The following is a 72,089-nucleotide window of genomic DNA, read 5'->3' on the forward strand; positions in this document are numbered from 1 at the left end:
GGCCTAATCTAAATGACCTAAGAACACTGTTAACAACAACAACAACAAAACAAATATGGCCCACACCATCGATCTTCGTTTGCATTCATTACACAGGACAGGTATACAGAGGCACCTCTTTTAAAGTGTATCTGCATATGAGAACTGCAGGCAGTTAAAGACCATTGCATGAAGATCAACAGAATGTGAAAAAACACTGGCAATTCCATTCCTTCTCAAACTCCAGCGGAAAAGATCATGCAAGACCATGAGTAGGTAAGGACGCATGACAGGTGTAACGTTATCCAGCGAAGGAACGGGGGACATTCGAAGATCCATACCTAAGTTACTACAACAAGGATGCAAATGATAAACGATGACGCCAACGTCCATATCATGACGTCATTACTGTCCTTTCTTGCATTCCATTGTAATAGGTGTACGGAGAAAGTTGCGATGGAGAATCAAACGTCCTCCTATCAGTTTCCACATTGAGGCACTAACACACCACACATCCTCCTTTTCAAATCCAATCTAACTGAGGTGCCTCCAGACAGATAAAGACATTTGACTATTTAATTTGAGTAGCAATGACATTCACTTTGATAGAGAGGGGGGAGAAAGTACAGACACACAAAAAAAAACATACATTGCAAGTTTTGTATGATTGTAGAGTTTGTTCTTCCCTTCATTTTGATTTTTTTTCTGCACTCAAGTTTCTGGACCAGAGATGGACGACAAACAAATATGTTTTTTTGAATACCAGTAAGGTACAAAAACAAAGAAAAAAAATAAAAGTTGCCATAAGAAGTTTTTTTTTTTCTTTTTTTTTACTATACGCTCCGTTATCTGATTTATTGGCTTCACAGAAGGAGCATAACTCTTGTAATAAGTGCTATGATAATACCCCTTTAAGAAGAGACATAGAAAACGTAGATGTCTTTTTTGTTTGTACCAAATGCAAAGGTCTCTTATTCTGTACTGCATTAAGAGAAACCCATTGTATTTGGTATTGTGCCTGACTCCCGTGCCATGTGTCTCCGTTCTGGATTCCGTTTTTGTTTGGTGAAGAAGTGGCTGGGAGACTGTGTGATCCCACACATGCCAAGTTTAAAACTGCATGAGTGATGTCAAACACAATTAAAAGTTCCTCCTTTCCACGCAAATACCGAACAGCCAGCAAACCAGACAGACAAAGGCAAGGTGGGAAAATGAGTTCAAAGGTTAAATTCTTCAAAAATCTTCGAAAAACAAAAGGAGTCTTAAGTTTCAGTAAGCTTCAGTGTGGACGGAAGAAAGGGTCTCTGGCTTCTATTGCACAATGCATCAGAATGAGTTTCTTGTCACGGTTGTAGCTCAATAAAAATGGCCAACCAGATACATCACATAGGATCTGAATAACTTCTGATTGATTCAGCACTGAAGTCCATTAGGTATAATTAAAAAGCCTCCACTGAGAGTGTTTTTAACAGTGGTTATGTACTCGCATACAGATGCTTGGTCAAGTTCCAGCAGACACACTGACATTCATTCATCTACATCAAAGCTTAACATTCAGCTTATTTTTTTAAACCATACACATATTTTTGTAAAAACAAAATGGCGTGAGTAAATAGAAATCATAGAGCAGTGCAGCTCCCTTTTGTAAAACTAAAAGAATTAAAGAAAAAAGATCATTGGTGATTAGTCATGCTGACAGGCCACTGCTAGGAGTGTTCTTCTCATTTGCTCTGGCCTATTCGCTGGCTCAGAAACAGAACTGTGCAAGATACAAAGTTTTTTTTTTTTTTTTTGTTGGCTTTATAAAATAAAAGTTTTAAGGAGGACCTGGAGAGAGAGCACTTACGGCTAATATAAGTTCTGAAGAAACTATGCAAACCAAAAAAGTACCAGGATCATTCCAATCATCAGAACAGTGTCGCTATAGGGAAAGGTGTCATGAGGTCTCATTGTGCCTGGGTCGCTTTCAGATGGCTGCCTCGTTGATGGCTTCTCCTGAACAACACTTCTGAGAAAAAAACAACCTTTGGGGGAAAAAAAAAAAAAGCATTAAAAGGCTTCTGCTTCTACTGATTCTTGCTTCTCAAGGTCTTTGAACACTAAGAACAAGATCCACAAACACAACAAAGAGTCTGACGTAAAAACCAGAGGACAAATAAACAGCAGTGGGAGGTTTGCAGCTTTGTTTCACCCTAAACCTCCATTACAGCGCCACAAAAAGTGATTATCGCCACATTGATTTGCTTGGGTTTTGATCCATTAGGTCTATTGACTTTGTTGGTTTATGATGTCCGATACATCCTACATGCTCTCTCCGCTTAGCAGGTCTCCCGGGAGCAGAGTGTTAATTGGGATGGGGCTGCCGATTACCCTGGTGTCGTCTCCATTTGGGGGAGCCCACAAACTGGAGTACTGCGGCACACCTCCCCATAGCAGGTCTCCTCCGTTTCCACTGCTGCTGTTCCCGGTACTGCAGACTGTCTTGGTACCTCCTCCACCCCCGCTCCAGAGGCCTGTGGGGTGGCTGGCAGCAGGGTTGCCCAGCCGGGGTTGATTGGAGCCTGGTGCTGGGCTGACCTGCCAGCTGGTGGTAGGGGTAAGGGACTGGCCCTGTGCAAAGAAGCGGTTCACATCGTCCTCACCGGCAAACTCTGCCAGGATGGTAGTGTTACCCAGCACACACCTTGAGAGGCAGACAAACAGTTTGGAAGGGATTCAAGTATTAAAAAGCTTTTTTGAGAGAGAAAGACGACATGATGCATATTTATCTATAGGACTTGAATTTAGAAAAGGAAGAAACAACATATAGCTAACACTATAAATTGCAAATAAAAGCTGTTCTCGAACATCCTCTTAGGCTCTGTCCCAAATAGCACATTTCAACTTGCACTTGCAGTCTGGGGACATTCAATGCCAGCCATGTGCACATGACTCTAAAGCCTGTGAGCCCTGCTACTGTAGGGCTCAGTAGCAGACTTCTACCCGACAGTCAAAGAGGCATCACATCACAAAAATGTGGACTCAGAGGAAGACAGTGGGGGATTAGGGTGACATTTGGGACAAAGCCTCAGAGAGGTTTGATGTAGAAGAGCTTGTAGTCTTACATGTGCAGGGATTTTTGGGCTTTGGCAGCCTCCTCCTTGGAGCTGTAACGTACAGCGGCATTGCCCTGTGTCAGGTTCAGATGGAAGGTAATGAGAGGGCCGTGCTGCATGCACAGAGTCCGCAGGGTGGAGCCGTCAATCTGATGCACACAGATAAATTATTAAATTCATTGTTATTCATATTCAAGTGCTAAGGGGCAGTTCAGAGAGAATGCGTTCTTGCATTAATAACAGGCACGGAATAGCAAAAAGATGCTGCACTACTTTTGAATGCACTTTTTAACAAAGCTTGAAAACACTGCACTACTTTCAAAATCGGAACAGATTTTAAACACTAAAGGCATCAAAGGATTGCCAACAGTGTAAATGGTTGAAGAAGAAAAACTGGTCATCATACACTAAACAACAGAGGATCTCACGCTACCAGACTTTACAGACACATAGAACACAAAGAAATCTGTCTTGTTGCTAGGAGGTGAATGACAAATAAAAACAATGTGTTTTAAAATCAGCCCAAACTATCTTTGTTATCCTCTGACTGGACTGATTTTGAAGTGTGGGAACTTGATTTTTAAGCGTGTATAGCTAAGAACCTCCTATCGTAAAGGTGCCACTGTAAACACATACTCAGAATATGCCTGCCTACGGCTTCTTCTGATTGGCCCAGTGTTTCGAAATTGATATTGATGAGGTGCCCTGTTTGTCAAAACTTCTTTTTGTATTCATGTGAGAGATGTTGGAAAAACAGCGAGACATTTTGAAAAAAGTATAGTGCATAATGCTACATAAAAAAAACACCTTCGTTACATCAAAAGTGACATACCTGTACATTTCTGTACTCTCATGTGATATGAATCTGAATAAATCATACTAGTTTCACAGTAATATAAATTGTTTGCTCTATGCACCTGAGGAGTGAGGTTTCTCAGCACGAGCCAGCTGCTTCCTCTGTTGGGACTGTCAGTGCTCCAAGTTCCCCCTTCTATAACAAAAAGTAAAGAGAGAGAGGTTTGGAAAAACATGTTGCAGCTGAGCATATTTTCCACTAAATTCTTGACTTCTGCCCATTTGCAACTCTAAACACACAACTTGAGAAAGACAGAGGGAAGTGTGACTGGTCGACCACACTATAGCAGAACCTCGTGAGTAACTGGTTTTGGTACTTTGTACCACACACAGGTGAAGGGGAAAGGGAAAGGGAAGTGGTGTGTGGCCAAGTATGGTGACCCATACTCAGAATTTGTGCTCTGCATTTAACCCATCCAAGTGTGCACACAGAAGTGAACACACACCAGTGCAGTGGGCAGCCAATGCTGCGGCGCCCGGGGAGCAGTTGGGGGTTCGGTGCCTTGCTCAAGGGTCTCACCTCAGTCGTGGTATTGAGGGTGGAAAGAGTGTTGGTTATTCACTCCCCCACCTACAATCCCTGCCAGACCTGAGACTCGAACCCACGACCTTCAGGTTACAAGTCCAACTCTCTATCCATTAAGCCACAATTGCCCCTGTACTGAGGATTTACCTGAGGAGTAAGAGCTGGTCCAGCCCTGGCTGAGGCCAAGAGAGTTTCCTCCCCAGGTGGAGGAGGGCTTGGTGTTGGTCAGGCCTGGAGGGGGGCGTGAGGGAACACTGGAGTTACGTGTCCCTGGGGATACCTTCCATAACTCATGAGATAAAGAGGCCTGTGTGTGGGAGATGGGTCCAGGGGACCAGGTAGACTTCATTTCCAAGAGTTTACCTGAAGAAAGGGAAGAGAGGAAGAAAGAGAGGGACAAATGAATAATAGCAGTAGGTACAGTCACCACCCATCGTTGCCTCTAAGGATTGGTTAAAACAATATGCCAACATAAATTTGTTTCTGGTTGGGGTTATGCAAACAGCTACAATGGGGTAAAGAAAGTCCATTCCAATGGCCATTTATTTCAAATAAATTATGCTTTTTTTAAATTTCCATTCATCAAGGAATGCTGAAATTTTTTGAATCACAGTTTCCACAAATATATTAAGCAGCACAGCTATTATTTTGTTACTATGAATTATTTATTGAGCACCAAAACAGCATATTAGAATGATGAGACGCTAAAGACTGGAGTAATGGCTGCTGAAAATTCAGCTTTGCCATCACATGAATAAATAAGATTTTAAATATTTGTAGTAATACGTTTTAGTGAATCATACATAAAAGCAGACTAAGTGAGCCTAAGAGACTTAAAAAAATATTACTTATCCTATACTTTTTTAATAATTACCACTAAAAACATTGACAGTACTACCGAAACAGAAAATCAGGGAATCTGTGTGACAGAGACACTTGATTTAACAATGTTATAAGGATTGAAGTGTTTTCCATAAGTGACCAACAGTGACAACTTTTTTAGAATACTGTAAACTTTTATTATTTATTAAGAAAATGAAAAATGTCTGCTTGTATAACCTACCGCAACCTCTTATTCAAGTTTATATATATATATATTTTGTTTTATATATATATATATATATATATATATATATATATATATATATATATATATATATATATATATATATATATACATACATACACACACACACACACACACCCACATATACATATACACACACACACACATATATATATATATATATATATATATATATATATATATATATATATATATATATATATATAAACTCTTTAGGAGTTTATATATATTTTTAGGGTTTTAGGAGAACACACACTTGGTGAGGGGTCTGTCTAGGTGCGAGGATAAATAAGGGTAAGTAGGTCTAGTGTGGAGCAGGGCCATTTAGGATTTAGGGCTGTACCTGGACTGTTAGCGTCCCTCTCGTTCTGAGAGGACAGACCGAACGAGTTACAGGCACTGACTGACCACTCACTCAAGGAAGACAAAGTCCCATTCTGAGATGGGGACGAGGCTATTATGGCCATTTGTCCCAAGTGGATAGCAAAAGGGGCATGAGGAAACAGTGAAATACATTTATTGTGTAATGATAGTGATTTCTGTTATAGCTTTAAAGCAAGACAGTCAATGTTCATTTAGCAGTAAACATTTCAGTAATTTTAAGTAACAAGCTCTGTTAGTGTGTTAAAATTTATTTCATATGCCCTCAATCATCCTTACCTCCAGTCCTGTCACGTAACAGGTAGCGATTCACATCCTGTATGTTAGTGTTAATGGTGGGGCCACTTGGAACACTTCCTGGGGTCATGTTGGGGTCATTCTCAGGGTCAATGTTCTGCAGACCTTTCCATGGGACCCCAGGGCAGAATTCTGAAATAAAGCAAGAAGATAATTGGTTGTCCAGCATCAAGACTCAAAGTACGTAACAGGGGTCGGCAACATTTTGGTCATGAAGTTCCATCTTTAATTTTTTCTGGTTAATCAGTAAACATAATAAAACAAATATTACTGTGATCAGTGTGGATAATATGCCACTGAAGCGTACCAGGAGGCCAGTTGATATTGGAATTACTAGACATTTTCTCATTGGGGCATTTGCCTTGTGTCCAGCTCTCTGGAGTCACCAAGGTGCTGGTGGGGGATTCAGAGCTTGACATCAGATTGTATGGGCTGAAGGAATCTTCCATGGCGCTCTTTCCGACAGGAACATGGGACTGAGCAGAAGAGAGTGAACCTGAAACAAAAGAACAGTTTCTTTAATCGGTCTATTTACAGGAGGTTTTACTTAAAACATCATATAATAAAGAATATTTAGAGACTAAGCAATCCAAACTCAGATATATATTTTGATGCCCAATATTTGAACTGCTATTTTGCTTCTCTAAAAAAAATTGTCTTCAAAGATACAATCTGAATAATAAAATTCAAGATTACGGGCTTGAGCTTTTGTCCTCAGCAGAACTCACTACAGTAAACTGCAGCGGCTTGGCTGGACGTATTGTTCAGGCAAGGTTTACTGAGAACAAATGCCAAGGAAGGATAATATTTTAAAAGGCCCTGCTGACTCAGAGCAAAAATAACTCTGGAATGTCTGCAAGCACTTAATTTGAGAGGGAGTTTTGTCTGTCCTTTTGAAATACACAAATCTCAGGGACAGAAATTGTGACTCAGTGTCTGGAGTTTGATGTTTGATTAAAGATATTGCTGTGTTTTCATTGATTGGAATGTTGTTTGTGGAAGCAGAAGTCTTTTAAAGGATGTTAGACCTAGAGGCTATCATATGATTGTCTTAACATTATAGATTAGATTAGATAAATTATGTATGTCACAGTGCAAAATCAAGCCCATAATATGTCTGGAGCAATGAATAAATTAATACCGTGCTTATTGAGGTTTGCCTCCATGTGCTGAGCACTAGCTGACATGGAATCTATGGAGTTTGAATGAGTCCACTGCGAGAGCCGGGATTGAGGCTGAGGGAGGTCTTTGAGAGATAGACTTCCCACCTCCATACAGTTTACATTCATGTTCGGGTTCAAACCAGCTACAGGGGGGCGACAAAGAGACAAGGAGATTAATGCACATTCACAAACACAAGGGGAAAAAAAACATCAAGATCAAAAAAAAAAACTATAGCTTGTCAATCAATGAATAAAAAAAGAAACACATTTATTACACAATATTCTAATACATTATTCCCTTATAACAATATTTGTGGCTAAAACCCCCAATGAAGCCCCAAATGAAGATAACTGAAAGGCATTACATTGTTATGGCAAAAAAGAAAAAAAGAAAAAATAATTTAAGTACAGGAATGGTGACAAAATATATATATTTTTTGCATTGTTTTTGTGTTTTTTTTTTTAATCAAGCTAATGCAAAGTTTTAAACGAACAGTCTTACTATTATTACAAAAACAATGCTTTTATTACAATAAAGTACTCAGTGCATCTATCGGCTACTATATAAAACAAACTTTTATTTTAAGATGTGTTTGTTACTGTGTAATTATACAAACAATTACTGAGTAATATCAATTAACAACATGTACTTACTATAGGGTTAGGATTTGTATTAGTTGCTTGTAATTCTGCATAATGTTACTGGTATTACTACAGTAAATACATGGAACATGCATGACAGACATTGTAAAATAAAGTGAAAAGTGTGCACACAAACACACACATACACACACACACACACACACACACACACACACCAAACATACGCATGCAGGAGTGTGTCCACATGAGGCTTGTTCTCTTACAGAGTGTATAAGGGTTGAAGGAGTTTGAAGACTGCTGCTCTTTGGTCTGCAGGTCTGAGACGGAGAGGCCTGAAGTCTGAGGATGACCCATGAAAGTGTCCAGGCTTGCCTTTCCAAGATTTGGATGCAGGCCAGGGTGAGAGGAAGGTGGAGGCTGCTGCTGTTTCACAAGCAGGGCCTGGGCCAGCTGACGCTGGTGCTGCTGGATCTGCTGCTGCATGTTTGTGATTGTACGTGCAACCTGTGTGAGAGGACGACAGTGATCATCGTTTTCATTTTATATGGAACATTATTATTCGTCATAGTCAAGATAACTATAAGCTAATATTTTAGGACTAGAACTACTGTAAGTGTATAAATATCAGGGCCAGTAAAATTAGTCCGTCATACTTGCTGCTCTTGTTGTTTGATGGGACCAGAGACATTACGCTGAGCCTGCATCATTTGTTGCTGGATCTGCAAACGCTGATATGCCTGACAGAAAGAGAAAAAGACACAATTTGAGAAAGAGAGGAAATTACAGAGAAACAGAAAGAAATAGAGAGGTGATAGGGTCATTATCAAGACAGAAAGCACTAGCATCTCACTCCCTGCAGACAGGCCAGTGGGTAGATGACAATCACTGGTATTCATGTGGAAACAGCAGAGCAGGAGAGTGAACTGTGTGACTCACCACCTGCAGTTGTTGTAGTTGGTACAGCAGGGTCATTTGTTGAGGATTTATTGGTGAGGCTAAACGTGCAGGATTCAGTCCAATGTTTTTTGCCGCAAACTGTAAGAGCTGTGCTTGAACCTACAGAAGAAGACAAATAAAAACAAACCGGTTTGTGCAAAGCCTGATGATCCATGTTTGCCTGCCATGATTTGAAAATTTTCCAAAGAAAATCTTGTGTGTTTAAGTGGAAGCAAGGAAATCTGCCTTCCTGATGAGAATGAACAGTTTCATTTTTGGGCAAACTACCCCTTTAAAGTCCCAGTGAAACCAAAAGGTTTTTGGGTGTTAGTATCAATATGTTAGTCTTAAGGTTATCTATAAGCCAGTGTACTCCAAAACAGTGACACAATTTGTGTTTACAAGATAAAAGCATTCAAAACTCAGTCTCTCACTTCCGCCAAAATGAATCAACAATTTTTTTGACGTCACCTCGTACTTCAGCTTCTCATCAAATCTTCTGACCAATCAAATGCTCTCTAGAATCCGAAGCACCCGCTCCCTACACTATAAATAGACGCTGAAGTCGGTCACTTGTTCACAGGATTTGTATTTTCTGTACAGAGAATGGCACGTAGTGCAATATATAGGGGATATGGAACGATTCAGACAGTGTAAATATGCTTTACATTGGGTCAAAAAAAGTCTGGTTTCGCACTATGTCACGCTAACTGACGAACCGCGCACACACAGTGTGTTCCAGTCCAGAGACATGATAGCATGCAGCGGATCATTTGCGCGAGTCAGCGCAGACCACAAAACACTGAATTCTACACAGAATGCTATATTTTACAGCAATATGGATGAGATTGTGGCTGTCATACCCTGTCAAATGTGGCTTTACCGAGCTCAGTGGCTCTAGCCCAAGCTGTGATATAAATGAAGGCTATTAACGATTTAAAAAGGGGCCGGACTGCTTGATATGTCCCGCCCTGTCTTCCTGTTTCAGTTAAACTGACGTCAATAGAATAATGGTGCGTGTTTCAAGGTACTTCAGTGGACCTTTAAGTGACATTTAGATTCAGTACCACATATACTGTACAATGAAAATAATTCAGTAACACTTAAGTATAGGGAACAATTCTCACTATTAACTAGTTGTGTATTAGCATGCCTATTAATAACATACTGGAATGCCTAAACTTAACAACTACCCTACTAATTATTAATAATCAGCAAATTAGCCGTTTATTGAGGCAAAAGTCATAGTTAATGGTTTGTTAATAGCAATAATTGGATCTTAAAATAAAGTGCGACCAATAATCCCAAACTACGCCACAGAAGACCGGTTCAAGTATTTTTTTCCATAACATTGAAGTTAAATATCTTCTTTTATTTACAGGTTGCGGGTGAGTAAATAATGACAGAATTTAAATTTTTGGGTGAAATATCTCTTTAAGAAACAGCCCTGTAGTGTCTTATTATTCTTCTGGTATTATTATTGATTGAGTTGATCAATTTGACCGCATTAACTGACACAATCTGATGAAAACAATTGAAATGAATTAAGCTGGATGATGGGACTATTGTTTTCTGTGGAGCTGCTTTACATCAACTTTGGTGTTGAACTGAACTGAATCAGCACTGAACTGACTTGAACTGAATAACAACATTGCTTATAGCTGATTAAACTCACACCGTTACATTATCTGAACTGACTTTAACTAAATAATGACACTGTTGTCTTTTAGAGCTGCTTTAAAGCAGAATCTGAACTGTCTCCATAGCTGAGCTTCCATAATTAATTCTGCTGTTTTATTGTTTATTTCTGTAAAGCTACTTTGACACAAACTGCACTGTATAAAAGCACCATGGAAATAAAGGTGACTTGACGTGACTATTCTCACTAGATGATTGATTGAATTTAAGATTTTGAGATGCTACAAACATTTAATAAGGTTAATTTGGTAAATTTACCCTTAGATATGTAAAAAATGCCCTTGGATTTTGTCACAGATGCAGGCACAATGGAATAATAATAGGTGCAATTTGTACCTGAGGGGTGAGAAGCTGAGGCACTTGAGCACGTAGAGTAGGCTGGGCGGAGCTAAGAGGTGGCACTGGTGGCTGAGGGGGCGGGGCCTGCTGCTGCATGACCCGAGTTTGTGCTGCTCCGTTAGTGCCAAACATTCCATTCTGCATCTAGAAAACAAAGAGAGTAGGGGTGGGGATCAATACAAATGAAATGCTTTTATATACTCTAATTGGTTGGATGCACTTAACAAGAAAAAAGTTGGATTTCAGCACAAATTTAACAAAATCTCTTACAATGCAGCCTCTTAAAAAAAATAAAAAAATTAATGTGCTTTTAACATTGACCTGACCACAACGTCAAATTATCCTGCCACTTTCAGATTAAAATAAACAACTAAAATAAATAAATAAATAAATATTCATTTCATATAAATAAAACATAAATGGAATAATCAGTCATGTTTCAGTGTTTATATATCTTTAATAATAAATGACAAATAACTTCAGTTCACCACTCCAGCCTTAGTGGCTTTTTAACATGACTTAAACATTTTTTTTTTTTTTACAAAATAAGGAGTAGGGGCTTTATACCAGACAATGCATCTAAATTTAAAACTCGTGTGCTATGCCTAGGGCTGGGTATCGTTCAAAAATGTTCTATATCGATACCTTGACTTCGATACCGGTTCCTGAACGATCATTTTTTGATACCAATTTTATGAAATCAATTTGAACAAGATTACATTATCTAAAAAAAGAAAAAGGTTTTATTTTTCAGCTTGATGTTTATACAGACTCAAAGACTCATCTCCCGAGCCACTGCACAAAGGAACAAAATGTAACCAACACAATAAATCAGTGCAAATAGTTTTAATAAAGCTCAAATAGTCTTAAGTTTACACGTTAGGCTACATTTACACTAGTGCGTGTTCGTTTTAAGACGGATAGCTCAGACAGAATCATCATTTCTATTCATTTTCTACTGATTTACTGATGAGCATTAGCAGCTTCCAGCGCTGTCTGGCTGTGCTGTGTCTCGCTGCTCTGACTCAGAGGTAATAACATATTTCAGCAACATGGCCAAATCACACATTAGACGGCAATTGGAAGTTATTACAAACACTCGATGGTGGTTTAAAGTCAGATTTGAGTAAAAGCAATAATAAATCTTATTTATTGTCTTATGTAGCATGATGCTACAGTGTGCATGAATGGTCAAGTAACACGTGCTTTTGGTCATGTAGTATGAACGGACATCTGCATATGGTCAGAACTCCACGCAGCTCCCGCACTACTCTCCATTGGAAATGAATGACTTTCGGTCTGTCGCTTGTCGGAGAAAAAGGCAGCTTGAAATGCAGTGGAATCACCAGTATGATCAGGATCGTTTTCATTTTAAAACAAAAAAAGCACCAGTGTAAATGCAGCCATACATCTAAGGGGGCTGGGATGTAGTCACACTACAGCCTCACGTGTGAGCCACATCTCTGAATGTAACCACTGTAAACTATTAGGTGTGTTCGACTTGACGAGGACCGACTGTGCAGACCGATCTGTGTATTATAGTACCACTAGAGCTATAGAGAGCAGACTGCTCCGTACGCTTTCCATTCGCACTCGCGGATGTCAAATACTGATGGATCTGCGCTGCGCCACTTCAAGTTGAACACACCTAGTGCTGCAGGCTTATTGGCTCACTGACATTGATGAGATTAAACCCTTAGGTATTGAAATTTGGTACCGAACAACGATATGTTTTTTCGATACTCGATGGTATAGAGGCAATTCGGCCTCTCGACACCCAGCCCTAGCTATGCCCATGTCCTTTGCAGAGATCTCACAATACTCACCTGTCTGTTGTTCAAGTTTTGCATGGACAGGCCAGAGGAGACCCCACCCAATCCGTGGCTAGGGAGGCTGCTATTGGCCAGTGGGAGCTTGAGGCCAGGAGAAGGCATAAACGGTGAGGTTGAAGCATCATCTGACAGCCTACCGTCCTGAGAGACCAGAAAATGTAGCAAAAACTAGTTGTAAAATTTACCTAGATCAAATTTCTCTCTACTCCAGTCCAAAAAATTCCTTGGACTTTTAAAAAAACAAAAACAAAATCTATACCATGTCCAGGAAGGGGGCACGATCCAGTGAGGGGTCTTTGGAGAGGTTTGTGGGTCGGCACAGTATGGGCTTATTCATTCCATTACCGTAGTCTGACATGCCCATCCCCCGTTTGTCCAGTTCAGTTTTCTTCTCCAACAAAGCGCCTGGAGAAAGGCAAGTACATAATCAGTGTTCTAGAAGAAGAATCATATGACTCACGACAAGACTGTCTGCTGTTATAGGTAAACTTCAACGTGTACTACGTACTCATGGCCTGATCCAGATTCATATTGTTACTCTTTAGAGCTTCTTCTGCAGGATCCTTCTGTATCAGGTAAAAAAATAAAATAAAATTGTAATGCTAAAAATATTTATTTTACATATGTTGTAAATGACTTAAGCAACGAGTCTTTTCAGAGTAAATTTTCATGTCTTTAACATACTGGAAAACCCATATCTGTAAGCTGCTTGATAAGTCTGGTCATAATCCAAACATCATCCTGCTTGTTGGAGACCTTGCCCTGTAATGAACAAACAATAGCAATATTATATATATATAAATATATATATATATATATATATATATATATTTTATATATAAATAAAATGAAAAAAATTTATAACAGTTTCTTAACCACACAGTAAGTATGTGACATGACATTACACAACAGTGCACTCGTGGCTTAAAGTGGCTTACCCTTTGTGGGCCTTTCTTGGAATGACCCCAGGAGTTACAAGAGGAGTCTTGGGATGTAGGACTATTCCACATGTCACCATCATCAGCATCCCATTGGCCAGTGTTCATGCCAATTTCTTCCCCTCCTGATCCCCAGCCATCTTGCATAGATTTGGGACCTGGCAAAACACCAATGGACAAGACTGCTCATAATCAAGAGTATAACTAGCATATACATTTTAATTTAAAGCCCCACCGATTTATCACTTTGCCGATTTCATCGGCTGATATGAGACTGTCGCAGATATATTTGCATTGATGTATATACCACAGATATACATTTTTTACAGAACATATAATGCAGTTAAAATGCTTGTAAATGGTGTAATTACTTAGTTTGTCCAGCGATCCATTGTTTACTACTGGCGACCCAGTAGTGACACCAGTCAACCATAATTTTATAAAGCTACGAAAATACTTTGTGTACAAAGAAAAAAACGACTTTATTCAATGATTTCTTCTCTTCCGGGACAGTCCTCCGACGTATGCGTGTGGTGCGGCTGACGTAGAACTAGGGCTGGGCGATATACACTCACCTAAAGGATTATTAGGAACACCTGTTCAATTTCTCATTAATGCAATTATCTAATCAACCAATCACATGGCAGTTGCTTCAATGCATTTAGGGGTGTGGTCCTGGTCAAGACAATCTCCTGAACTCCAAACTGAATGTCAGGATGGGAAAGAAAGGTGATTTAAGCAATTTTGAGCGTGGCATGGTTGTTGGTGCCAGACGGGCCGGTCTGAGTATTTCACAATCTGCTCAGTTACTGGGATTTTCACACACAACCATTTCTAGGGTTTACAAAGAATGGTGTGAAAAGGGAAAAACATCCAGTATGCGGCAGTCCTGTGGCGAAAACGCCTTGTTGATGCTAGAGGTCAGAGAAGAATGGGCCGACTGATTCAAGCAGATAGAAGAGCAACTTTGACTGAAATAACCACTCGTTACAACCGAGGTATGCAGCAAAGCATTTGTGAAGCCACAACACGCACAACCTTGAGGCGGATGGGCTACAACAGCAGAAGACCCCACCGGGTACCACTCATCTCCACTACAAATAGGAAAAAGAGGCTACAATTTGCACGAGCTCACCAAAATTGGACGGTTGAAGTCAGAATTTGGCGTAAACAGAATGAGAACATGGATCCATCATGCCTTGTTACCACTGTGCAGGCTGGTGGTGGTGGTGTAGTGGTGTGGGAGATGTTTTCTTGGCACACTTTAGGCCCCTTAGTGCCAATTGGGCATCGTTTAAACCTGAACATTGTTTCTGACCATGTCCATCCCTTTATGACCACCATGTACCCATCCTCTGATGGCTACTTCCAGCAGGATAATGCACCATGTCACAAAGCTCGAATCATTTCAAATTGGTTTCTTGAACATGACAATGAGTTCACTGTACTAAAATGGCCCCCACACGGGAGCTTCGTGCCCTGGATGTGCATCCCACAAATCTCCATCAACTGCAAGATGCTATCCTATCAATATGGGCCAACATTTCTAAAGAATGCTTTCAGCACCTTGTTGAATCAATGCCACGTAGAATTAAGGCAGTTCTGAAGGCGAAAGGGGGTCAAACACAGTATTAGTATGGTGTTCCAAATAATCTTTTAGGTGAGTGTACCTCATGCGATATGCATGCGCATCTCGTCAGTAACGCCGGTTCCTTGATTAGCGGTAAATCTCCATCACCTGTTGTCAAATGGAGCGGCATTTAATACACAGAGCCGTAGATCACTGACAAGCTACGCAATATCGCGTTCATTATCCAAGAGTTTATAGAGTTGCAGGGGTGACATCATGTCACAGAGTCTTTCTCTCTCTCTTTCTCTCGTATGCGCCCAAATGCGTTCTCAAGTACCGAAATATGGTACCGAATGATTTAATGTGAATCGGTACTCGGTAGTACCGAAGCAATTCGGTCGGTACCCAACCCTAAATTCCGGCTTATTCCTCATAGCAGGTCTTCTTTCAAAAACAAAAATTAGATGAATCTTGATTTTTATTTTTTTTTTTATCAATTTTTTTGTATCTAGGTGAGGGCATTTGCGTGCAGGTGATTGCATATAATGAGCTCAGATTCAGGAAAGACTGTACCTCGCTTTCATACGGATTACATAATCAGGAATATTCGTTTTCGATTTGAATTCGTTCATTTACAAGTAAACTTTTGGATACAGGAAAAACTGTACCTCGCTTTCATACAGATTACATAATCAGGAATATTCGCTTTCGATTTGAATTCGTTCATTTAAAAGTAGATGCTACAAGTTTTCATATACGGCAAAGACTGTACATCGATTTAGTTTCATACCCATTACCAGAGCTGGGTAGTTACTGATTACATGTCATCTGGATTACGTAATCAGATTCCAAAAATTAAGTACTTGTAATCAGAGTACATTACATTTTAAAATACTCGTAATCAGACTACAGTTACTTTTTTATGGATTACATGATTACATATTATTCACACAATAGCAATAAATTATTCATAAATAATTGATTCCCCCTAATTTCTCCTTTTCATCTTTTAAAATTTTCTTTTCTAAAATAGCCTACCGAATATATACTTATTATATATATGTATAAATAGTCCAGTCTTGCGGACATTCACACAAAGATCAGTCATTAGTCAGGTGGCGACAGCATTTGAGCACTGGTTTTACAAAAATCATTTCAGGTTTAAGAAGGGTTTCAACATTGCAGCAACTATTGATGAACACATTCATTTTTATTTGAATTATTACTCTGTAGGTTTTTTAACCATGTATTATTAATTATAACTAATTAAAATACACATATTCACGTTATTTCTTAGATACATGTAATGCAGGCATTCCAAAACCTTATTTACCAAATATATTTGCTTTAAGTACCCCTGAGATTTTAAAATAAATATTTCAATAATTAAGTATCACATTTGCATGTTCACGGTTTCTTTGATGTTGATTAATGATCACATGGCATGCAGGTAAATAAAAATATTTAATCTTTTTTAGTAAGTGTTTTATTTAAAACAAAGACTATAGAAACACAAAGACGGTTCACTCCTATACTTATGAATGGGAGAAACTGCAATGCGCAATATGTAGGAATAGTCCCACGTTCTAAATGAAAGAGCCAAATTTCCCATAGAAACCTGACTAGACCAGCCAATGCATATGCACAGTATAAGCAGGTTATGATTCTGCATGCGCATTGCCTAGCCTCAAAAATAAGCTTTTTAAACGCTATTTGAGCATAAGAAACAACATTCATGGGGCAATTAATTTCAGATTTCTGTTGCTGATTTGACATAATGTGAGTTCAGCGAGCAGTGTTTGAGATTTCAGGATTCCCCTGTTCATTAAGATTGTCTTGTATGAGCTGACTGGAGGCGTTGCAAATATGGCCGCCAAGTGAAGAGACTTTCCTCAAAAGGGAGTTCAAAAAAAAAAAAAAGAAAAAAAAAGGGAGTTTGTTTTAAAATGATTTATTTTAATTTAATTTTTTATGATTTAATTAATTGTCAGCTTTTCATTAATCTCACAACCCCCCTGCGGTTTCTTTACGAACCCTAGTTTGGGAAACTGTAATATAATGTTTAACGCACTTCATGTTGTAAATTACAATGAATGGAACAAGTTTTCTTACTCTTTTAATTTTTTACATCATTATGGTACAAGATAATGCTATTTAAATCAATGTGATAAATGAGTTAAATCAAAAGTAATCTAAAAGTAATCTGATTATATTGTGTAATTTAACAGATTACGTTACTGACTACAATTTTTGTCATGTAATCTGGAATCAGTAACGGATTATAATTTGTAAGTAATCTACCCAGCTCTGCCATTACATAATCAGATAATATTTGTTTTCAATTTCAATTTGTTCATTTAAAAGTAGACACTTCAAGATTTCTATAGACATTTCTTCGACACCGTCAGCTTTCGTCGCTGCTACTTCTTTGAAGCCGGCTTGGTCTGTCCCAGCCTTTACACCCAACACTGGTGTACACACATTGCCAACGCACATTTGTGCAAACAACATGTACAAGTTAATTTTGCATAATAGGTGTCCTTTAAAGGTGATGTATGCAATTTCTGTGGCACCAGGGTCACCAACTGAAACTGCAAACATAATGACAGTTTTCAAACAAGCTTCCCAAATACTGCCCCGTTCTGTCACTGGTTGGATAAACAGATAGCCCTGCCTCAAACCCATGCCACTGGTTGAGTCAGTGCTTGCTTGTAAGGCTGGTTGAGATGTTCAAGCAAACAGAGCAATTTTTTTTAATTGCCAAAGAGCCACAGAATTTATATTTTATAATACAAATAACTTTAAGTTGTCTCAGCTTGTAACATGGTATAGCATGAACTATTAAGCAGAAAAAATACAAACTTTAAATTTACAGTGAGGTAACGCAATCAGTACTTGATTTATTCAACCACCAGAGGTCAGTGTAGTTTAACATCATCAAATGGCAACAAAAAGGAATATGACATACATATTTGAATACAGCACATTTAAGTATCAACAATGTCTTAGTTTCCAAACTTCTATTATAGCGAGTGCTTCAATATGAAAAGGTTTCTTTATTTCATTACCTTCCTTACAGGAGCCTGATCCAGCAGGTGCATTTCCTCTGCCATAAGGTCCATTGGAGTCATGGCCACCTTCACCCCACCCCCCAGAGCCCCTTGAAGACTGGCCCCAAGCTGAAGTTCCATTGTCCACAGAAGAGTTAGAATTGGCTGGCTCGCCCCATGAAGAGGGTTCTGAGTTTGGCTGTACATTAGGGAGCTCTCCCCAGCCTGGTAAAATACAGAAAATAAAATGGGGTTTTTATGGCCAAATAATCAATAAATTATCAAAATAGTAACAGTTATCAAAAAAACTGTCTTAGTTGTTTTGTATAATACAAAAGAAGCTTAACAGATTAAGTGCACTGCATCAAATAATCAAATTATTACTAACTGAAAATTTGTAGCACAAACAGACACTAAAGATACACTGTAATAGAGAAATAAAGATATTATGGGTCAAGCTCTCAGGAATATGGACAAATCGGACTTTAAATTTCAATATTTTTAAAAAACAATTATCCCACAGTGTTACCAGGGTTGAAAAAAAAAACTTGCTAATGATAACAGGGCTAATGTTTACTAATATTTGCCAGATGTACAGAGGAATAAAATTAGCTAAAAGTTTAGAGAAAAAATATATGCATTCTCTTACCTGGGTTCACCACGGGCATTCTGTTAGGAGGAGATTCACCTTGATTGGGTGATCCATTGTTGTTGCTACCACTGACATGGTTCTGAGTGGGAACTTGGCTGTGATGTTGGTGAGGCTTGCTATTGTTATTTGGCCCAGTGAGGCTATTACTGTTGCTGGTTCCTGGATGATTTTGGGAGTTATTCCTGTCCCACATGTTTACACTCTTGCTGTAAGCACTGGGGTCACCCCAGGTGGAGGTCCCATCATCAATTTCCATTTTGCGACGAATAGAAGAAGGAGAGGGTTCTTCCCAGCCTGTGACCTCATCTCCCGGCTCCGGTCGTCCTCCTGATGCCCAGCCAGAGTTGCTCTTTTTCACAGAATTTGGGCTGCCCCATGATCCTATGCCTCCAGCTCCACCGTTGCCACATGTGGATTCCTGAAGTTTTCCACCCCAACCTTGGGCTGAACCATTGGAATGTTGAGCATCACCCCAATTACCACCCTGTGCTGGTGCTGCTTTACCCCATCCTCTCTGGGTTTCTTTCCAGTTTCTGTTGTCAGGGTCCCAAGAGGAACTTCCAGAGCCATTCTTTCGCATTTCTGAAGGGTCACCCCACTCTCCATTATTCCCACTGCCACTACTTCCCCAGCCAGAGGAAGTTTTGGTTCCATCACCCCAACCTTGTGTTTTCTTCTGAGAAGTACCATCATCCCAGCTAGGGGACTTTTCCTCAGCCCAGGATTGGCCATTACAGCCATTGGTATTGGGACCTTCAGCAACAGGATCACCCCAGCCACATTGGGATCCATTGGGAACCTTTTTATTTGCAGGAGGTTCCCCCCATCCACTGTTAGGCTGAGAAGAGGCGGAGACTGATCCTCCCCAGCCTGCATTTGGTATGGCTCTGCAAGATCCCTCACTTTTGCTTGTCTCCATTCTAGGAGGTACATTGAGGTTGGGACTGGCACATCCAGGAGGAGGTGGTGCAGGTCCAACTGAAGGTGTGTTGGAGGAACACCCCCAGACTTCAGACCCTGCACCATTCTTTTTGTACGGACTTTCTTCCATTTCCCAAACAGTGTGTTGGCGAACTGGAGTCTGTCCCCAGCCTGTGTTGCAGAGGACACGTGGGTCCAAGTCCTGACTTGGGAGCGAAGGGGCTACATCATCACTTGAGGACCTCTCTCTTCTTCTTGGGTGGCCCTCACTACTGTCCCTGCTGCCCTCACTTGCTGGAGTATCAGGGCCCCAGGAACTCATATGTTCCTGGGAAGGACCATCATTCACATCCCATCCTGTACCTTCAGTGCTTGGTTGTTTGCCCCAGTCACCCCAGCCGCCACCACTGCTAGCTCCTCCCTGCCCCCAAGAGGAGACGCTTGCAGAATTCCAGCCTGAGTCCTTTGATTCTCCATTTTTGGCATCGCTATTGCCCCAGAAGGCAGTTCCATCTTCGCTGGCAGGTTCAGTAGGTGACTGACTGAGGTTTCCTCTCCAGCTGTTCACTGGACTCATTGGCTCTGGTTTAGTGTTATTTGGTCCATCAGTTTTAAGGTTAGGAGGTTTCATGTTGAAAGATACATTTGTGGGTGACTGATGCTGTTCTGGGACATCCGGGTTGCCCCATGCACAGTCCCCTACAAGGTTTCCATTGACACAACCAGTGCTACCATTTCCATTGGTGCCATGAGGTGATGCCACTCCTCCTTGGCCACACATACTGTGCGAAAGTGGATTTGAGCAAACCATGCTACTAGGGCCTGACCCTACTCCAGGACCCTCATGTCCAAGTGCTGGCCAAGCAGCAGGGTTGGCACTGGGATTTAGGTTCAGATTAGAGGCACTCCAGTTGGACTGTCCTCTACTGCCCATGGACAAGTCAATCTTGCCCTCTGAGACCCAGCCCCTGGTAGGGCCACTTTGACTAGAGACCATGCTAGAAGAAAGATTAATGCTGGCTTTGCTGATTGGGTAATGACCCTGCTGGCTAGCTCCTGTAGCCATAATAGTGTTGCTACTGTTGCTGACGACCTCTGATGTGCGTTCAGCGTTCAAGGTGCATTCTGGTGTCTGGTGGCTCTTGCCGTATGTATTGGAAGGCCAAGTGTCGGTGTCGTTACAGTTAATAATCACTTTATCCCGGTTGCTGCTGTTGCTTTTGCTGACTGGGATGCTCCAAAGACAATTTTCATGCTGGGCTCCCAGTCCACTTTGATGGGGAAGTCCTGTAAAACAAAAACACAGGGTTTATTATAGCAAAAAGAGATAAAAATATACATGACACCATTTATCTTAAAATAAAACCAAGGGATATTCTTTTTTTATTTTCATTTTAGCATCTCCATCACTAAAAGGGAAGCTGAGGTGGAACAGTGTTCATTTACTGGAATGAAACCAAGACAAGACCGTCATTCATCATTCCTTGTGGTCTGCAAAGTCCTCGCAAAAATTAAGCTTCACCAACATGTTCCACGGATACTCAAGAGGATGCATACTAAACCAATATGTACACGTTTCTCTCTCTCATTCTCTCACTCACTCACACACAGCTTTTCTTCTTTCCAGCTATAATCAATCATGAGCCAGCAGGTAATCGATGGTGTGTAAATTATGGTAGAGAGCAGAAAGAGGGCATTGATTTACAATGCAAAAGCAAATGCACTCTCCACAACCACTGAGAGCATTCCTTAGAAACAGTACACACATGTATTATCCACCCCCTTAAAGGGGCATGTGGCAGCTATATGATTCACTGCATAAATCAAATATCTTGCCCATGACCAACCTAACGTTTAGTTAATAACATGTTTTTATCCATTTCCTTGGTGACTGCCTTCTTAAGCAACCAGTGTATTCTTTGTAAATGAATTTGTGGGGTTTATGATATCGCCTGGCCACAATACTGCCCAGTGCCTCACAATGCAGTTCTTCCATCTACAAACGTATCCCCTCATTTTGCACAGCCTTATCACACAGGCTATAGTGCATTTCAACATCAACCATGCAACCACTGCTTAATTTTGCATTATCAACAAAGTAACAATAGAGCTGAAATGCCATTAGATTGACTTGGCACCACTTTTTTTGATGGAGCTCAGACAATCCAGCGACTTATTTTCCTGTAGCCAGCAGCTCTCAGGGACGCCATTTTATCAGAGCTGAAATGCAGCCAAGAGAACAAGTCTGCTGTCTACAATTCTGTCTCTCTCGCTTTCATTCTCTTTTTCACTTTCTCCTCACACACCCTCCTCTGCTTGCTCTCGCTATTAGTCACATTCTCTCCCTACAGAGAGAAAGCAAGAGAAAAAAGGCTGCATGATAAATTAATCACACATAAGGCAGAGGCTTTTTCCTTGCACCTTGTTACTTGAGCATCCTGGACAAAACAAAACAGAAGACACAGGAAGTGGGAGTTTATATACCTAGAAAGTGGCTACACATTACTAGCCTCAAAAAAGCGAGATAAAAATGTTGTGACCATTCAACCTCTGTCGAAGAGTCTATAAGTAGCATGCTGCACTGCCTGTAGTACCTCTGTCTTAAATGGAACATTAATTTGCTGAACAATTATGGGTGAATGCCCAGAAAGTTTCCAAACTTTGGAAAATAACAGCAGATCCAAAAGAAAAGAAAAAAAACCTGAGATGTTCGCCTACCAATTTAGATTTTCTTAAAACATTTGCTTTAATACAGTTCACAATTACAGCTTTCCAGTGCCAGACTTTCTCTAGCCAAAGTCTCAGTGACGTAAAAGACTGTGCTTTTGTCTGAAAATAACTTCCTTTCATACTAATTCTGTCCTTTGGATCAAAGGCCTCACTTCTTCCCAAGAGCGGAATGGCAAACATGTTTTAAAAGCTCATCAGTCATGTTTTCCACTTCAGATCACAGTGTTCTTTTAGAAGGGCGCCGAGAGAAAGAAGAAAGAAATAGACTGAGTGACAGTAAGAAAGAGAACGAGAGAGAGACCCAGACGGGTATCAGCTGGGGAGACACTGTGCTAATGAAGCCACAGAGGGGGCTGGCATGAGAGACAGGGACCACCTCTAGTTTAGACATGCATGAGATCATATCTGTACCATAACTCAAGCACCACCCTGCTAATTTAGCATGTCCATGCCTTTATACCTCTCAATAATGCCTGTTCTAGAACAAAACTAATCAAATCTAACTGCATGACTAGAGCATACAGCACTGATATTGACAAATACCACAACTGTGATTTGAACTGTTAAATGATATATATTTAACACTTCATATTTCTGTTGCTTTAAATTTCTTAAAACTAAAAGGACAAAAAAATTTATTAAAATCACACTGAAAAAGCAGCTCTCAAAACTTGTTCTGCTACCAAGAACTGGAACTCTTTCAGCTGACCCAAAAGAGGAGAGAACTCATTCAAACCACACATGGACTTGAAAGTGGACTTTCTAGTCCTAGATCCTTTTTGTGTTCGCTTTAGTTGTCATATTGTCTCCATATACTTTCCAAGCACAGATTTATTTATTTATTATTAACATGCTGTGCTTTTGTTTGCACAGTACAACTCTCTCTGGAAGGACATCTTTGACAGTTGAGATCTTTTTTGAGTGTCCAGTTACAACATTTACATTTATGCATTTAGCAGACACTCTTATCTAAAGCAACTTACATTGTACTCTAAGTATACATTTGATCGGTTCTTGCTTTCCCTGGGAAATAAGCCCATGGCCTTTCCATTTCTAGCACCGTGCTCTGTTTGATCTACAGGAAGGCTGCATTTGTCAACTAAGATGCAGAGTAAAAATGGCCAAACTTAAAAACCCATAGAAAGACAACTGACTGTCTTTGAATGCAACAATATATCTTATGTAAATGCTCCACAGAAATGTGTCTGATCAGGGTCAGGTAAAAACAAAAACACATAGGGCTTCTCTAAGACTGATTTATTTAATAATTATTATTAAAGGAAAACAACTTACTAATCAATTATTAAAAAATATAGTTCTGCACATCCCAAAATTAAACCATAGGTTTTGCAGTTCAAAAGGCCATTTCACAATTTCAAATAAACTTGTTCTCTGTTTAACTTGGACATTTGATGGTGTATGAATCCCAGAAGCACACACATCTAAAATATTAATTAGCAGAAAATCAAATGCATATGAAACAGTGAAGACAATAATGATTTAAGAGTTGACAACGCCATTAGGAGCCTTGAAACAGCTGGTGAGCCCCTGTTCCCAGGGAATCCCCTCTGTCCAAGCTCTGCTCTTCCACCTGCCATTAAACCAGATTGGAGTGAATCACAAACACTCTCAGTCATCAACCAGAGGGATGTAAGGGAGGGGCCCAGTAAACAATAATTGCAGAAAACACTAGAGACAGAGTCCCTCAACCATGCCGCTCCCATGACCTCTGGCATAGAACGAGACTTAAAAGGTCAATGGCAGGCGGGTGTAGCAGGGTGGGGGACACAATCCCACCCTCGGTCTTTAAATCATAGCCACTCTACACTTCTACATCCCAGCTGGGCCATGAGGAAGAATACAATCTCTCTATCAAGACACCAAATGATAAAAAAATAACATAATTCATCTCTATTCACAGACCTGACATTGGTCAAGTGAAAAGCCTGTCAAAATAAATATCTTAGTCTCTCCTTCAAAAACTGAACATGATTCTCACCCGTGTGCCGTTTGCTGGTGGGCGTCTCGGGAGGGGAGATGACCTCAGACTGAGTGCAAGCAGAGGTCGGGTTCAGAGTGCCTGTAGGTAAAGGTTGACCCCTCTTCAGTAGCTGCCTCTGCTCCTGCTGTCGGAAGCGTGGAGGAACCTCTCTGGGCACATATCGGGGACTGGGCTGCTGTAATGGAGGTATCTGCTGTTGTAGGGGATTACAAGGGCTATGCTTGCCATTGCTGGTGGTGGCAGCTGAGGGTACAGGCAGGTTCAGGGTCAGAATGGGGCTTGAAGGGATGCTGGGATTGGGTTTAACACAGTCTGGCACTGCAAGAAAAGTGGAAATTTAAAGACAAAATTCAAATTTAGATAAACCAAGTAATAGAAATAAGTGGCAATATATCAAATTACAATAAAATGCCAATCATCTTATTTATAGTCTTTGATAAATTTTTAAAGCTGCACCACATAAGTTTTTTGTTGTTGTTGTTGTTGTTAAAAATGAACAAAATGTAAGTACTGAATGAGTACATATATATAAAAAATATCAGGTTATAAAAATTCACATTTTGGCATTATCCTGATTCACTGTGCCTAAATTATTTATTTATTTACATTTTGAGCTGTCAAATCAGATTTCAATTTTTTTTACCTATGTCATCCAATATTGTTTATGTCACATCCATGTGCACAGAATACAGTCTGACTACAATATAGCATGTGTGGATGCAACTTCTTGTTACAACAAGTAGTGTTGTTTCAACTAGTGAGCTAGCTAGCATCTAACACTTCCAGTTCTGAACAGCAACCCTGGTTGACCTTTTGGGGAATCACTCATTCAAAACAAAAAGAATGCTTAACTCCAGAGAGTTCAAAGGGGAAAGCAACAGAGCCTGTATCAAAAAAAAGAAAAGAAACTATTCTTAATTACTCAGATCACATGCTTTCTCATGTGTTTTGCTGGAAAGGTTTTTTTTTTGGTCTAAATGACCTTTGATATGGTGCTGTAAAACACTAAGATATTTTGCGTTAGATGATTTTGTCCATACAGTAAAAGTTAATTTGCGTCAATGGGATTTTGTGATAGCATTTTCATTTTGGGGTTAATTATTCCTTCCTTAATTATTCTTTATTTAATTCACTGGAAAGGAAGATCGTCATTAAATAACTGTTTAAATTTCATTTTTGTTTGTCACACAGATCTAATCGAATGGTGTCGGAACTTCTGGAATCTATCACTCACATTTACTGCACTTTTGTTTTCTTTTGAAGATTGAAAAGTTCAAATCAGTGATTAGTACATGATTCGAACTTTCTTTAACTTCTTCAAAGTCTAAATGGCAAAAACCTACATAGAAAATATATTATTTTAAATAAATAAACAAACATCTGTAAATGGATTGTGCATTTTCAGACAGAGATCTCCTCACCAGTATTCACTATGAATGCTGTAGAGGAAGAGGAGGATGCGGCAGTCCTTGACTTTTGACCACAAAACACTCGAAGAAAAAAAACTGTCTAAGTTCTATTGTGCTGTGCATCTCATTACTGCACAGAGAACATTTGGAAAAGCTGCATGCTGTAGTGACTAAAGACTACCAACAATATCAAGTTCCTTTGCCAGCCTAAGCTTAATTTTCACAATTTCCAGGGAAATTCTGGGTAAACACTAAACAGGAGGGCCATCTGGGGCAAGGTTCTTTGAGAAGTTTACACACAATGCTCAGGAGAAAAGAACAAGATTAACATCAGCCTCAAGCACTGAGCAGCTCTGGGCAGAGTTACTGTAACTCATCCAAGGATTTGGGTTAAAGATAGACACAGTTCGAAGAAAAGCTTCATGCAAAGATGAGCCATTTATAACAGCCTGAATGGCAGATTTGCTTCAGGAAATAAAATGATCTGGAAATTCACACAATGGCAAAAATAAAACACGATCAAACTGCCTCGTGCAGATCTCAGCACATTTAAAAAACGAAAGCCTCGAGTTTGTGTCTAGTGAGTGGGATCAGGAGATACTTACTAACCAAGCAAAGAACTCAATGTTTTCCATCCAGTTGTGAATTGAATACAGAGATCCCCTGGAGTCATTTAAAAACAGAGAGCTGCTGGCCGCTTGCTGAAGATGGTGACGCACGTCTATGATTACATTCTGCTCAGCGTGCCTATCCATCGACCATGCTTCCAGCCAATCAGGATGCAGAGCAGTCTTGCCCGTCTCTTTCTCTCCTGTGCCCTTCTCCTTCACACATTTCGCCTCCTCCTCTACACTTTCCCTCTCTCTGTTCTCTCCTCCATCCCCCACAGCCTATTCGACTCGTTCATTGTCCCTATTGTTCAAAGTGCTTGTGAATTCATTACAGGAAGCAGATGGACACTGGGACCACAAGATCTTCACACTGCCAATCTCAGACAGGCAATTTGCTGTGGGGCCTCTCTCATTCCATCTCTTCCTGTCTGCTTCAATCTTGTGCTCCATCTCTCTCTCTCAAAATCGCACATAAGTAAGCACATAAGTATGGCTCTTAATCCCAGAATAAATCTGCCACCACTTCTCTTTAAAGTGTTCAGAAGCTGGAGAAGAAACAGAATCCTTAATAAATGTATTACTGTATATGTCTGATGTGTTAGGGGTGGGAATCATCAGGGACACTGGCAGAAAAATATTATATCAGCATTAGGGTCATGAAATAATGTTTTTTTATGTTAACAATTGTTTGCATGCGTTTCCTTCTTTTGTCACAAAAGTAAAAGTCTGGCTGCAGTTGAACCCGCTAATTTCCCTCTATCAGTTTAATAAATATGAAAAGATCCTTGACTCTCTTAACTCTTTTCTTCTCGTAAATATTAGTGAATTATGTACACATTCTATATACCCCCTATCTAAATACAAATTCAATTTGCATTTGTTTTGGGATGATATTCGTTTAACGATACAAAGAGAAAATTACAAATTCTCAAAGGCGCACAGGTGTGAACTGCTGACAAAGTGCATTAGAGTCGGTGCAGAGGATGAGAGATGGTTCTTTATAATAATACATTTATCAAAAATACACTTTGGGCAGCATTTGAATCATTCTACTTAGTTTTAAGCCTGAAATTAAACCAAGGTTCAAACACTGATACAACTTGTCCACCAAAATGATGCCATGTGCAAGTGTGCTTCAGAAGTTTCACATAGCTTTAATTAAATAGACAAAAAAAACAAAACAACCACCACCACCTTTGGTTAGCTAAAATCTGAGTGACCAGAGAACATAAAAAAAAAAAAAAGATATGAAGGAACCTCATTCTCTTCTATAGATATTTCAGCCGTGTGGTATTATGTGGGGCCACCCTAGCCCACCCGTAAAAAGGGCATAATGGGGGGTTTGGGAAGCATTCTTGCTATGGAGGAAGTTGACCTGTCACTTCTGGCATAAATCTGGTTCACTTTGTAGCTTATTATGGCTTACAACTATCCACTTAAAACAGGAAGTTGACTAGCTGATTGACATTTAAAGCAACTAACCACAGCTAATTTGTAAAAATGTCACTGCGAAGCATTGTTCAAAGATGTTAAAAATAAAGTTAAAGCACATTACTGATACACAGAAACTAAAGAGCATTTTTGACCCTTCCCTTTTATTGTATATTTTTTAAATTTATATTATGTATTTATTTACATTATACATTACTATATATATCTTAATATTCTCAATTCCAAAATATCATTAAGCAGACATGGACTCTTGAGAGTGATGAAAATGAGCTTGGCGTTTGTTAATTTGCATAATCATACAATCACTTCTGGATCATGAGTTTGAATTCATTCTGACAAGTTCTAATGGACATTTGTAAACTGTACTACTGTGACGGCAACTCGATATGCACGACAGTACAGTTAAATAATATGATAAATGAAGGCCTTTAAACTGATTAATGCGTTCCAGAATAAATCAACATAACAGAATCTAAACTTTCATGATTAATTTGAGTATTTATAAATGTCACAATTGAAGACCCTCCTTTTATGTTCAGGCAAATTAGCCGCTAATTAGACTGCATTCAATGAAAATCAGCCTCATGGTGAGTGTTGACGTAATTAATTGGATGAGAAATTGCAAATTAATTGCATCAAGAATTGCAGTTTATCAAGCAGAGAGGTGATGCTGTTATCATTTTTTGACGCTGTAATATTCTGCTACAAAGGGAAATCACTGTGAACCTCAGAAAACATGCAATGCAAAAAGAAAAAAAAAAAGTCATGCATTTCATTTTTCCATTACCCATTAAAAAGTTATCTGACTGCAGGAAATTTCCAACCCAGCAGGGCATAATTGGGGCAGAAAATGCCTCAGTCTGAACTCTGTTTTATTGTGGCCTTGCTGTGCCGCACTAAGAAATTGGTGACCTTTGCAAAAAGCCACTTTCACTTACACAGTAAATGGTTTTGCATGTTATGAGGAGATGTACCCTTTTAAACAAGTCTGAATGTTCAAAAGCACAGGCATAGCTCAAACATGCTTGCTGCTGCTGGGGCCACCAACTTTTACCAAGAGAGGTGGGTTAAAGGTTGCTTCTATCTCTCATCTCAATGTCCTGATCTCTGAAAAATCTTCCTTTATGACTATTTACATTTATTTTGAGTCCAATAGCCCATACTAACAGAAGTCACCGAAGTTAATTAATCTGTAATTATAGACCTTCCACATTCATGTAAATATGCATGAAGCACACAGATCAATATTTCAGGATAGAGGAGAACAATACAGACAAGGCTGCATTTTCATGCCAGCACTGTGAAAGGCACACCAAATATCCATCAAAATCTGTCAATGCAAGAAAACAAAACATTCAGACCCCCAGACACAATAAGTAACACTTCATGCCAGACTGTCCATCATCTGGAATTCACCAGAAACTCAAACTTTTTACAACCGCAATATTCAAAAACTGTTACAAATATTTAATAAGCTTCTAATACTGCCAACATTACAATAACACGTACACTGATGTGAACAAAAAACAACACACTAAGTACCACCATGGAAGCAGTTTTGTTGGAATTAGAATTTATCAAGTTGCTGCCATTTCAATAACATAGTGGTACCATGCGAATACCATCGTGAATGATATAGTAACCAAAATATTAGGGCTGGGTAACTAGTGTTGAGTCTGAGAACATCTTGTAGAGACTTAATTTTATGTTGTTACTTATACTGTATATATTTTTTAATATCTCTTTACATACAACGTCGACTTTTTGTCAAGTTCAAGTACAAATTTACTAGAGAGTTTTACAAGTCTGAGTTCATTTATAATTGCACTGGCTGGACTTGATTCTGAGTCTGACATTGAGTACCCCAAATGTAGTTACAGATTAATTATATCTCTATTTTTATTCACTAAATATATACAATATTCAATTAAGTCTGAAATTTTACCTTAAGTTGTAAGAAAGCAAGAAACAATATACAAAATGAAAATTAGAGCTTCAAGAGATTCAACCTGCGTTGATACTGAGGAGTATCACTCATCCCAGTATGACCCGTCTAGGTTTTGAACATATGCTAATGAAATAATGCATGTGTCACCAAGCATTAGCTCGCACAGGCATGAAATCAGAGCGACAAAAGCTATCTTCAGACTAATGAGGGAGATCTCCATATCTGCTGACCTTACTACACACAAGCCGCATTACATTTTAGCTGAATTACTCTTCTGTTGAAATATAACAATATTGTATTTTTAAAAATTAAAAGGACTTTGAAGAGTACTTACCTTTGGTTTTCTGTTCAGTATCCTATAAATGAAAGCAAGAGATGCATTATCAGCAAAAGCCATGATATATTTCACTGTACTTGTTCTGTGTAGTAGCTTACAAATTATTTGCATAGTATAATGAATATTCATACCATATTTCTGTAGCAGGCTGCCCTGACATTTTACTGCTAATAAATTATGTATTCCAGTTGTGTAATACATTTATGGATAGTCTACATTTTCTTCATTATCAAAAATATATAAATACAGGTGTATTAGATAAATGTGTGTATTATGTGTATATATTAATAAAAGCATATACAAATTTCAGCAAAGTATCACCAGAGTTATAAATGACTATAAGGATGCACAAAAAAGGATGCATTTTTTGAACCCAACTCATTAGTGTCATGTTCAGAAATATGGACATGATTACTACGCAAATATAGTGTGTGTTCCTGTTGTTGTTGTTTTTTGCCTACAGCCTGCAATTAACTCTATTAAAATACTTTTAATGTACTGGTACTTTGATAATAAAAGTCAATATTAACATTAAAATAAAAAATAAATAACACCGCCATCAGTACTACTGATACAGGTCTGGTAGACTTGATTTGGTACCCTGTCTGACTGACAGGTGGCACTAAAATGTTTTAATTTGCTCTGAATGCCACTGCATTAGATGACGTATACGTATTATAGACGTATACGTTTCAAGCCGGCGCAAGAAAGCAAAACCATGATTGAGGCAGTGGATCAAAACTTTTCCAGAATTCTTCCTGCAACTTCACGTTTTGAATTCATGGTTTGTTTCATGGTTCAAGGTATTTTAAATACACAGTATCCTCACAGAAGTGAGTAAACCCCTCACATTTTTGTAAATATTTTATTATATCTTTTCATGTGACAACACTGAAGAAATGACACTTTGCTACAATGTAAAGTAGTGAGTGTACAGCTTAACAGTGTAAATTTGCTGTCCCCTCAAAATAACTCAACACACAGCCGTTAATGTCTAAACCGCTGGCCACAAAAGTGAGTACAACCCTAAGTGAAAATGTCCAAATTGGGCCCAAAGTGTCAATATTTTGTGTGGCCACCATTATTTTCCAGCACTGCCTTAACCCTCTTTAGGCATGGAGTTCACCAGAGCTTCACAGGTTGCCACTGGAGTCCTCTTCCGCTCCTCCATGACGGAGCTGGTGGATGTTAGAGACCTTGCGCTCCTCCACCTTACATTTGAGGATGCCCCACAGATGCTCAATAGGGTTTAGGTCTGGAGACATGCTTGGCCAGTCCATCCCCTTTACCCTCAGCTTCTTTAGCAAGGCAGTGGTCGTCTTGGAGGTGTGTTTGGGGTCGTTACGTTGGAATACTTCCCTGAGGCCCAATCTCTGCTTCAGTATGTCACAGTACATGTTGGCATTCATAGTTCCCTCAATAAACTGTAGCTCTGCAGTGCCGGCAGCACTCATGCAGCCCCTGACCATGACACTCCCACCACTATGCTTGACTGTAGGCAAGATACACTTGTCTTTGTACTCCTCACCTGGTTGCCGCCACACACGCTTGACACCATCTGAACCAAATACGTTTATCTTGGTCTCATCAGACCACAGGACATGGTTCCAGTAATCCATGTCCTTAGTCTGCTTGTCTTCAGCAAACTGTTTGCGGGCTTTCTTGTGCATCATCTTTACAAGAGGCTTCCGCAGAACTTATTCTCCCTTTTGTTTCATTCTTTTTATATTTTATTTTATTTAGCCCTGTGTAATGGAACATGTGGATGCTGAGGGTGGGAGGGTGGGATGATAGTTAAAAATTGTCTCCATTGAAGATTTTTTCTGTTATCTTATATACTTTCTCAATAAAGACATGTTTAATAAGAAGAGGCTTCCGTCTGAGATGACAGCCATGCAGACCAATTTGATGCAGTGTGCGGCGTATGGTCTGAGCACTGACAGGCTGACCCCTTCAACCTCTGCAGCAATGCTGGCAGCACTCATACGTCTATTTCCCAAACACAACCTCTGGATATGACGCTGAGCACGTGCACTCAACTTCTTTGGTCGACCATGGCGAGGCCTGTTCTGACTGGAACCTGTCCTGTTAAACTGGCCTGTTTGGCCAGCGGTTTATACATTAATGACTGTGTGTTGAGTTATTTTGAGGGGACAGCAATTTACACTGTTATACAAGCTGTACACTCACTACTTTACATTGTAGCAAAGTGTGATTTCTTCAGTGTTGTCACGTGAAAAGATATAATATTTACATAAATGTGAGGGGTGTTCTCACTTCTGTGAGATACTGTACACGGTGTGTATGCTCCTGAAATAAAAAGTTCAGAAAGATGTGATGCATTGTTTTTGTTAATATGATTCATCATATAGTCTCTTTTAAGGGTATAAATCAAGTATTTTCCATTGTCTAGTCTTTAATAAGCAAGCAAAATTCACAATAAATTGTAATATCGAATTGCAATAGTTATATAATCGTAAATACTCAATTATTCCAATTTATACTGAATCGGCACACAAGTATTGGGATAGTATTGAATCGGCAGATTAGCGTATCGGCCCAGCTTTTGTAAGTAGCATTTTAAATAACAGGTTCAAGATCATACTGTGGGGAAAAAATTATTTGATCCCCTGCTGATTTTGATGTTTGCCCACTGACAAAGAAATGATCAGTCTATAATTTTAATGGTAGGTTTATTTGAACAGTGAGACAGAACAACAACAACAAAAAGAAAATTGAATTTTCTTTCAGAGGAGAATGATTCAGAGGAGAACTGGGTGAAAGTTTTGTGGTCAGATGAGACCAAAATCGAGCTCTTTGGTATCAATTCAACTCGTCGTGTTTGGAGGAGGAGGAATGCTGCCTATGACCCCAAGAACACCATCCCCACAGTCAAACATGGAGGTGGAAACATTATGCTTTGGGGGTGTTTTTCTACTAAGGGGACAAGACAACAGCACCGCATCAAAGTATTTTTGTAGTGTGAAAACACTAAAATTTTAGCATTTTTTTAACTTGGTGAGATATAACCCCCCCCCCCCCCTTTTTTTTTTTTTGTGGGGGGGGTTCAAAATTGTACCCAGCCCAAAATAACAGCATGACTCAACAAGCACCAACCCTAAAACAAAACTCAACTTCAAGTCTTATAACACACCCTGCCTCGTAATCTCGACAAGAGGCCCAGCAGGGGCCTGGAGTGAATCGTATTGGCACAAACAGTGGCCTGCTAATCGAGTGGAAACAGACTACAAACGGCCCTCTGTCAGAGAGAAGGATAGGGGGGAAGAGGAGTAAGAGAAGGGAGCAAGGGCAGTGTGCTACTTTTCATTCCCTGGTGCCATTCCAGAACTGTTATAAAGACCGTTCTTTTCTTACTGCCCTTTTAAGTACAGAACACCAACCTCAGATCACCCGGGTTCTGAATAAAGATATTGAAGTACTCAATGTGCATTTGCTGAATCCCAAAAGATCTAACCACTGATTCAAACACTAATTACAAATTCTTAATAAGAAAGAATCTTGAAACTGTTAAAGCAAAATCACAATCTGTTGTAACTGATATTAAATAAACTGTGTGGGGTTGCACAGTTTATCTGTAGCATATCAGTTTATGTCTAAATACAAGACACTTTCTAAAACGTATCAATATCACTCCATATTGGATTCGATATCAGTCCATATTGGATACTTAACTGTGCACGATATTTTCACCCTTTGATTACGTTTGTCCTCTAATATTAATCACACCCAATAATTAAATGACTGATCTGGAGTAAATCTCAAAAGAAAAAATATATATATATTATAAATTTTTATATAATTTCTGATTTCACTTGTAAGATTTAAAATTATTTTTACAGCTTTTGGGCCAGTTTTACTAACAGCTTGTGGCAGCGCAAACTGTCTTTTGGTGTTAAAATTGTACTGTCAGGTTTTACTAAAGACGCAGAGTGAAAAGGTGTGGACAGTTATTTTTGCGCCTGAACTTACTGAATATGCATTTGTAGGAGTTTCCCTTTCAGCTGCAAAATTTATGGGAGGAGAGTATTCAAATGAATCAGGCAACGTGTTTTACTAATGTTTGTGCTCGTCAAATTATTGGTATTTGTGCCATTAATTAACGGCCAAAAAAAGCATGTCTTATTTTGCGCTTGAAATGGCTGCAATTGTTGCTGCTAGGAGGAGGCACCGCAGAGAACAGGGAGCGTGTGGTAGAAGGGAGAGGATTTTTTCCACAGGTATTAATTTATTTGTAATGCCAGAAGAACACATTATCTGAACATATCGTTTGCCAAGCCATGTTATTTTTAATTTGCTTCAGGAAATAAAATATGACTTCAAACCCTCAACTAGGAGTGATGCAATACCAGGTCTATCAAAACTTCTAGCAAACTTTCATTTTTTTGGCCTCTGGTTCTTTTCAATGCTCTGTGGCTTCTTTATTTCTTTATTTGCGACTACGCTAATTTGCGCTGCGCTTGGTATATTTTGTTGGTCGATATGTAAATTAGATGTTGCATCTATGTTCTTTAATTTGCACATTGTTAGTATATCACCCGCAGAAATTTCCACTTCCATCGGTGCCGTTTTGGAATTGCGCTCTCGCGCTAATTTGCCCTGTTTAGTAAAACTGGCCCATTGACTTTAAGGAAAACAGCAGATAATTTTATCCATCATTGTCATCCATCAGTTATTGGCCTTTTATTAAAAAGAATAATGTCTTCTCAGTCCAGACTACCAGAAGTGTTTTTTCCTCTTTTTTTGTTAAAAATAAAAATAAAACACTGACCGTTTTCTGCGCAGTATCCTTCTTTGTCTCTTCTTCTTGCTTTTTCTTTTTCTTTTCTTCCATCAAATGGTTCTCTCCTTGTGATGTTCAGCTTCTCTCAGCTAGAAGACAGACACAGGTCAATCATTAATAATTGTCACGATGGAAGACCCATCCCACGAGACCATGCAAGAGGACTATAGGACTAAAGTGGGCTGCAGGATCTGCAAAATTTAGACAGTAAAAGAACAGATACAATGTTTTCAAATCCAACTTTATCACCCACTCATTTAAATTATGAAGTGGGTGGAGGGTGTATGATTAATCAAGCCTTTATTTAATGTATCTGGAGACTGGTAATGATTTCTGAGACCCAACCTGAGGCCAAATTGAGGGCATCAGTCTCTATGGTAATTCTTGTTAAGTTCAACACTGCCAGTGACCCAAACCCAATACAAAGGCCCCAAAAGGCCATGGTAAAACTCTGACCGTGCATTGATTTGACAAATTGATTGTGCTACAGGGGTCCATCCACATTTTGTCAGTGCCAGTGGGTATCCTGACTTCACTTATCTCACTCATGCATGGTTTAGAAAGCATGACCTAGCCAAGTGGATAAAACGATCCCCATCTTTCCAAATGCAAGACTGTGCACAATGTATTACACCCTAAATCTAAGCGCATTTTCCACCCAACATCTCATTCCACTGACAATGCAAACATAAAAGTCACAAGTGTTAATTCATAAACAGCTCTATCATACACCAAAAATAGCAGGGAAGGTGTCCTGTTGTGTTGCCAGTTTGTAAAGGAAAAGCTGTCAATCAGTGAAACTGCAAGTGACAACAGTGCATTGTACTTCGAAACAACGCCCTGGCAGAGAGCCATGGCTGGACCAACGCTTAGAGTTGCCAATCAGCTGTCCTGATTTACCCTCTGGCTCAAACCCCTCCCATTGGCTAGTAAACTCATCCCCACTTTTTCTGTCCAATCAGAACACAGGCGTTTGAGCGACTGACATTCACATTACCTCTTGGCAGAGGTCCAGATTAAGAAGATAGGAAGCCGCAGTGGATCATGTTGAAATTACCCAGTGCATTTTGTAGAGGGGGGACACTGAACGGCTTTATAAATATCCCACACCCTGTGTGTGCTGGAATTTTCCAAAGCCTACCAGTTCAGCTGTTCATAAAATATAACCATCTGTGCCAGACAATCGTGCTGATACAATCAAATTAGGACTTAAACATACTGTGTTCTTTGATTCTGATCAATTTGTTTTTAATGGCAAGCACATACAATAAATTTATTGGCACAGATTATAATTTATTACAGGTTTTACTTGCTCAACTTCTCCAATAAATGTAAAAATACATAGTCTCTGATGTGTTCAGACATATCTTAATCAATATACTGTAAATATGATTAATTTCATACATTGTTTTTATATTAATATAAATATATTTGAGGTTTATAAGTTTTTTTCCCTAATCAGAAGAACCATCATTACACAATCTACGGCATTAAATCTCAAGTAAATTATCAAGTCAAGTGTTTCACTAAATGGACGCAAGGACAAATTATATTTAATAGGTTACAATTTATATGACCTAACAACACAGTGGCAAAATTCAACTCATGAACCCTTTCAAAATATCTGGATTTTAGCTTTTCTCATAAACTCATAAAATGTGGTCTGATCTTAATTTAACTCACAATTACAGACAAATTCAAATTGACTTCACTAATAATACACAAACAATTGTACTTTTTACATTTTTATTGCAGTGCAGGGTGAAGAAAGTCAATGAACCCTTGACTTTAGTAACTTACATATCCTCCATTAGCAGTGAATCCTCAACCATATGTTGCTTACATGACTTTGGACCTATTTTGGACCATCCCTCCCCACAAATCTGTTTCAGTATATCAATATTTCTGAGCGGTCATGCTAGAACACTCACACAGCATCTGCATTGGGTTAAGGTCAGGGAAACACATATTTTCCTTTTTTCCCCAGCCATTCTTTAGTTGACTTATTTGTGTGCTTTGGGTCATCGTCTTGTTGCATCACCTAACCTCTCCTGAAGTCATAAACTGTTGTACTGACATTCTCCAGTAATATGTGACCTTGGACCACAAAACCAGTTATTAGGGTCAAATTTCAGAAATTGAGATTTATACATCATCTGAAAGCTGAATAAATAAGCTTTCAATTGACGTATGCTTTGTTATGATAGGACAATATTTGGCCAAGAGACAACTATTTGAAAATCTGGAATCTGAGGGTGCAAAAAAAATCTAAATATTGCGAAAATCGCCTTTAAAATTGTCCAAATGAAGTTCTTAGCAATGCATATTACTAATCAAAAATTAAGTTTTGATATATTTACAGTAGGAAATTTACCAAATATCTTCATGGAACATGATCTTTACTTAATGTCCTAATGATTTTTGGCCTAAAAGAAAAATAAATCATTTTGACCCATACTATGTATTTTTTTGGGGGCTGTTGCGATTTGTCGATTTTATTCAACTTTTAAAAATCCTCGACTTCATTTTGCTCACTTCGACTAACCGGCAAAATACCGGAAGTGGCGCATTTCACAGACGAGAATCCATAATCCATAATTAGACTGTTTTCCAAGGCTGCATGATATATTAAACCCATTTAAAAATCACAATTAAGCATAACTGTGAATTCACAAACGCTACAATTTAATTAAATTATATGCGATGCAATTCTAATACAGTATATGCGCTATAATTATTTACATGCGTGTAGGTTACGTACGTGCGTCACACAGTGGCTCCGTTCACAGTACTTCCTGTTATCATTTACATGAAACTCCATCTCTGCATGTTGTTGTGAGTTTGGGTTTATTGTAACGTTCATCTGGGAATGCAACGTGCGCCATTTCATCAGATTTGTAAGGTAAATCATTTATAAATCTACGCAAACAGGAGAATACATCCGAGAATTCAAGATAGAATTCAATAGCTCAAACCATCACTCTGAGTTTACAACTTTTGATGTCCACATATTCATTTAATTACAGCAGCTATAGCATTTCTGTCCTAAAGAAATGGCCAAATATTAAAGATTAAGTGGACATTTGAACTAAATGTTGTTGAGGCAATATTAAACAAGGATTAGATCGTGCAGTAATGTGTAAACACAATCGTCAGGCCGCTGGCGCCCCATGCAGGCCCTTGTTGTAATGCGTAATCTACATTAGCTCTATTGGTTATAATACATTATATAATATAATAATAATAATGTATATAATATAATACATAATACAATGTATTTTAACAGTTTTGTTCAATAAAACCATATGATTTCTTGCTTTTGATACTTTATTTGAACTAATTATTATTGCCTCATTGCTATTATACATGTATTTTAAGTAATTTTAAAGGCTATTGTTCACTTACATCAATTTTTATTACCACCAAAAAATGTACTAAATTACTATAGGGCCCTATGAAATCCGTTTTATTTCCAAATTCAGTTTTTTTCCATTTTCTATACTGTTTTAATGGTTAAATAAAATTTTATTAATCAAAAAGCCTGTCTAATTAATTGAGTTTTACAGTTTTATCTGTACCAAATTCTGTTTTCCATTAATTTCTGGATTCCATTTTAATGGTTCCATTAAATTTGAATAATCAAGCATATCCAATTAATTGATTATTCAATTTATTATTTGTTTTTTTTTTCAGAAATACTGCACATTTACATTTTTCTCCTAAATAAATTCTGGTAAATAATATTTCCGCTAAATACTCCTTTAAAAAGTGTTTTTTCATTATAATTAATTGTATTATTAGTAGACTAGAACATGTGGATATGTTGTGACTCTTACACTATAATACTAAACTTTGATTTCAGTGACTTGGACTATGGACACTTGCTTCTTGCACTCTATGTTGCACTTTACTTTTGCTTTAAAAAAAAAGATTTAATAGAAACTTTGATGGCATTTGGTTTAATAAAATATTCTTAAGTTAAATTGTTGTTTTTTTGTGTGAAATTAATCGTTTAGATTAATCGATAAATTAGTCAAAAGATTAATCGAAATAAAAATACTCGTTAATGGCAGCTCTAGTATTTTTGGCTATTGCAACAAATGTACCCCAGCGACTTAAGACTGGTTTTGTGGTCCAGGGTTACACATGTCTTGATACACTTTGAATTCATTGTTCCTTCATTGGCAGCAAAGTAGCAGTGTCTGTTCTGTGACAGTTCAGAATTTCTTACATTTGTAGACTGGGCACCCGAGCAACCCATATTTCCATTCTCATTTCCAACTGACAATTATCTTTTGGGGATGTCATAAAACAGAGGTTTACTTACTTTTTCCAGCCGGCCTTGTCAACAATGACTCAATGTCTTCAAAAAAGTTTGAAAAGTAAAGAAAACTGTTTGTGTGTTATTAAGTCAGATTATGCTTGTCTTTTATTGTGAATTAGAGGAAGATTAGACCACATTTCAAGGCAGAAATCCAGATATTTTCAAAGGGTTCACAACGTATTCTTGCTACTGTACTAAATGTAACTTTTATTTGATATATTTGGTAACACTTATTTTAAGAACCAATTGTCATTATTGACTACTAGCATTTTGCAGTATAAAGCACAGATTAATGTCTTATTCTGCATGTCAATATTTTAGATTCCTTAATACAAAACTCGCACCTAAACCTAACAACCACCTTATTAACTATTAATAAGCAGCAAATTATTAGTTTAGTGATGCAAAAGTCGTAGTTAATAGTGAATATGTGTTCTCTGAGCTCAAGTGTTACCATATATTTATTACTGAAATCTGTTAATATGAAATGAATAAATACCACATAGAGATTTCTGAGTCATAGTCTGTTGAATCAGAGTATTAAATTGAAACAGATGTATTGAAGAGATTCTTGAAAATTAACTAAACATATCAGCTGAAACACCAAACTTAAAACAACTTTTTTTTTTTAGTTCTTTAACCATACTCACCATAAGTAAAAAACTCTTAAACCTACATTTACATTTATGCATTTGGCAGATGCTTTTATTCAAACTGACTTGCATTGCATTGAAGGTACAATTTGCCAGTTCATGCATTCCCTGGGAATCGAACCCATGACCTTGGCATTGCTAGCACTCTACTCTAGGAATAAACATCTCAGTCGATGTTATTTGTTTACAATTAACAAAGTTACACCAGAATGCACAAAAAATTCCCCAATGGAAACTGACCCAAGTTTCAGAATAAATATATCACTTTCTCTGGGCACACTGAGCTATATAATAAAAAAAGTGAGATTTTATAAATGCTCAAAAAGAATGAAAGAGGATGAAAAACAACATTAAAATACCTTAAATGCAAAATAAAAACAAAGTGTGAACAAAAACAAAAATGTTCATTCTCACAAAATGAAAAGTCCCAAGTTGCATGATCAAGCAACGCTTAAGATGAAGAGGTGCGAGGGATGTGGTTATTGATCTGAAGGGCAGGACAGGGGAGGTATACAGAAAAACCCACTGAAAGGTGGTGTGTTTCGGAATGGGCTGTCTTGGCTAATATCCAGACCTTTGGAGGCTGTGAGCAAAAGCTTGTGTGCTCACAAGGACTTCTGGCAGGCCACAGCGGAGGGGAGGGGAGAAAAAACGTTAACGTTCGGCCTTCCTGCCATCGAGTATTAGCAACCTGCAGCTCCCTTCGGTAGTTCACTGCACTGACTGGGTCATCAAGAGGCCTTCTCAAACTACAACTAAAGAGCAGCTTAGCACTTCCTATGTGCTAAAATTACTGAGTGCTAAGGATATATGGGATTGGGAGGAGTGGGCACAAACTGCTAAAATTAGAAAGCTGGGTCGTCACGTACAACCTGACTCCAACTGAACTAATTTGGATCTAGACTCCAACTCACTGACTTATTGATCTATGACCGGTTGCATAAACTTCTTAGACTACTATTAAAGTTAGTTAATTGTATAAAAACATAGATTGGAACTTAAATTAGTTTAATTAATTGAGAGCCTAGATTTAAATTTATCTATTTTTGAAGTTTACACAGGAAAAACAAGGGCAATTAAATTGATGAAAAACAGTCAACTCGCAACCAATTACTGAATAACACACATTTCAAGTTAGCAAAGAGCCTTAAGTTGTGTCCCGGCCTTACCACGTAGTGTTGTCAAAAATATCGATACTGAAATATCTGAACGGTACCAATATTAATTTCCCGAAATATCGATACACCGATACTAGCCGAGCTGTCACTTTCACTTCTCTCCAAAGGCGCGTGGACAAGCACCACACGTGACCGCACTCGTCTCCTTCGCTCTGGTTAAATAGCAAAAGTGGAGTGAATAGAAAGATGACTGCTCTGGTTGTTAAAGAACACAGCAGGAGCGCTATCTGTAGGGATCTATGATCTCCGCGATGCAGAGAACGCGCACGGAATCCAGTCATAAAAACGGAATTTACAGTTTAACGCGGAATGTCACGGAATTTGTCAAAGTTTGGATGAATTAATCAAAAGTAGGTCATTACACTTAAATCAAATCGCGATATGGACTAGGATCTGTAAATGTTAAGCTGCAAAAGTGGATTTAAATATGAATCCTGCATGTTCTGCGCGTCTCTGTGTGAATGTGCTGCACGTGCGGTTGTGTTTACTAATGTGGCGCTCGCGGTGATTTCAGCGTCTGCCGTCTCAATGAGGACATAAATACATCAACAATATCTCCAGAACTGTTCTGAAAGGCACTTTACGAGCCTTTTACCATTTAATTTGAGTAAAGCTAGCGTCATATCATACACACACAGAACTTTAGAAGTATTCACGGCAACCCGTCAAAATAAAAGTTCGGTTTAACTTAGCCTATTAAAGACTGTGTGCCAGAAATAGGCTATATTACTATTATTTAGTAGAATGTACATAATACTACTACTTACTACTACTGTTAATTTTTTTAAAGAAATAATCACAAAATATTTGAATTTTAATAGTAAATCCCCTTCATTTGCCAAAATTGTAAATGTTTAATTTTCATTAATTCAAATATAAATGAATTAAAATTGTTTTATGCCTTCATCTGATATCCAGTAAAATTTAAATACACAACACAGAATTTCTGAGGGGAAAAAACATTTCATAAGGCTACTGTAAGAATAAATAAAAATAGTTTGTATGCATTCAAATAGCCTAATATTATTTGGTAACAATAAAACATAAGGTGAGAATAAAATAAAACATTTCATACGGCCCTAAACGTGTCATTTTTGTTACACTTTAAATAAATTAAATGTTAAATTGTATAATTTTCATGATTTTAATGAATTAGACATGCTTTTAGATTAATAGCATTTAATTTGACCATTAAAAAAAAAAAAGAGTCCAGAAAAATTCAAACGGAAAAAAACGGAATCCAGAAAAATTAAAATGGAAAAAATTTAATGTAGAAAAAAATAAAATGGAATTTGGGGAAAAATAAAACGGATTTCATAGGGCCCTATATCTGGAAATATTTTGGTTATGAAGCAAATGAGAATATCAACAAATAGAACTTTGGATTTTAATTAGTACATGTATTAGTAAACGTTAGTTTCAATTAACATTTCACTAAGATTAATAAAAGATTAATAAATAAATCAACAAATGCAGTACCTCAAGACATTTTTTTGTTCATGTAAAATATACAGCATGTTCTCGACTTGTTACATTTATCTTTAAATTAAAAAAATTACCTCCTTAATATTGTGGCAGTTTTTTTCACCGTGGTATCGAAAATGGTATCGAATATCGATATTTTTCAAGGTATCGTATCGAAGTTAGAAATTCCAGTATCGTGACAACACTATTACCACGTGATGTTTAAGAAGTCAGGCATACAGTAGAATTGAGGCTAAACAATCCAGGATTGTCCTACAGAAGAACAATAGCTTTGTCCAAGTTGTCAAAACATCAATGTCAGCTCTATTCTGAGGAAATTTATCAAAGTGAAATCAGATAAGACACTATACAAAAACATGCAGCTCCAGGAGATGGAGTCAGTATCATTCCCGAATGGTTCTCTCTTTCATCCTGAAGGTTATACTGACAGTTACCACAGAGGCCACACACAGAAGAACAGACAACCGCTTCCGACAGCTTGTCAGGGGTACAAAGCACAATAAAGGCAAACAAGTCTTTATAAGTAGAGAAAGGAAAACCAGACGCTCATTTTAATAGCACGCCTGAGAGCTCAAGCAGTACTGAATCAATACACAGGACAATACAACCACTGCATCCAGAAATCAGTTTAAATCATTGAAATCTGATAACTAGCAAAACAGAAAACAGTTGAAACAGAATGAATAAGATTTTTACATCTTGAACGAACTTCAACTTTCTTGGAGTGTTTAAGCCTCTCAATCATTTATGATGTGCTCGTTGTGGTTCCTCAAAACAGAAAATTCCGCATCATTTACATATAGTAGATTACATTTTAGGGATGGGCATTTCAAGCAAAAGTAATATTCGAAAATCACTAGGAATTATTAGATTATTCGAAAATAGCACCCCTTCCCTGTATGCATGTACGCACGTCACGTTATTAGGCTAATGTTACACACCCATGAACAGAGAGAGACCATTCATGCTTTTAATCTGTATGATAACAAACTGTTTAATTTAAAGATAGGCTCTTAACTCAAGCCATATAATGATTGTAACATGCTGAAACATATTAATACAATAACGTAACAGAATGAGAGCACTTATTAACATAACAGTCCATTCATTAGCATAAACCAACTACTCATAAGGTATTAAACTGCTCAAAAAATAGATTCCAATACTTTCTCTCGCAATTATATTGTTGGGTAATTATACTGTATATTAACTGCGGGCATCAGTGAGCCGGTATTAATATGCGGGGCATTGAAAACGCTTTGGAGATTCGCGATCACGTTTATACTATGGAGCGGCAGTACTTACCACACATTTTACAAGATTAGATGTCTGTCAGTGGTGCTCAGGATCTACAAATCATTTGCCATCTTCCTACTCTGTTGCTGGTAAGTGAAACTGCATGTACTGTAATGTAACAGGCTATCGCTAGCATGCGGCTAACCAGATGTCCCTTTAGTTTCCCAGTACGGATTCGGCACACCTCTAACCCAGTCGGGGATATTTGTGGTCCGCACAGAACTCTTATTTGACATCGTTAGTTGCAAGTCTACAGCGTTCGCGTGAAAGAGTGTGTTCTTCTGTTGTCTTTGACAGCTTTTAGGTACGTTATTGGCAACGCTTACCTCTGCTTACGCGTAACCACCGCATCAGAACCAAAAAAATTGGGAATTTTTTGACAAATATAATCGCACAACCCATTCGATATTATATGAATAAATCGACTAATCGAATATTCGAAAATCGTGACCCATCCCGATTACATTTACATTTAAACATTAGGGATCAATGTTAGTAATGGCTGGCTGGTAATTGACAAAACTGGCCCTTGCCCTAATAGGCCAATTCCTAATGTCACTGACGTTCATTAATCAAACACATGCTTTCTATCCCTTGTTTTTTGGCTGCAAGATGAAGTTAAACAGCTGCCTAAACTATAAGAAAAATTTGTGATAGTGCTCTTAATATAAAATCAAATATTTTGAAAATGATAAAAAAGCCAGTAATGTTTTGCATCGAATACCACTACTTTACAAACACCTTTTGTAAATATTTTTTTGTAGAATAAAATGTTGGAACTTCTGCACTGCTAAAATCGGCATTACTGGCACAACTAAGCAGAAAAAAAAAAATTACAGTTGAGCCATATACGAAACTATCCTATACTATAACTAAACTTAGAAACCACAAAGAATCATCTACAAAATTATTATTCATGTCCTTCTGACACCAACTTTCAATTTTGGGATTGCTTGGTGCCTTTATTCATGCTGTTTTACCTAGGCTCTGAGATCACAAACATTTTTTTTTTTTTTTTTTTTGAAAAAATAAAATTATATATATATATATTTTTTTTTTCAAAAGGTACCTTTGAAGTATCCGTTCTCAAAATATTAGACGCCATTAAAGTCGTTGTTTAAGATTTATGTTTTCTTACTAATTAACCTGGGATCAACGGAACAAGGGTTCAAACAAAACTTAATCGGAAATGCAATAATCCACAAACTCAAAATCTCAAAGCCATGAAGCTTTACTCTGCCTAGAGTCTATAGCAAAATGCTATCATAAGACAGAATGGGGGAAGGACCCTGCGACACGGCAGGGACATTTTCTGGGACACCAGCCAACACTCACAAATCCTTTCTTCTCCAGTTCTCTCCCTAACCCGTACCCCATCCTGTCCTGCTGCATGGTGCACCATTCTCACACGGACAAGAGGATTTCAGCCTCTTACATCAGAGGGTTCAATGTTAAACTGAACTGGACTGTAGTGCGATGATGAGGTAATGAGAGAAATATGGGTGGAAAGATCTCATAACCCCCCTCCAAACCTCCCCTTTAAATTAGACACAAGCGAGCAGATTTCTTTTTAAACTATCTACTTAAAAACATGACTCAAAAACAATTCAGGTAGATGCTAAATATCTAACAACCAGACAGTGTTTTTGATGCCATGTAAGCACAGTCTAACCTCTTGGGATAGTTTATTTTAATTTAAGCAATTACAAATATGTGGTTTGATACTACACAACTGCCTGAAGAAAACTACCCCCTTTAAAAAAAAAAAACAATTCATAAAAAATTCTAGGCACAGAAAAGAATGAAAATAAGGCAAATAATTCTACAATTACAGAAATGCAAACTGAACTCCAGCAAAGAAGAGTATACCACAGCCAGCCTCTGAAATCTGTGCAGACAAGAACAATGTGCTCTAATTTTATCAGAGCAAGACAGAGGCAGTGTGCAGCCACAGAAGCCAATATTAAATTATGTCCAGCTATAAAGTGGGGCTAAACACCAAATAGAAAGCCACAATGTACACAGAGAATCCCCTGAAAGACAAGGAATTCCCAGTCTCTTTCTACTTTTACAAGCGCTGCGGTTCAGGGGTGCGCACGTAGAGTCCAGAGCCAGATCGCTCATCCGTATTGCTTGCCCTTTTTGACACAAGCTGAACATTGGTGTCTCACGCCTCCACACTTTGACCCCAATCCCCTGCAGTGCCATGAGGGAGGTTGTTTCCTAAACCCAGACGAAAGGGGTGTGTGTGTGTGGGGGGGGGGGTATTGAATCTGGGTGTATTGGAGCAAATGAGCTCCTAGTTTTGGTGTGATTTATAATTAAGGTTGAGCAGCACACACTCAAAGGTTAGACGGGTTATGAATTACAAGTGAATTGCCCTATTCATTTTATCACTGGCATCAGCCAAGTGTGACATGATTTTCAAGAGAGAAAAATAGATCGAAGCATAAAATTATGGTTCTCAATTGAGCGCACAAAACAATAAGCAAAGCTACAAAAGAACACAATGACAATATGGATAAAAAGTACTAGAACAATAGGGGGAAAGGATGGCAAATCCAAATGCCTATTTCTCACAGAGCAAAGATGGTTATCTGAAAAAATAAAAATTCAAAAATGTCTACTTGCTCTTAAGTATTTAGATAATAATTCTGAATGTTTTTTTTTTTCACAAGGAGAACCAAATGGCCCTGAGTTTGTGAATATAAACAGCTAACAGAGCAAGAATCTAGGCTAGATCTAAGAAACTAACTCTAATTGACCCTTTTTCTAGTCTCTCTTCTCTGTCAGTATACTGAATTTATAGGCTCTGCTCTTTGTGTTTTGCTGGAAATCACATAACCAACAGAAATGTAATATCATGATGAATAGAATACTTTCAGTGTGAAAGAACATGGCAACAGTGAGGAGCTTGTTAATTGGAGGATTTTAAGTGTAATGTTTAATAGGATCAGATGCATGTGATATTAGTTGTAGCCACCAGATTATAATTTGCTGAATCTTCTATTATTTTGAAAGACGGGAAGAGTAACAGCGAATGTCCAGCCCTTCATTTTGTACCACCTCAAACATTCAAAAATACATAAACGTTTTAGGGATGTTTTTTTCCCGACATTGACAACCTGTAATATCACTCCCCTTCTAACCAAATTAACATTAAATTAAAATACGAAATATCAGATTAACTGCATAGTTTATTACTATGGAACTGTGGTAGTCTGGTGTGCTAATTAACATATCTGAGCACAGTATATCTTTAAATAAACACACAGGTAAATAAATAGAACAAAATGAAAGACTATTAAGAGAAAAAGAAAGAAAACTTATTTCAGTGTAAATAAAGGCTCTAATTATAGATTACAACAGCGGTTGGGTGAATCTAAAACAGTATTTTAAGTGACCATTTATCTGACCCAGTCAGCGAAGTAACTAACAGTAAACACATTAGCGGCTCAGTCTACCTGCAGGAGCTTGGTTAAGCGGGTTTATAGTCAAACTCGTCGCTGAGTTAGAAGCTACAAGCTTTCAGGTAACAGCCCAGATTTTTAACCACTACGCCAAAGCACACAATGTATCCAACGGATAAGACTTAAGTTGAACTCGCAACCTGTTTTAGAGATGATAAACGATTTTTTAAAACCTAGTGAGCTGCCTACCTAGACAACATTGGTTGCAATCATAACGAGTCAGCAGCCGAGGTTTTGAGACGGAACCGATATCTCAACTTACCTTTTTATTCACAAGTCGAGCTTTGGCAGCTTTCTGTAAAAAAGTGTTGCATGTTGTACAGCGGTACAAAAGGCCTTTTTTCCGAAAAAAGGTACCCGTAAAAACAGACAAACCCTAGTAACACTGTACTGAATGAGCAGCTGAACTTCCGAAAGAGTCCCAAAAAGGCAGCAGAACGAAAATAAACGTAAAATTCAGCATGCAAAGGGAAAAGGACTGTTGTGAAATGTCTATGCAGACTCAGAGCTTTGGGCTCTGATGGAGATTATAGATGCATGCATGCTGGAAAAACAGCAGATGACATTTCCATGACATATACGCAACGAAATACCCTCGAAAAGACAGGAAAAAAATGCATCAAAACATTGAGGCAGTTTGTCAAGTACAGTGGCATAAATTGGTCATCAGAAATAGCATCTCATCTACGGTGCAAAATGAAGAAGAGGGCAGTTTGAAGCTGCTAACGTTACTGTCTGGTAGACTGACATGAGATTATACGATGCGAGCTGCTTCATTAAAGTGCAAAAATAAAGATAGCGAGCAGTCTGGCTGCAGTCGTGTGGAAAAATCCAGAGATGTTTTTAAAACGACAGTGGAAATATCCAGGGTTAAGTGCGGAGTGTCCGGAGAAAGCGCTGAGAGTGTCGGGTCAGGATCAAGCCTCTGCAGCCATTTTGTTCGGTATCAACACAAGCAGACGTGCAGCTCAACTCCGGTGGGAGGGGCTTAGCCGCTTAAGTCATTTACATATGACGTTTAACCAACCAATAATCAAGCAGGCTGATTTTACATCGGAGCACCGCCCATGAAAGGTTTCAATGCGTCCAGATGCAATTCACAGGGGCCGGAATGGGCGTTCAACGGAGACCCCCTGCACGCTCTCTATACAAACAAACAAACAATTTAATAAACAGTGTTTTCATTTCACACTGGGTGTGAAATCTGTCTGTCTGTCTGTCTGTCTGTCTGTCTGTCTGTCTGTCTGTCTGTCTGTCTGTCTATCTATCTATCTATCTATCTATCTATCTATCTATCATCTATCTATCTATCTGTCTGACTGTCTGTCTGTCTGTCTGTCTGTCTATCTATCTATCTATCTATCTATCTATCTATCTATCTATCTATCTATCTATCTATCTATCTATCTATCTATATGTCTGTCTGTCTGTCTGTCTGTCTGTCTGTCTATCTATCTATCTATCTATCTATCTATCTATCTATCTATCTATCTATCTATCTATCTATCTATATGTCTATCTGTCTGTCTTTCTATGTCTATGCCACACGTTACACATGAAGGGAGTAATTTAATCTACATTCAAGGATGCTCCCATAAAGTATGGACTCTGCCACTGTTTGACCTATAGTGTGATTCCTAGTGTGACATTCTGAAATACAAAAGGGAGAAGGAGAGAAAAGATTCATGCAGCAGGCTCCAGGCTTTATGCTGTTGTAATTTCCCATGGGACAAAAGGGGGATGAAAGGGCTGGTGAAAGAAAACAAGGCAGAGGGAAAGACAGTTAATTTTGTTTATATTAGTTGTTTTTATTTATTTTCTAAAATAAACCAGTACAATATTTTGAAGTACAAAAAAAGAAAGAAAGAAAAAACATTACATTTAAAGGTTTAGTTCACTCAAAAATTATGTTGCCAAGTCTGCAGTTTTCCTGCAGAATTGGGCTACTTTAACACTGTTGCCTCAGGTTGTTTTTCCATGTCTGTGGGTTAAAGCAACCCCAATAACGTGATATTTAGCCTCTGCAATGCGAATTTTACCGGGAAACCTCACACAAAAAAATGTGCATTTTACCCCCAGAAGGCGATTTTTACCGGGGGACCCATTCGAAATGCCATTGGGCTAGTTTTGGGCTAGTTCTGAGTAGCAATTAGGCGTGTTTTGTTGTGAAACCCTGGCAACCCTGCTCAAAAATGTAAATTCTGTCATAAATTACTAAACCTCATGTCGTTCCAAACCCATAAGACCTTCGTTCATCTTCGATACACAAAATTAAGATATTTTTGATGGAATCTGAGAGCTCTCTGACCCTCCATAGACAGCAAGGATATTACCACGATCAATGCACAGAAACGTAGCGAAGACATTGGTAAAATAGTCCATGTGACGTCAGGGGTTCAACTGTAATTTTATGAAGCTACAAGAATACTTTTTGTATGCAAAGAAAGCAATAATAACATAACTTATTCAACAATTCTTCTCCACAAGTTACCGTCTTCTGCCATTTTGGAGAGTACCCCAGAATGTAATCAATGTAATCAGTATTGTTTACGTTCAGCATGTGCGCGCTTTCTACTGAACGTAAACGACGCTGTCTATGGAGGGTCATAGAGCTCTCAGATTCCAACAAAAATATTGAATTTGTGTTCCAAAGATGAACGAAGGTCTTACAGGTTTGGAATGACATGTGGGTGAGTAATTAATGACAGAATTTTTATTTTATGTGAACTATCCCTTTAAACTAAATGATCAAATTTTAGGTGAGCAGCTTTACATGAAACCTGCTTACAACTGACATCACGGGGGAGAAGGTATTGTATGACACAGCACTCAACATGGCTACATTAAAATTCTCACAGCACTTAATGATATAAAATAACAAGGCAAAGCCTCTTTAAACGACACACACACACAATCTGGTTGCCACTGCTGTGGCTCCTCTCTCATCAAACTAATTATGGAAAATCAGTCCAGTGCTGGTTTTATGGTGTTTTGGGACTTGACTGGTTAATCTGATTTATTGCACACTTAAGCTTAATTGATTGCCTTCGTGGATTTAAATGAATAATGAGGAGCTAATAAGCATTGTCTTTGTTTCAAGAACCTGGAAATGAACAGGGAAAAGAGGATAATGACCAACGGGCAGAGAGAGAAAGAGCATTCTATCACTTATCAAGGTGTCATTATTTCTGTTCTGCATGTTTGATCTGTTGCCAGCTGCATGTAAGGTATTTTTTCTTTATGCTAATAATTCTGCTAATAATTCTGTATGAATAAAATGCCTGAAAATACATTTGGGTTCTAAAGTCCTGAAAAAAAATCACATATACAGTATCTCACAGAAGTGAGTACACCCCTCACATTTTTGTAAATATTTTATTATATCTTTTCATGTGACAACACTGAAGAAATGACACTTTGCTACAATGTAAAGTAGTGAGTGTACAGCTTAACAGTGTAAATTTGCTGTCCCCTCAAAATAACTCAACACACAGCCATTAATATCTAATCCGCTGGCCACAAAAGTGAGTACAACCCTAAGTGAAAATGTCCAAATTGGGCCCAAAGTGTCAATATTTTGTGTGGCCACCATTATTTTCCAGCACTGCCTTAACCCTCTTTAGGCATGGAGTTCACCAGAGATTCACAGGTTGCCACTGGAGTCCTCTTCCACTCCTCCATGACGACATCACAGAGCTGGTGGATGTTAGAGACCTTGCGCTCCTCCACCTTGAGGATGCCCCACAGATGCTCAATACGGTTTAGGTCTGGAGACATGCTTGGCCAGTCCATCACCTTTACCCTCAGCTTCTTTAGCAAGGCAGTGGTCGTCTTGGAGGTGTGTTTGGGGTCGTTATCATGTTGGAATACTGCCCTGTGGCCCAGTCTCTGCTTCAGTATGTCACAGTACATGTTGGCATTCATGGTTCCCTCAATAAACTGTAGCTCTGCAGTGCCGGCAGCACTCATGCAGCCCCAGACCATGACACTCCCACCACTATGCTTGACTGTAGGCAAGACACACTTGTTTTTGTACTCCTCACCTGGTTGCCGCCACACACGCTTGAGACCATCTGAACCAAATAAGTTGATTTGGTCTCATCAGACCACAGGACATGGTTCCAGTAATCCATGTCCTTAGTCTGCTTGTCTTCAGTAAACTGTTTGCGGGCTTTCTTGTGCATCATCTTTAGAAGAGGCTTCCTTTTGGGATGACAACCATGCAGACAAATTTGATGCAGTGTGCGGCGAATGGTCTGAGCACTGACAGGCTGACCCCCCACCCCTTCAACCTCTGCAGCAATGCTGGCAGCACTCATATATCTATTTCCCAAACACAACCTCTGGATATGACGCTGAGCACGTGCACTCAACTTCTTTGGTCGACAATGGCGAGGCCTGTTCCAAGTGGAACTTGTCCTGTTAAACCGCTGTATGGTCTTGGCCACCGTGCTGCAGCTCAGTTTCAGGGTCTTGGCAATCTTCTTATAGCCTACGCCATCTTTATGTAGAGCAATAATTCTTTTTTTCAGATCCTCAGAGAGTTCTTTGCCATGCGGTGGCATGTTGAACTTCCAGTGACCAGTATGAGAGAGTGAGAGCGAGAACACCGAATTTAACACACCTGCTCTCCATTCACACCTGAGACCTTGTAACGAGTCACCGGTGTACTCACTTCTGTGAGATACTGTATATATATATATATATATATATATATATATATCAAATGTATGCAAATGTGTGATGCTGGCCATAATAAGTGCTTTGAATCAAATGTACACTTTCCTTGCTCACAAGATGCTCTTTGGATCATCTGGTTTTGCACAAAAAAAGCACAAAGGTACATACCAAATTTTAAGAAATGCAATTACATTCAACAATATAATTAGTAAGCATTTCTTTAGTGCTTTTATACTTCAGGAGTATTATATATTGTACAGTACAAACTCTTAACATTTCTTATACAAAACACACTGCTAGAGATTGAGGATGATTTTAACAACAAAACCCTGTTTATAAATCTCTCTCAATTTGTAACTGAGATGAGCACCTGACCTAATCCTTGTCAGACCAATAATTCTATTGGATTAATTTCCTCAGGTTAAGCCTAATGCCCAGCAGATGCATGAACCAACAGATTTATAGGGGATATGTATTGACAGGACAATGTATTGACATTGGCTGAATGAAGTTGTCAGAGCAATATTCTATAGATCGCCAGTAGTCTGATCACTAATTTTTCCATTGGCTGTTGCTTCAAACCAGAAAGTGTTTAAAAAATTTGAGTTTATTTGATTTAAAATTTTATTTAAGTGACATTCAGTTTCTATCGGGCAATTATGCCGCTTCAATTGGACAACTGAAGAATTCTAATCAACCAATAGGCTCCCAGACCAGCAGAGCACCCACTCTGGCTTGAGAACCAACACAATCTCAACCAAAAAAGCGATATGGCTGCTAGGTGGCTGCCTCCTGGTTCGAGTAGAAGCTCCTTCCAGTCTACTGGATTTTTAATCTGCCAGAAAAATTTCAATATGAGCACTTATTTGACCACTTAAAGTGCCTCTATTATGGATTTTTGAAAATTATTGTCACGTGTCGGTTTTCTTTTAGTTCTGTTTTGCCCTTATTTGGTACTTCCTGCTCTTGTTTCCTGTCATTAGTTAATTATCGTTATTTCTTATCACCTGTGTTCACATCGTTTGTTCATTAGTTTGTATGCTTTATAAGCCTTCTGTTCCTTGAGTTGAGTGTCCAGTCTTAAATTGTAACTTGAGTTTGTATACGGTCGCTATCATTAAAGATCTCTTTTATAGTATCTTTGCTTCTTGGACTTTCCTGAGGAGACGTTACCGTTGCAATTACCTTTCATGCAGTGTGTAACACAGCCCTAAGTGAATGAAGGTAAAAATAAATGCATATTATAGACAATGTACGTCTTTTTTACCTTGCATGCATGTCAACCTGTTGTTGGGGACTCCCAAAACCAAAATATGAACGTTTCATAACCCATAATAGGGGCACTTTAAGATATGACCCTAGGTTTAATACTCAGGGTTATAGGTTTGTTAAAAACCATAACCTTAACTGTGAGCAATAGTGATGCTTGCTTTAGCAAGCACAACAGATTACTTCAAATGTGGATTGTCTTAAAGACTGAGCTTTTATATGTTTTACTTGTAATATAACCTTTGATGCCTCTTAACATGTAAGACTTTGGATAAGTTTATTTCTGTCATAGCGGGACTCCTGATCCACTACAGTCTCTCAGCATTTCCTCTTGTTTTGATTTGCTTTTTAGCAATATGAATCTTGCCCTTTAATATGCGAGGAGCTTGGCTCACACTATGAACCTAACACTATGAACTCTATTTGCCAAAAGAGCACAGATGAATTCCACCTCTGTTGTGAATGTTAGAGGCATTTATCTCCTCAGGCGAGGGGTGATATTCAGGAGTACGCAGCTGTAATAGGGGTTGGAAATGGGTTAATTTAGTTTTTGGGAAGCAGAGAAACAGAGGTCTTTTGCCACAGGCGGACACAGCACAGGGGAAAAAAGAGATAGGAAAAGGGTGAGTGTGGGAAAAAGAGATTGGAGGTGTTACTGTCTATGGTACAACCCCTCCTCTTTCTCTGTTTCTCTGTATTTCTTTTTCTCTCTCTCTCTCTTTTGACAGGGTGTCATTGTGATTAATGCAGCTTTCTTTTGTGTGACCGGAAGGTCAAAGGAACAGAGGGAGTGAGGGGTGGCACTGAGGGGGGTAAAGCAGTGCATAATTCACTCCTGCAGCAAACGTCTCTCTGCTGCTCTAATCTGAAATGTAATCAAACTTGCTTTAATGCAACTGGCTTGGAAGAACCAAAGATTGGTAGAGGGGGTGCTGATGGTAGAGAGTTAGCATGAATATAACCGACTCACAGCAAGCACACCTGATCAGAGTCCCACCATAGATACATATTGTACTTATTTTTTGATGTAAGTACATAAGGCCACCTAATATAAGTGGGACCGCTTTTTCCAAGGCCTACATTTACAAAATTTAGACTTCTGGGGAATACTCTGGCTGTACACATATTAAGTACTAGATCTATCATCTTCAGAAAAATCCTTCAGGTCCCACAAAATTCTTTGGTTTTTCAGCATCTTTTGTGTATCTGAACACTTTTCAACAATGTATGATTTTGAGATCCTTCTTTTCACACTGAGGATATGCAAATGACAAACAGTGCAAATGCTCACTGATGCTGCATCTATCTATCGATGTATGATATATATATATATATACTGTAGACAGACAGACAGATAGATAGATAGATAGATAGATAGATAGATAGATAGATAGATAGATAGATAGATAGATAGATAGATAGATAGATAGATAGATAGATAGATAGATAGATCATTACATTATATATTCATTATATATTTAGGTAAAATAAGAAAAATGTACACATCTTTATTCTGTTCAAATGTTTACACCCCTGACTATTATTACGTTGTTTTTCCTTCTGGAGCATAAGTGACCATTTGAACCTTTTGTAATAGTTGCATATGAGTCCCCCAGTTGTCCTCAGTGTGAAAAAATGGATCTCAAAATCATACAATCATTGTTGGAAAGGGTTCAAATATGCAAAAGATGCTGGAAAACCAAAGAATCTGTGGGACCTGTAGGATTTTTTGAAAGAATAGCTGACAGTTTAACTGTTCAAGACAAACAAGGGACTCATGAACAACTATCACAAAAAAGGTTACAATACAGTATTAAGAGTCAAGCGTATGTAAACTTTTGAAGGGTTCAAATATAACTATTTTCTCTTGAGGACTATATGTAAATGTCTTTTATCTGAAATATCAGGTCAGTACTAAATAACATGCATTTTGTATGATCCCTCTAATGTTGGTAAATAATTAAAATTTTGCAGCTACTGCAAAGTGTATGTAAAATTTTGACCACAACTGTATGTTTTTGCATATACGCCTTTGCATCCAATAGCGTGAGTTTGGGGCGTGGCTACTATAGCATGCTGAGCCAGAGGATGTTTAGCCCATAAATTATAGAAACTCAGATTCTGTTACAGAATTGCAAGCCAAAATTCAAACAACTGCCAAAATACAAAGAGACAGACAACGGGGTAAAACAAGGGTAAACACTGGCATTGGTTTTACAATATGGAAGAATTTGATTGCTGTTTGGGGTTCGATTGATCTGACAAACTTTCAGCGTTTATTCTCAACAGGTATGCTAACCTTAAAGTAAAAAGTATTCCTAGTATATTGAACCTTTTATTGAACTTAGGCTGTTTTTCCCTAAAGAGACATGCCTTTTTTAGACCTGTAATAGCTGTGTTTGTGATGTTTGGGTTGGGGGAGGTGTAACACGTCAAAAGGGGCACTGTTTGAAACATGCTTTATTTTTTAGTGAAGTGAAGTGACATACGGCCAAGTATGGTGACTCATACTCGGAATTCGTGCTCTGCATTTAACCCATCCAACGTGCATACACACAGCAGTGAACACACACACACCGTGGCATGAACACACACCCAGAGCAGTGGGCAGCCAATGCTGCAGCGCCCAGGGAGCAGTTGGGGGTTCGGTTCCTTGCTCAAGGGCACCTCAGTCATGGTATTGAGGGTGGAGAGAGCACTGGACATTCACTCTCCCCACCTACAATCCCTGCCGGCCCGAGACTCGAACCCGCAACCTTTGGATTACGAGTCCGACTCTCTAACCATTAGGCCACGACTTCCCAACATTTAGTACCACTAAATGACACTAGTAGTGTAGTAGTTACCAACTAGTAATATGGATATGGATTTTTGTCATTTTGTCATTTAGCTGTTTTCTACTTCTACTCTACTCTGTACTCTGTAATATACATTTATCTTTATGCTGGCATTATGCATGGTCTATTGGAAAATATTTCTCAATAGCCAAATAGTATACCTATTTAGCCATTATTTTAGCAAACCCTCATTTGCTCTGGCTGAATTTTGGTATATACTGTAACACCCTGTAACATATTATCCACTGACGGTGAGTCAAAGTTGAGAACCCATGTGCAGATTACTGACAAACGGTAAATCAGATACAAAACAAAGTAATCAAGACAGTGAACCAAGACAGAACTGAGGACCACCTGCCAAGACAACAAACCAATGAAAACATAATACATGAAGACAAGGAAGCACATGACAAGATCACATGAGGGGCAAAGGGAAATCACATGACACAAAATAGGAAACATGCTATGACAAATTTCTAAATAAAAGATGAAAGATGAAAAAAAAATGAACAAAACCTAAAACAGATGTGTCTTCCAGTTCCCACTCATGATTTCAATACCCATGATCTAGTCAGTTCCCAAAAATAGTCCTGTCCTACATTTTTGTCTTCTAGAAAGATACAAAAGGTAAAGGTAAAAGGTAGCTAGAAAGCTATTTTGTTTATCTAGAAGAAGTTTCAATAACATGATCATTTTTGAACAGGCATCAACAAAAGAGAGAAATTAAAAACTCCTAGCTGATGCACACATGCATTCATAAAAGTATAGATACATGCATATGCACGTACACAAAGATCCTCTGTTTCACGACTTCACTGAGTTATTTGTTTAGATGCTAACCTTGGTTTTATCAAGAAAGACACATTTCTGGATCAACATTTTTGTTGATTCTATAACAACATACTTGTAAACCAAAGGATACGGATCTAGGAACCAATTCTACTTGACTAAATCTTGTTGTGCACTTTGCAGTGTTACTGCTGTATGAAAGATATGAAAAAATAGCCTACGTATTCACCAACAGCCACTTCAGAGCAGGCACTTGTGTTCCAAGCATCTTTAAGTATTCAATTACTTTTCATGCGCAAGTAAACAGAACCATTATAGAACTTCAGCATAGGCTTTGAGATTCGTTGCATGGTGTGATGATTAGATGGGCAGGCTCTGACTGAATATCTAATGCCTTCACACAGTGTTTCTGAGTGATTACTTTATGCTGATATGAGTCACATCTTTCTGAGTCAGACTTAAACAGCTCAAGACTCCCAACTAAGAACCAAGTGAGTCTTTCCCTTTGAGTCTGTATGTGGTGCCATCCATTACGCTTACTTCTGTGTCTCTAATGCTTTCTCTCTCTCTTTTCTTTTTCCTGGCTCCTTATTTTCTGTCTGAGCACACACACACACACACACACACACACACACACACATGCCCATTACCTTACAAAGAAGAAAAATTGATGCATACTGCAGGACTGAGCTTCAGAGCAGCTATTACTAAGGTTCTTTTACAAAAAAGCTTGTGAGACCGGCAAAAAGACAAGGAAAGGCAAGCCTCTTTTCTTTTGTTCTTGCAGCTCTATACCCTCCACTTCCCCCCAGCTATTCCATGTCAGACTAAACCTGAGGTATGCTCACACAATTTCCAAACGTCTTCCTCAGCCTCATTCTGAACGGTCAGAGATACATCAGAAGCGCTCATGGGAGAGGATTTGCCTTCAGGGGAAACATGTTCAACAGTTTCTACTAATGACCATATAAAAAGACACAGAATCTAATCTGACCACTGTCAGTAACACAACTAGAGTTTAATGAGCACAGTAAACGTACACCATAGAAATTAGACCATTTAGGAGTTATAAAAACATTTGTGAGTTTTCCAACATGTAATGTAATTTTCTTTATTCTATTTGTGTTATTCCATGTGGAACAAAATAATTTGGAGCTCTATTAATTAATGACATGTATGGTTGCACCAGCCAATAAATACACAATCTGAGCATCCACTTGAATATATGATGCTACTGATAACAGTTATGTTGCATAACAGTGAAGAGAGAGTGAAAGACAGAAAGAGAGGCATGATAAGGCCTATTTTTCTAATAATTACAGCCTAAAAAATGTTTGAATGTTTTAAGAATGTTGAAAATAATTGAACATTTACTACAGCACAATTCAAAATAAAGATTATTTGGTTGCACTTTATTTGACAGTATATGCACTTACCTGTACTTACAGTGAACTTAGTGAAGAAAGTATTGATAATATAAGGTAACTACATAGATTAGGGTTAGGTTAAGTGTTAGGTTTAGAGGTAGTACCTAGTTATTACCCAGCTATTGTAATTACTATAACAAGCACTTAGCATGTCCGCGGAACAGGGCTGTAAAATAAAATGCTACTGGTTATTTTCTATTTGCTTAGTTTTTTTTTGCAGTGCAGACAGGAGAATTGGAGGTAGAAAAAGAGAAAACAAGAACTACCAGCATATTGGAGAGGTTTTTAACCTTTTGGAATAGAAGGAAGGAACTGAAATCAAGTGGTATAAATTTAAAGCGGCCTTGACTACATCATCTACCAATCCCCAAATGCATTTCTCTGTGCTGTCTCCACACATATATATGGGTTATAGTATTCTGATAACCACTTCTGAAACACAATTATAGAGAGTTATGAATGTGAAACACAGTGTGTGCAGCAAGTGGGGGAAGGGAGGGTGATAAGTTCATCGGTATAGCTATGGTCTTGCAGTCTTGTGTCGCTGCCTCTTGGAGGGGGCAAATGGAGAGGGCAGAGCAAATTTCACGCATCTGCCACCATCTTTTCAAGCTACACTTGTTCGCCAACTCCAATCCCTCTCTCTGTATCTCCCATCCCCCTGTCCCCATGGTCAAAAAATGACAAAAGCACAGAAATTCATCTCCAGCTAAACCAGCATACTATCATCCATGTAATGATAGAAAAAGAGAATGAGAGAGAGAGAAAATATACATTTCAATGCTTCAGCCACAGTCACAGAGCTGTTTCCATATGCACAGGGACAACGTTTGCTTAATTGGAGATGTTAAATGGCCTATTTATCATGTGTCCAACACCTCTCCACCAGTACATGCCTAATTAATGCCCATAACTGCATAATAGGATTGCAATTATGTTATTTAGATGCAACAACACAGTGTTGACGTGTCCCCACCTGTGTTCATGTCAGATGAACGTTGTTTCTGTTCTTATTTTAGCTGCTGCTTTCTAACAGTGTTAGAACCAGCAGGATGCCGCTATTTAATGCCTTTTTGCAGCTAACCTTTAATTGCACATAGCAGGATGAGGAGGTGTTTGATTCCAGCTGTTATGGATGAATGCTTATTCCAACAGAATGCAACGTTAAGGCCTTTGTTTCTGCAGCCATCCTAAGTGACAGTGATAAGATGCAATACTTCGTTTCAGACCCCTGGCAGCCATACACTAGACAGTTTCCCATGGGAGGTATATGTCTGGGTGGGGGCTTTCAGACATCCCGTACTTCATTTTCTAGTCTTCAAACCAGAGAGTAGACTGCAGGCACAACTGTTTGCCAAGGACACTTAAAGGTCATTAAGATTTAAATTAATATGTCTTCAGACAGGGCCACAAAGGCAAAATGTTTCCTAGTATCACAACTGATAAACTTTCTTTGTCCAGCTTCAATTATGATATTTCAGACATGAAGAGTCTTTCTGTTTTTTTTTTGGGGGGGGGGGGGGGGGGATTTTAATAGAAACATGGTTTTCAGGATAGCAGCATTTACAAATGTAGGGGTGCCAGCCATGCCTCAGCGTGATTAAACAGTCTGTACTCACACATTACTGGAGCTGAAGGGCTCATATCCCAATTCTTCCCAAATGGGATTTTACACATGGATGAACTGTGAAAATCCATATTTTCATGACCGCATCCCTGTATTCCGGCAGGGGAATTACTTTGCCCTCTAACACTTTACCTCAAATTAAAGGGATGTTCATGAATGGGATGAGAGGGAATTCATTATTGGTTGGGTTGGTAGAAATAACACATTATAAATGTAGCAGAAGTAAGCTATTAAAGGAGAATCAGACGTTATCAATGTGGTAATATCTGAGGAGTAATCGCAATTCAGCTAATAATGAACTATCAATCATAGGTCACTTAACAGATGGGGGTTGGTGCTCTGGAGCAAAAGAGTTCACACCGACACAAGAAGGAATATTTTGGCAATATTTCATTTGTGTCTTCTTTAATTTGGAAATGCATACAGGAAATATACTTTTTATTAAACAACAAACATTGTACAATAAAGTCATGAATCCCTATTTACAATCCATTTCTTATGAAGTCACGGATTAGATCTCAAAATAAAATTAGTACTGCATATAACACAGCCCTGACCTTTACGTTATCTTACTCTTAATGGGGAAGTCGTGGCCTAATGGTTAGAGAGTCGGACTCGTAATCGAAAGGTTGCGGGTTCGAGTCCCCGGCCGGCAGGAATTGTAGGTGGGGGGAGTGAATGTACAGCGCTCTCTCCACCCTCAATACCACGACTGAGGTGCCCTTGAGCAAGGCACCGAACCCCCAATTGCTCCCCGGGCGCTGCAGCATGGCTGCCCACTGCTCCGGGTGTGTGTTCACGGTGTGTGTGTGTGTGTGTGTGTGTGTGTGTGTGTGTGTGTGCATTTGTTCACTACTCACTGCTGTGTGTGTGCACTTGGATGGGTTAAACGCAGAGCACCAATTTCGAGTATGGGTCACCATACTTGACAATACGTCACGACTTTAATGTTGCTTAGTGACGAACATGATGCAGAATCACAACTGACGGTGTGGTGCGGTTATATGCATAGACATGTAATGGTAGTTGACACATTCAACTGCTCCAGACACATTGATGCATCCACCATCTTGAAACGATCAATGTGTCATCACTCACAGTAAAAATCAATGAGTTTTCATAGATGCCACAACACTGCACAGCCTCTGGTTGTAAAACTGCTCAAATTGAAATTTGCGAAGAAATGGGATAAACTTTCATTGGTGAGAATGTGTTGGTTTGTGTTCTAATATGTATTTTTGAACAAATCAAGTGAGCAATGACCCATTCATAAGGGCTGCATCCGAAATCGCATATAATATATGCAAAAAACAGCATGTGACAAGAGTAGCTTGACCTTGATGACCTACTGCTTTCGGTGAGATTCTGAAGTGTCCATCCCATGAGGCCACGGGAGAGGATGTGTGAAACACTGACGCTGATCGGTCACATGACAATGACAACATGTGAATGTAGTATGTCTGGATTACATTCATATAAAGGAATATAGTTTTTAGCATTGCAAAGTAATTACTTATTCATTGTAAGTACCCACTCAAGAGAGTATGTGATTTCAGACATAGCCAAGGACAGTAACTTGCTTTGTTTTTGAATAAATCAGAAGTTTGAATGAATGATACAGTGACTTAAACATACACTTCTAACAACACAAATGCTGGTCTAATATTTTATGGATGTTTGTGTGTGTGAGAGAGAGAGTGTGTGAGTGTGTGTATGCAAGTGACCTTAAGGATATTTGTCTCAGTCAAAAAGAACATGTCTGAGAAAACCAGGACGGTATAGCTTATATATCATCTGACTATGTGCAAACTCTTTCTGCAAGGCTTTCTCTTTCCTAACACCCTCTGAGGATTGCATTAAGCTCATTCTGTACAAAACCCAATGGATAAGCACACAGATAAATACCTAAAACTATGAACCTGCCTGTGTGAACTAGACTGACAGCTCAAACAAGGGCCAATGATCTCATAACAGTAGGATAATTGTAAAATTTAACAGTGTTTGTTAAAACAAATAGATTGATGACAGGGTCACTAACAAAGAGCAGATTCACTAGACCAGCAAAATGAGTGAAACATAAAACAGATAAACTCAGTGGTGCTAACAAAGCAATTACATCCCTGACAAGGCTGTAATTGTGTCTGATTGCAGTACCATTACGTCTATTTGCATCACCTCTCATTATGGTTGCCTTTTTGAGCGCCTGCTAACCTCTAAGCTGCCTCAGGTTTTATGCATTAACTGGTAAAGCCACTGAAATGTATGCACTTTTGTACGCACAATTATTTATGCATGAGTATGCAAACACATTCATGCATGCACACATACATATTCAGTCAGTCGTGGTCACACACACATATTCTTAGAGCTTCCAGCGACACTGCAGAGATCTCTCCATTCTGAGGCTGTAATTATGGACTCTCGAGATAAATCAATTAACACGAACATATAGCCTTTAATTTAATCTACAACTAATTAAAGCCAACAGAGGAGGGTGGGCCGGGGTGGTGGTCGAGCCATGGGAGGTGTGTGAGTAATGAATGAAAAGATTTCTATCTAAATCAATGCTGCAGAAAGATTACAGTAATCTGATAAGTGTAGTTAATGGTGTCTATTTTCTACAAACATGAATTGGAGTTAAATTTTTTCTTTTTTTTTTGAGCCCCAAATTTCATCAAACTTCTTTTGACAGCTTTAAATCAAAAGTCTTCAAAATTCTATCCAGTTTCCAAGATGTATCAACTTTATATGTTACATTGATTGTGAGATGAGTCACAAAGCTTGTGTCTACGATTAGAGTATATTACTCTATATGGCTGTGCAGTGCTAAATACCAACAAATTAACATCCCACAGTCTGCAGCAGCTGGCATGAAAGGACCCGAACTGATCACAATCTTTCCATTTCAGTTTAGCATTGCAGCTGACTACGTCCCTGCTAGCCATTTATCTTTCTCTGCATCCTTCTCTCATTTGTCTCCCTCTCTCTCGGACAAATGGAATGGAGTGGAACTGGACATGCCATCAAATCCTGGCATAGATTGAATCGGACAGTAAGAGTCTGGTCTTATCAGGGTGAGAGCGTGCCGTCTGGAACTAGCATGGGCCAGCTGAGAACAGACCGGCACACTCTGGTTGCAGCATTTATGTCATTTTCATCAGATTCATTCAGCCACAAAAACATTCACTGCTTGAGTTACTGCAGCCATTCAACTATGAAAAGTAATCAAGCCATAGAAATGCAGTCTTAATATCAGTGTTTGCAGAGTTTACTCCTCCCTAAATATACAAGGTTTTCTTAATTGGAAGTAAACAGAATGCTGATTTCAAGGGTATAAGAAGTCTTTTTTATGCGTTATTATGAACGCTAGCTGTCTGAAGTGAAGTACTCAACCTTAGCTGATAATCCAGAGCTTTTTTTGGGTAATAACATTTATTCATCTATTTATTTTACTCATCACTGATTTTGATTCAAGGTGAAATTATTTAATCATGTGTAAAGAAAGAGACTATGGCGTGATAGGAGAGACATGCAGATATGTACAGTATATGGACAAATATACAGTTTAGAGGTCATTGAAAAATGTATTTGACTGCATAATCCTGAAACTGACCAATCAAAATCAAACAGTGTGGTCTAATAAATTAACATGCATACAACTCAAAATAGCATTTTCTATAGACTAAATAGAAAACCTATTATGCAGACTAAAGGCTTTTTGTAGGTCACTTTAATATATACATATTTACTTGGAATATAGCCTACTTGCTCATAAACTCGTCACAATGTTTCAAACCTGTATATTTTTTTTTCTTTTGTGGAACAAAAAAGGAAATATTACACAGAATGATGCGTTTTTCCTTTATGGAAAAACAATGCAATGACGTTAAATGGTGACTTAGGCTGTTCTGAGGATGAAGAAGTGTCATATGTGTCACGAATCCTGGCCATGCTCTTCCGTTAACTCGCCACCAGATGTCACTCACTCACCACATTGACTCTTACACTACACAGCACACTGGACTACAGTTCCCACAATCCATTGCACAGATCACAGCTGTCACCATTCACACATCACACACACCTGATTATCATTTCACAATCACTCACTCACTCACTATTTAAGTCTGGGACTTGCTCTTGCTCAAGGCCGAGTATTGTATAGCACTTATCGCTCTCCCAGGGATAGCTACTTTACAGAGCCATTGATCTAGTCTTGCCTTGTTTTCTGCCGTGTTTGACCCTGCTCGTGTTTCCTGGATTTACCCTTCGCCTCTGCTGTTTGGACTCTGTTCGCTCCCCGTTTGGATTATTGCTCTCGTCTCTGGATTATCTCTCTGCCTTGCCCCTTTGGACACTGTTCGCCGATCGTCGACCCACGCTTGCTCCACGGATTGCTGTGTCTTGCCCTTGCCATACCTGTTTGCCCCTGTCTAACCCTGCCTGTTTTCTGACCATGTTTTGTAATAAAGTTTTGCATATGGATCCGCACGTCTCACGTCTCGTCAGCACCGTAACAATATGGGATGAATACAAAATCAAAGTAAATAAAGTCCTTTTTGGTAAACTCTGCCTTAAAGACTACATTGCCCTTCAAAAGTATTGGAACAGTAAAGACAAAATTGCTCTGTTGGCTGTGGAGTCAAGACATTTACAAATATGATTAAAAGATGAATATAAGACAAAACTACAGAATGTCACATTTTATTATTGGGTGATTCAACACATAGATGTTTTACCAGCTAAGAAGTTCAGCACTTTTAGAGTTTCATCCCCCTATCTGATGTGAGCATAAGTATTGAACAGTTGCCTCACAGGTCTTTCTAAGTGATCAGTTGTGTCCTGTTGCATTAATTCTTCAGATATTAAAAGTAGGGAATGTGTCGTATCAGTTATATCCATTACTTCTGTATTCTGAATCTTGCATTCAATGATGACACAAACCAGGATGAAGATGATGGAGCTGACTTTGAGAGAAAAGCAAGCAATTTGGATGCTAAAAAAAAAAGAGGAAGTCAATTCGAGCTATAGCAAAAATAAAGGGCATGGAGAAATCAAGAGTTTGGAAACCAACAGCGACACCAGCAACCAACAACTACCTGATCGGCTGAGAAAACAACAGTAGTTGATGACAGACAAATCATAAAAGCTGTGAAAATGAACCCTAAAAGACGTGTCTGTAAAATCACCAACAACTTCCAGAAAGCTGCGGTGATGCTCTGACAATTTACTGTCCTCAGGAGACTTTGACACAGAATTACAGATGCTACACAGCAAGATGCAAACCTCTGACCGGCACCAAGAATAGAAAGGCAAGATTAGAGTTTGCTAAAAAAACAAAACAAAGGTGAGCCAGAAGAGTTTTGGAACTGTGTTTATGGATAAGTGATGGGAAAGAAAAAATGTGGAGAAAAAAAGCCTCATCTGTAAAGCATGGTGGAGGTGGTGTCATGGCATGGGCATGCATGGCTGTCTCTGGAACAGACCCTCTCAACTTTACTGATGACTTAATGTATGATGACAGTAGCAGAATGAATTTGGAAGGGTACAAAACCATCTTGCCAATATTCAAGAAAATGCCACCAGATTCATTGGGAAGTGCTTTATATTGCATCAGGATAATGACCCAAAACACCCTGCCAGTTCAGTCAAGTAATTTATAAGGGCAAAGAAATGGAAAGTCTTAGATTGCCCAAGTCATTCTCCAGATTTAAATCCGATTGAACATGAATTTCACCAGCTGAAGAGGAGAGTAAAGGCAGAAACTCCCCAAAACAAACAACAATTGGAATTGGCTGCATTAAAGGCTGGGAAAAGTATTTCAAAGGATGAGACCAAGAGTCTGGTGATGTTTATGGGTCACAGACTCACTGCTGTGATTGTGCGCAAGGGATCTGCAACTAAATAATAGCTTTTAATCTTTTATATCTGCCTTCAACTGTCACAATACTTATGCTCACATCAATGAGTGGGATGAACTCTAAAAGTGCTGTTATTTTTATTTGGTGAAACATGTATGTGTTGAAACGGCTAATAATAAAATGTGACATTCTGTAGTTTTGTCTCATATTCATCTTTTAATCATATTTGCAAATGTCTTAACTCCACAGCCAACAGATACATTTTGTCTTTACTGTTCCAATACTTATGGAGGGCACTGTAAGTAAAATAATGTGTTGAACTGAACTGTGCCCAAAGATTCCCATTTTGTAATTTCTTTGCAAACTATAATGTAAACTGTGTCAATTGTTCAGGTGTTCAAATAAAAACTACAAGGCATACTTAAAATGACATTTTACTTCTCCCAGATCCATTTTGCCCAAAGGCAACCTAAATATATTACAAGGTCATACACTCCAGTTAGCTGAAGGAGAATGTGGAGGAATGGATACAAAAGTCCAATATAGACAGTGTAGTATTCTTCTTGTATTTGAGGAATAAATACTGTTTGAACACAATCTGGCCCAAAATCGTATAATCCTGGGCTTTGCCAACTAAAATAATGCCTTCATTTTTAATTAGTTTACAAAAAATCGTATTTGTTTATTCACTTTAAACCGCCAAACGCTGTGGGGTAATATAGACCTGCTACTCTCATTTGTTGTTCGAAACATTTATCTTCATCAGGGGCTTAGTCTTCAACCAGCAGAGAGACATGGAAATGTGCAGAATCAGGATTTAAACTGCCTTTCATTGAAATTTGTCTAATTAAGCCCCCAGATTAGCCCTGAGGCTACACTGATTTTTCAACTGTTTTCTTATTCATTGGATTTTCTTTCCCTTGTTGCTATTGTGGATATAAATTTAAGATAACCTTGTTGTTAGAAGGTCAAATTAGCAAGGCAGACACTGGCTAAATTTAATGTTTGGCTTGATGTAAAATTGTTTACACTGGAGACATAAGTCCACTAGGAAATGAGAGGAATGCATGGACAACACGTCGATGCTAATTCAACCAAGTAGCATAATAAATTTCTTATTAATCTTTAAATATAATTAGGTCTTAAAATTGACTGTTTAGCTGCTTAAACTGTCCCTAAGGGGAAGACAGGGGTTTCTAGTCAAGGTTAGGAGTGTTAGAGATGAGATGAGTTGCCCTCCAGTCAGCAGTGCTAACTTGCTAATCTGAGGCCCTGTGATCGTTTCCAAGGCGACGACAGGGAGGAGATATAGAACCTGCCAAATGGAAAATGTCAATTACAGCAAATATGTAGATATGGTGCAGTGCGTGTGCAGCAGGGCAGACTGGGAGAGAGGGATAGGAGGGAGGGGAGGGTAAGGCGGGAGCTAGGGCGAGACAAAGGGCTGAATTGTGCCCGTCTGGCTGACAGAGAACGTCTGCCATATTTCATTGTTTAACAGTCTCTTCAGGAGAGAAGTGGCGATCCAGGTACGGAGACTTTTCCTTTTAGAAACCCCCCATACACCTTCTCGTTCACTGTCAGAAACATTCGTTCAGTTCAGCCTGTAAGATGATTGAGCCGCAGAGATAAGGTCAGCCAGATGAGGAAAGTAAGAAAAGGGATGGGATAGAAAGACAGGTGAATAAAAGGAAGAAACTGAAAGGAATGTTAGGAAGGGAATTGAGGGGGAGAAAAGATAAGAGGAGGATATAAGAGGGTATTCTAGCACAGTCACAGCCATTTTTTTCATATGGGCTCATTTGAGGAGATCCGTTTACTTTGAATTTAAAGTGGCAGTACCAAACATTTGTTTATCATGCAAAATCTAAAAAAAAAAAAAAAAATTACATTGATTTTAAAACATTGAAATGTTTTATTTGAAAACTGAAACACTGAAAGTACCATGAAGTATATTTTGTTTGTGATTTTATCAGAAGCCAATGCTTTCTATGTAGTAAGAGTCTTTGGTTTGTAAATGTCTTGCATTGTGGACAGCACAGAGCATGTTGTAAGATATCAGAGACTGAATCAGACAAAGTTAAGATTCCATCAGAACATTGAAACATGAGAAGCTGAGATTCCACAAAGAGAGGCTCCAAGAAACAGGATGTCATAAATCTGTCCAGATCCTAGCACCAGCTAGTCTGAAGAAAGCCTAACCAGCAAGCCTCTTTCCCAAAACAGCTTACAACTTTGAGACAAAAGAACACATATTGACAATTCCAATTCAGGAAGGAGACTGTCAAATTTGTTGCAAGTAATCAAGACTGATGGTCACATGTAAACCTGTGATAGAAAATCACCAGCTACAGACTCTCTTGGGAAGGTCTCCACACACAGAAGACAAAGAACTAGACTGAAAGTCCTTCGTTCATAGAGACAATCTGTTCACATGTACTAAAAATCATCTTAAAAGGACATACAAGTTATTTCTCTGCATAGAAATAACCTATAATATGTTTGTAAACTACACATTAGATTATCATGCTTTAATCAAATAGTATGTATGTTTTTTTTAATCACTATTGAATAGCTGAACGATTCAGATGCGTGTTTGGTATGTATGAGTGTGAAAATTCATGCTTTAAATGTTTCTTCCAATCAATTCTTTGTCGAATGCATCATAGTCTTGTTATAGAAATCATGTTCAAAAGGTATACTTTGCAAGAGCCTGTAAAGTTCGGACCTCTGACTGAACAGATAACAACGATTTATTAGTGGGGTGGAGAAACAAAGCAATATCCCAAGCAAGGACAGTATCTAATTGGTCAAGACGTCCAGATGGGACGGTCTGAAAGCTGAGTTTAAAAACTCAGGACACCATCAAACTCTTTTTTTCTCTTACTCTCTTACGCCCTTTGTGCTTCACTTTCGCCACCACGTGCTGCTCTTTGAGTGTACTCTGGCCCACATGCCAGCTGCTACCGCAATGGAAAGAAAACCAACCTAGTCTCGTTACATCCTTTTATTCTTTTACTTTAGTTTCTTGTCTTTCCGTGGAGTTTCATGTGTTAATGTAAGTTTGCTACAAAGTCCAGCTCCGACTGCACTCGCTTCAAACTTCGACCAGACCAACTCCGCATCCTCAGCCAACGCCCAAGACCTCACTTCAAAGACTATTGAACTTCCAGCCAATCAGACACTTCGGGGAACCCCGTCTGCATCTACGACTCAAAGGAAACCCGTAACACAGGCAATGCAAGCAAGTAACGCCTCAAAGTTCTGAATTGGTGACTTTAATATAAATCTTAGCCTCATTGAGAAACTCACAGCGAGGGTTAAATAAGTGATTGATGATTGTTCAGGTTTATGCAATTGAACATATTGCTGTAAACTTGGGATTTCACATTTTCATTCTCTTAAACTCATCCTTTCCTCACTTTCTCTCTTTCTGCAACGTGTGAATGTGTGAATGCTTGTGTTCATGTGTTAGATTAGTTTATGTCTTAGGTTTATATAAATAAAATCTGATTTATATTGAAAAGAGAAGTATCTTGTGTTTTCTGCTCACAAGTTAATGTCTTAATCTGCTGATCTAGTTACTGTGCTGTTTAATAGTGTTTTCACTATATTTTGGATTTTAATATCCAGTGCAGAGTTTGTTATACGGCTCGTTCAGTGAATCGCCGTAACACTGATTCTGTTCAAATCCCTATAAAATCATAAATGATTCCCTTTGAGCTAAATTAAACTATTTCTTTAAATTACATATTAATATTATATGTTTATTACGTTACAATGTTTATCATTGAGTTCATGAATGCCAAAGTCAAATCATATTTACCAGAAGGAAACTTGTTATACTTTCTTTAAGCCTTGACTTTCCAATTTGGGTGTGTGGTAATTATTTATGAAAAAAGCACATTGTTATTGAATAGTTGTGAATGTTGATGGTATCCTTTGGTTTGTACACATTTAGTGTAATGTTGATTAAAAATAGCAGTAACACTTACTGGAAAACATTACTCATTTAGCTGGTTTATAAAGAGACAGACGTGTTTGACAAATGACTAGAACAATAATAATTCAGTTTGTGCTGTTAAGCCAGAGATCTGATTTTACTCCTATGAAATTACAGTTCCTCAAAAATGTTCCCCAAACATGGGCCCAGTTTGCTATGCAGCTAATTTCTACTGGGTCACTTCTTGTATTTAAATTATTTCTGTAATTAATGAAGGTTCTGTAAGACTGTGATTTGGAAACACTGTCAGTTGGCATAATAACTACAATAGCCCTGTGTGAAGCTCTTTAATGATGTACTTACAACCGTCAGGATAAAAAGGAGCTCTATGTTTTCCAAGATGCTCTGTTTGAACCCAGGGAATGAATACTCCTCATTCAGTACAGTTCCCCACTACATGACTATACTTGTGATAGCATGTAGCCTCAGCTAATGGCCCAGGTATTTTGAAAATGAAGATAAGTAGGTCTATTGAACAAGCATCAAGATCTTTTGTAAGGCTTTAATACCTTTCTGAATACTGCTGCAAATTGTAAAAATTAAAACTCTTCTAACTTAAAGAAAACAGAGGAGAAATAATAAGAAAAAGCAGTAGAGAGGACAGAAATGTATGAACTAATAAAAACAACAACAAAAAAACACAGTGATATTGACAAAGATGGAAACAAATAAAGCAAAGGCAAAGGTGTATGTCTGAAACAGAAAAAAAGAGAGGCGGTTGAGGATGGTGCCATAAATAAATCATTTGGCAGATGTATGAGTTCTGACTGGAACTGAAAGAAAAAAAGCGAGAGCTCTGACTAGATCAAAGGAAGGTCACATAGAGAAGATGAGAGAGAACATTCTGGAAAAAGGTCAACCACAACGTGAAGAACCCACTGCATGGAGCAGAGTGAAACCATCATCCGTACAGCCTGTCAGCATGTAGAGGAATAAACTCATTTAACCACTTATTATGTCATATAATTCCAAGAAACAAAAAACAAAAACATGATCATGATCATGGAAGGTTAAGCTTAACTTATAAACAGAGAGTATAAGCTAATTAAAACAATAAATAACTCTTTGCTATACTATAATGAGCAAGCTTGTTATTGAGGCACTGACACTGACTATGGATATAATTAATATCATTTTGATTATCACAGCTATAATTATAAGCATCATTATCCCTGACAGTATTAATAAAGATAACTATGTAGGCCAATTCAAGGCACTTTATTTTCACTATCAGTATGTAGAAAGGTAATCCTTTAATTAATTGCAATGAGGTAAACTTACTTCATTCTCTGTATAATCTTTTTTAATCTCCACCCTCAACTGATATTGGTGCAATTTATTAGGTGGTATGTGTGAAGCTTGGTAGTGCATTACTGTCAGTGTAATCCAATTAGTTTGAGCACAGCGATGTTCAGGCTCCAAGCTGGTGTTGAGGGAATTCTGTCTGCATGCACCCCACCGAATGCTTCCCTGCTGCGAGTAAGAGCATTAGCAGCACTGCCTGGACACAAGCAGGCAGTTTTATTAGCATTATTATCACCTTTCTATAAAGAAGGCGGGGGAAAAGCTCTGCTCTGTAAATAGCCAGGCGACGGTGATCATGCGAATCGCAATTTTGGTTGAGGGATCTCTCACAATGCTACCATTACCTCATAATGGGTATTTACAAAGTGACTATTCTGGAACATACTATTGATGATCTTTGTTGGAATTGTCACTGCTGACTGTTGTAGAACATGATCCACTTACAATGCTTCTGTTCTGTTTTGGGTAATCTTGACCAATTTTAGACTATAACACATATTTACTTAACATCATTTCAGCCTTAAACATCACGTCATCCTCCACAGATGCTGATTCTGTAACTGCAGCAGCAAGGCATGGACTAAATAGAACAGAACAGAACAGAACAGAACAGAACAGAACAGAACAGAACAGAACAGGGTCACCCTTTAGTTTGGGGAGCAGTTATCACTAT

At 38.5% G+C, this 72,089-nt stretch overlaps 1 protein-coding gene across 2 annotated transcripts; it reads right to left on the reverse strand.

The window, feature by feature from the left end:
- Window positions 1-1,775: 1,775 nt before the first annotated feature.
- On the reverse strand, window positions 1,776-48,575 carry LOC306844610 (trinucleotide repeat-containing gene 6C protein-like). Of its 2 annotated transcripts, XM_079376868.1 has the most exons (23): window positions 47,881-48,575; window positions 35,201-35,301; window positions 30,409-30,430; window positions 24,652-24,972; window positions 18,999-21,209; window positions 18,368-18,574; window positions 13,730-13,887; window positions 13,476-13,553; window positions 13,300-13,357; window positions 13,051-13,196; window positions 12,786-12,932; window positions 10,957-11,103; window positions 8,923-9,042; window positions 8,640-8,723; window positions 8,250-8,490; window positions 7,362-7,526; window positions 6,528-6,716; window positions 6,203-6,352; window positions 5,886-5,996; window positions 4,603-4,818; window positions 3,992-4,065; window positions 3,084-3,223; window positions 1,776-2,662 (listed from the first exon to the last, which is right to left on the reverse strand). In XM_079376868.1, the coding sequence occupies exons 2-23, from the start codon at window positions 35,261-35,263 to the stop codon at window positions 2,281-2,283; spliced, it is 5,430 nt and encodes a 1,809-aa protein (XP_079232994.1). In that variant the 5' UTR covers window positions 35,264-35,301; window positions 47,881-48,575; the 3' UTR covers window positions 1,776-2,280. The 2 variants fall into 2 exon arrangements, with proteins under 2 accessions (XP_079232994.1, XP_079232995.1); XM_079376869.1 differs by lacking the exon at window positions 5,886-5,996.
- Window positions 48,576-72,089: the final 23,514 nt, after the last annotated feature.

Source organism: Barbus barbus (genome assembly GCF_936440315.1).
Source record: "Barbus barbus genome assembly, chromosome: 25".
Taxonomy (NCBI): Eukaryota; Metazoa; Chordata; class Actinopteri; order Cypriniformes; family Cyprinidae; genus Barbus; species Barbus barbus.

What these genes read in the sequence shown, in the direction of transcription:
- LOC306844610 (XM_079376868.1), bottom strand. Translation starts at nt 35,263, where the DNA reads ATGGAAGAAAAGAAAAAGAAAAAGCAAGAAGAAGAGACAAAGAAGGAT. An exon ending in GTGCCCCCTTCCTGGACATG is followed by an intron (nt 12,933 to 13,050) that starts GTATAGATTTTG and finishes CTGGTCTCTCAG; the next exon opens with GACGGTAGGCTGTCAGATGA. An exon ending in GCCCAAAAATCCCTGCACAT is followed by an intron (nt 2,663 to 3,083) that starts GTAAGACTACAA and finishes CTGCCTCTCAAG; the next exon opens with GTGTGTGCTGGGTAACACTA.